A 72,089-nucleotide genomic window follows, 5' to 3' on the forward strand; every position below is an offset into this window, starting at 1 on the left:
GTGAAACAAATTTCAGAGCTCAACTATATCTTTTGCCCTTGAGAATCAAGTTTTCAAATATGGACATCTTTATGGCTATTCAATTTGCATTACAGTCCTCATCTTATTTAAATGGAGTTTTCTCAGTCTCCTGACTTTTGCCCAGATGTTTCCTGTGTCCAGAAAGCTCTCTTTCATCTCTGCCTTCTGAAATTTTATACAACCTTTCAAGAGGTAACTAAAATGCTCTCTCTTCAATTAAGCCTTCCCTGATAAATTCATTTAGAACTAATCCTCTCCCTCTTGAAACTTTCTCCATACTTTGTACCTCTTTCTGTACTAATCATATTTTATTTTGTATAAATGGTGGAATGTTTTATGCTAGTCAGAATACAGAATAAAATCAAGGTTGATTGATGGGAGATAGAATAATAAAGGCCTGAATGTGGATCATCAAATGTGGAGGGCCATCTAGAAGGATCTTGCAGCCCTGAGCAAAATATACTGTCTCTCTGAATAATTACCTGCTTATAACTTATTCCTCTTACTAAATAAGTCAGTTCCTAAAAGACAGGTACTTTATCTCATTTATCTTTGTATCTCTTTCATTACCTACTCACTGCTTTAAATAAAGCAATGTGCTTAATAAATGTTTGTTGAATTTAAATTTGAATATGCCATAGGATCTCTAGAGTATCTTTGACATAGCAAGAGAGGTAATTTCATGTTGGTGGAAAGAGCTTTGGATTATTTCCTCATGCAGCCCCTAGACCTACATTCTAGTCCAGGTCCCATAAATTGGGTGACCCTAGTTTCTCTAGAGTTCATTTAATAGATGAGAATCATCTATTAAATGAGGGGATTGGATTGGATAATCTCCATAATCCCCTTTAGCTGTGAAAAGAATGAATTTGACTATTCCTGTTGTCTAACCCTCATTCCACCACCAGCTATGAGAAAGGAAGCCCATTTTTTAAAACCTCTTCCTTCCCTCCAATCCCTGCACTCCCTACAGGTGCAGCAGATTTGGAAACAAACCACTTCCTACATTTTTGAAGAAGAGGGTCCCTTATAAATACTAAAACATAAAGTTATTAGAAAGCTGTATCTAACATGGACAGAAACATTGCTGTTTATTTTTCTTCGTGGATGTAATCCATAAAAATCCAGGTTTTAGTAGTTCAAGCTCCTGATTCACAGAACTACTTGTTCTTCCTGACAAGTGTCTCCTTTTTCTTTCCCTCCTTTCTTATTTCTATTTTTTTCCCTCTGTACTCTCTCTGGAGACCACCCATCATTAACCACAGACCTTTCCCAACCAATTACAAATAGCTTTTGTAAAGTATGGAGATGTTAACACAAACAAAGATTTTAAAGAAACCTAATTGAATGGCTTTGATTAAATATCTTCAAGGCTTTTTCTGAATATCTGTCTCTTCTTAGCAACCATAGCTATAATTTTTACTGACTTTAAAATGAACATAATCTCAATGTAACAGAAGAGTAGTTGAGTTGCTCTTCATGTAATATTTGTACCACTTTACTTTTTACAAAGAGACTTTTAGAATGAAACAGGATGAGAAAGAATAGGGACAGTGACTGTTCCTAATAAAGGAGAAAACTGGTTAAAAGATACATCTGATGATTCAAACCAGTACAAGTTGTTTAGTAATGAAGAGAACCATCTACACCCAGAAGAAGACTGTGGGAATGGTTTCACAACATAGCATTTTCACTCTTTTTGTTGTTGTTTGCTTGCATTTTTTTCTGGTTTGATTTGATTTTTCTTGTGCGGCAATATAATTGTATAAATACGTATGCATATATTGGATTTAACACATATTTCTACCATATTTAACATGTATCGGACTACTTGCCATCTAGGGGAGAGGGTGGGGAAAAGGGGATGGGAAATTGAAACACAAAATTTTGCAAGGATCAGTGTTGAAGAATTATCCATGCATGTGTTTTGTTTTTTTTTAAAAAGCTTTAATAAAAAATAAAAGACACATCTGAAAGATGCAAAGTCTCTGGGTGAATTTGACCCACAAAAGTTAATAATCACGTGTGATGCAAAGGGAGCTAGACAAAATGGCTTCATTACTACACAAGGGAGCACACGTGCACACATACACACATAACAACAAGCATACAAAACAACCCTCTTCACCAATTTTTACCTTCAGTGTTTACATGATTCCTCTATCATTAAATCGGTTTATTCTCCTATACACACTTAGCCTCATAGCTAACCTCCATAGAAGTACCTCCTGTCTGGCTGTTTCTTGGACCACCCCCAATCTTGATTTTTCAGGGTTGACTAGTCTTTCCTTTGCAGAACCAGGCAATTTGATTCCTTCTGGGAATATCTATTGTCTTTGTCCCTTCAAATCTCATGCGGATTAAACAATCAGCTCAGAGCATTTAAGCAGAAAGGGGGAGGTATTGATGGTTTTTATTCCTTTTTCTTTGCTGCTGGGTGTGTGTGTGTGTGTGTGTGTGTGTGTGTGTGTGTGTGTGTGTGTATTAAGCCACAAGCAGACCACATCCTCAGTAAATTGTTGGCATCTTACCAGACTTTGTTTTATAAGTATTTCTCCTCTGGTGTGGTCCCTTAAAGTAAATGGCAGTCTTTCTTCAGTAGTTTAGCTGCTGCTTCTGGCCCTGATTGTATACTTTCTCTAGAATGGAATTTATAGGCCCATTATACTCCATGATTAGTAAATCCCAAGAATTTCCTAAGAAATAGCTTCCAGTTATAGGCCTTCTAACAGGTCTAGTTTTCCTTTGACCTTCAGAGGTATTTCCTACTGTGCTACTCATTTTATTGCCCTGAAACACTCTTTAGAGAAAAATTTTTAAAAAAAATTCTTTCACATAAAAACTTGTCTTTGTTTTCTATAGTTTCAGCAAATAAAGCAGTCTCATTTTTTTTTCATTTTAAAAATTATCCAGAGGAAAATTAGATGAAAAATCATATAGAAGCATTCTCATTAGATATTCTCTGGCCTAAAAGGTCACAATTTTCTGAAAAAACATGAGTGATTTGGTGCAAAACTATTATCACTACTGGCGGGAAAACTCCTAAGTCTCCCAAACTATACCTAGAAGCATTGGGATTACTACTATCCTCTTTGCCATCAAAGCACTATAATGCCTAAATGCTATGAGGGAACTGAGATTTCATGTTTCCTTTGTCCTATTTTATCTTTTAACTGACAACTAAATCTAAGAGGCAGAGCTGTAACTAAAACAAGACAACTGAGGTTGTTAGCCTTTTACCAAGACACACACAGCCTTGAAGAAACAACTGAATTTAACATGTAATATATAGTGTTACTTCTGCAATTCTCACTTGTATTGTCCATCCAAGTGCCCAAAGGGCAAGTGACTACCTTTCTTTCCTCATGGTTATATGAGTAACTCCAAGGGACTGAACTTTCTAGTATTGTTGTTCCTAAGTCCCCAGTGATGGATTCTTCAACAACAACCAAACAATAGATTTCATGATCTTTGATTGAGCGAGTATAGAAAGAATAATTGGGGCCAGACTCTACCCCTACACACATAAGGTCTCTAAGGATGAGGGACCCAAGGCACACATATATAGAACACCTGACTCTGGAAGCTTTTTTCCCCCTTTGTGGAGTCCTCATGAAGTTCACTGAGGGTGGGGATGGGTGAGTCACTCCACTCAGAAATCTCAGGCTTCCTGGAATGGGCCAAGCTATTGCTATGACAAGCCTTTCCACCTGCTCCTTTTCCTCAGCTCCATTCCACTGATGCTAGTACTTTCTTTCCCCAATCTGTTCAGGTACGAGGAAAGGAAAAAATGCCAGTTGTCTCTGCACTCTCTGACCTACATGGTCATTTCTGGGGGCATGCCCATTCTGAGTCACCTAATGACTATCCACTGTAAATCAGGCAAGTAAACAAAATTGAAGAAGTGTTTGCATGGTTAAGTGGAGAATAATGTTGCTCCCTCTGTCTCACCCAAATCTCAGGAATGCCCTAGGTTGCCTTCTTTCTTCATAGCCACAAAAAAGAAGGCAAGATGTCCATCTTATGCCATCTGTGTGCACGCTGAGTTCTAGACAATCAGATGTTTCCCCATCACAAAGTATCAGCCTCTAAATCATGAGATCAACTGGTCTACTTATGTCTGGAGAGGAAGGCCATGATGGGGGGTGGGTGATACTATAATACTCAGTCTAGAGATCAGTCCCATAGTTTCCCCACAATTTCCTTTGCTGTGTGTGCTGTTGTAGGCCAGGGCCCATGAAATCTGCATACAGCCCTTAGTTTGAAGATCATATGTCCTTAACAGCTGCTCCCAGACCAAAAGGGACTTACACTCTCCCAAGCTGGAAGCATTCAACCACCTCCTACTGCCTTTGGCCTTGGTATGAAGCCAAATGACCAAAAGGTTACTAGCTTTCCTTTGATATTTGACATTTTTGAATGATCATAAGCATTGCAATTTTTGTTATGAGTTTGGTCTTTTTTTTCTTTTCCTTTTTTTTCCCCAAATAGCTATGTCTAAACTACCAAGATGTTCCCATTAATCTGGAGCTCAGAGGCAGGGGATGAAATAATCATTAGAAGGCCTTTTGATTTCTTTTTCCAGTCCTAATATTCTGTGCTTGATTAGCCGGAACTTGGAACACAGAGAAAACTCTGATAGTGATGATGCCATACTTCTGAGAACTTGAAGTTCTTGAAATCTTCTGATTTATGAATAGTCTTTTTCCCTCTAGATTGGCTTTACATTTAATTTGTATAAAACTCTTGAGATGTTGACAATGAGCATATATACTATTCCCTTCCACATGTTTTTCAATAGACTCAAAGAAGTCTCCTTGTTGCTCCTCACAGAGAACATTGCCTTTTCTGTTACTGTGCCCTTGCATAGAGGATTTCCTATGTCTTGAATGCATTCCCTTCTCATCTCAATCTCTCCTAATCCCAAGTGTCCTTCAAGGCTCAGTCCAAATGTCATCTTCTTACTGATCCAATAAACCAAAAGGCATTTACTAAGTGCTTGCAATGTGCCAGGCTGGGTGCTGAGTGCTGCAGATATAAATGTGGTGAATGAAACAAAATACAAGAAGCTTACATTCTAATAGAACCCTCAGCTGTTGGTACTTCAGTTTGGACCCTCCTCCACCATTACCATGCAACTTTCATGTGTGTGTATATCTTATATTTGCTTATTTTGTACGTATTGTTATGTGTACATGTTGTCTACCTTGGCAGAATGAAAGTTCTGTGAAAGCTTCATTTTTTGTATCTCTAATAATCTAGAGCATTGTCTGGCACAAAATAGGTGCTTAATAAATGTCTGCTGATTAATAATTGATTACATAAAAGTCCAAGGAGGAAATGAACAAAATGTAGATGTTGAGATGTGATGAAATTCAACTATGATTGTATAAAATGTTTTTCTCATAAATGCTCTTTAAAAATTGGGACCATACATAAGAGATGAGGTTATAGAGATATCCCTTATGTATCTTAAAATTCATGTCTATCAAAACTCAGTATCTTCCCCCTCCCAAATCCTACCAGTTTCCTAACTTCTCTATTCCTGTTGAAGACTCCTCTGTCCTTCCAGTCACCAAAGTTTACCTTAGAGTAATTCTAAACTCTTTTCTTCCTTCCCCACAACTACTCATATCCCATCAGTAGCAAATCTTGTAAATTCTATAACATTTCTCACATCTGTCTCTCTCTTCTCACACCATAGCCATCTCACTTCAACTATACTACTCCCCCAACTACTCCCTCAAATCTTTCCTCTTCAATCCATATTTTACAAACATACTAAATAGATATTTCTAAAGCACATGTCTGACCAGGTCATTCTTCTACTGGAAGAAGTCTTAAGGCTTCCAATTGCAGCTAAGAAAAAACACAGATTCCTCTGATTATCATTTAAACTTCTTCACAACCTTATGATTTGGAGAAAAATCTAAATTTGGCAGTCATCAGATAGTTGAAATCAAGAGAATGAATTTGATTCAGGAAGGAGACACTAACAACTGAAAAAATAGAAAATCAATGACAGGCTAAAAGAATGGAGTAACAGGAAGGGGTCATGGAGTAAGAGAAGAATGAGAGTGAGAATTTCCAGCATCATGAAAATTTTTCATCTTGTGTTTGTTTGGGTTTTGTTTTTGGTATTGTGGAAGCATATTAGTCCTGAAAAAATTAAAAAATAAATCTTTTTCTATTCTAAAGTCTTTTCCATACTTTTTAAAGGATAACATAAAAAGATTTGAGAACAAAAGCTAAGGTCCCAGGAATATATATTAATGTTTCTAATAATTTTAACACACACACAAATCCATTGTGAAATTAAAATAATTGTTTTTTTCCTTAAAAGAAAAAAGAACACAGGAAGAAAATCTTTTCATTACTTGAGGAGAGTGTTCAAAGAAATTGAGTAGTTTTAGTCAAAGATTAACTAAAACTGTATTTTAACACATTATAACCTTTTCTTCAAAATTCTGAAAAAATGTTGCCTCATATTGCCTTGAGGAGCAAGATATCCAAGGACACATACTGCAAGAGGAAGGAGAACTATATCAGTTTGGACATTTCTCTAGATAAGCTAGAAATACTTGGATTGGAATGACATTAAGTTAATAAATTTGCTTCTGACAGAAATGCCTACAACACAGAGGACAATATTAATTTTTCCCCAACAGTATGACCCCATATTTTCTGTAGAAACTCATTTTATTTATGTCTACTTTTCCAATCTGTTAAATCAATTCTGATCAATAATGAGAGCTTCCATGGTGTTGAAAGTATTTATCATAGTTTATAGCATCCATTTCCTTAATTTATTGGTGAGGGGTTTAAAGGTTAAATGGAAAAAAGTATATATTTTGACTTATTTGATGTTTTATTTTTACTCTCTTTCAACTTGAAAAGCAGTACATGAAAAATAAAGACAGTAACAGTTGCATTAAAAGGACCTGTCACCTAGAATCCCAAGAGAAAAGCAAGGGTAAAGGTAATGATATTATTAGTATAAGAGACACTGCCACTACCAATTACCATGGAAATAGAGCTAAAGAAAGACACAAGTTCAGACTAAAGCAGGCAAGTTGACCCCGAAAATATGAAGTTAGGGAAGAAGCAATAAAGAAAACCTAAAAATAGATATATCAAGTATGATTGTAAGAGTCCCAATTTAACATGGGACTAGAAAAGCCTACTAATTTGTGCTTAGAGAATAGTAGTCCCAACTCCTCTACTCATCTATTCTTTTTTTTTTTTTTTCTTTTTTAATTTAATAGCCTTTTATTTACAGGTTATATGTATGGGTAACTTTACAGCATTAACAATTGCCAAACCTCTTGTTCCAATTTTTCACCACTTACCCCCTACCCTCTCCCCCAGATGGCAGGATGACCAGTAGATGTTAAATACATTAAAATATAAATTAGATACACAATAAGTATACATGACCAAAACATTATTTTGCTGTACAAAAAGAATCAGACTCTGAAATATTGTACAATTAGCTTGTGAAGGAAATCAAAAATGCAGGTGGGCATAAATATAGGGATTACTCGTCCGTTCTTATATTACTAGACCTTATGGTATAATTCAATTTCCATTTTTTAAAAAAAAATTGTGTTTACTCAGTTATATGTAAAGATAGTTGCTAACATCATTTAAAATTTTTTTGAGGTCCAAATTTTTTTCCATTCTTCCTCTTCCCTCCCCTCCCTGAGACAGTACACAATTTGATATAGGTTATTCATGTTCAAGCATGCAAAACACATTTCCATATTAGTCATATTGTGAAAGAAGACACAGACCCAAAGGAAAAAAAAACACACAGAAATACAGAAAATGAAAAATAGTGTGCTTTTCTATCTGTATGCAAACTCCACAAGTTATTTCTCTGGAGGCAGATTGCATTTTTCCTAATGAATCTTTTGGTATTGTCTTGGATCATTATATTGCTGAGAAGAGCTAAGTCATTCATAGTTGATCATCATACAGTATTGTTGTTCTCCTGATTCTGCTCACTTTACTTTGCATCAGTTCATATAAGTCTTTCCATGTTTTTTCTGAAAGCATCCTGCTCATTATTTCTTATAGCACAGTAATGTTTCATTACAATCATATACCATAAGTTGTTCAGCCATTCCTTTATTGATAGGTATACCCTCAATTTCTAATTCTTTGCCATCACAAAAAGAGCTGCTGCAAATATTTTTGTACAAATTGGTTCTTTTCCCTTTCAGTCTCCATTTTTGATAGAGGAGAAAGCTGTGGTTTTGGAGAGGTTCACTAATTTGTTCATGGTCACACAGTGAATTGATAACAGAATTGAGATTAGAACCTGCATTTCTTATGTCCCTCGTCCAGCATTTTTCTGTTTGCTCACAGTTTCCAACTTTCTCTTGATTGAAATACTGGGTAGAAGTTTCATAAGGGAGGGAAAAGTCATTTTTATAACTTATTAATTTTTCATGCCTTTTTGTGCTTTATATAACAATATTACCATATGATGTTTTTAAAAGGCATATTCTATAGTATTCCTATTAGTAATATTATATTTTTATGGCACCTTTCAATCTAAAAATGTAGGGGGGAAGCATAACTATTTGTCTTGTTTATCTTTATAATATTCCTTTGAACAATGAGCAGACTTCTATAATAGCCCTCTAACGATTTCAGTTTCATACAGTGAGAACCTGGAAGACCATTTAGATTTCTCTTTAGATCTTATTCTTTGCCTCTTTCAATCTCTCCAGTACAAAGCTATAAAATTAATCTTTTTAAAATCATTACTTTGATCACATCCCCTGATCAGATAGGTACAGAAGCTGCCCATTACCTACAAGATAAAATCCAAACTTTTCATGATGTTTGACTCTTTGTATTATGACACCATAATAGCTACCCTCCCTTATTTTCCTTCTGCTTCCATTGTGCTTGGTTCAGGCACGTCATCTTTTCCATAGCTTCTTTCATCAATCACTCTATGTTGTAGTTTAAGTTCCCTCACCATCCTGATCATTCTCCAGTTTGTCCATCTCTTTGGGGAAGTTCAGGCTGGAATCTAGGTTTTGGATTCTTTTCTTGAACTCTAAATTGTCCATCCTCTGAGTCATTACTCTTCCTCTCACAAGGGACCTATTTCCTAAATCTTGTCAGGATGAGGTTTGAAAGCATCGGTCAAAAGAGGTTTTCCTATTATTCTGCTAGATTCCTCGGCCGAGGCAGAAGCTAGGAGTCTGCTTGGGACATGTCAACGTACTTCCAGGCTTTTATAAAAAAAAAGCCCAATGAAATGCCTCCAATCATAGCCCACAGCAATGAGGTCGGGGCAACTCAGATACTTTGAATGATGTGTCCCCCAGTTTCTGTGAGTTCAGTGATTTCAGGATAGGGGCTCAAAGGAGTGGTTGGACTGCCCTCCCCAGAGCATGAACCATAACTGGGACCTTTCAACTGTCCTGGATGTAAAGAAGAAAAACCTTTCAGAAATCCTTTGACACCATGGTCTTTTAGGGAGAAAAGTGAAGTATATAAATTTTTTGAAAAAATAGAATTTTTTGTGTGTTTTAACTGCCTCTGGCAAACGAAAAGTATTGTACATAATAACAGTTCATGTTCACACAGTAATAGAAAGGTTTACAAAATGTTTTCTTTGAAATAGTGTTGGTAAAGTCATCATATTTGGTGGGAGCAGTGTGGTGGGATGATAGCAGCTGGACTAATAATTCACAGGGGTCAGTGTGGGAGTCCAGTGAGATATTCATAAAATGCTTAGCACAATACCTGGAACACACACAGGTACTTGATAATTATTTATTTCCTTTCTTCCTTTAATCCCAAAATACAATGATTGGGTTTGGGGTTTTGTCCATTTCAGTTCTGGTAATGAGTAGTTGAGTCCCTTGACCTCAACTATAGCCATGGTGACCTTGGAAGAGGATTCTAGGCCAAATGTTGTTGTCAGACTAGAAAGGAAGCCTTGAGAAGCCAGAATTCTCAGACTTTGCCCAAGAGTCTTTGAACTTAGAACTTGGTAGGATTGTTTAGATATAAAGAAATTGAATTAAATTACAAATCTAATCCTGCTCTGTCCTCTAAAACTGAGGTGATATAGGGAGGGATTATGACCTTTAAGTGTTGGGATAGATGTTTATATGTTCATTCTGCACCTTTGAAGTAAATATACCTTTTTAAAATATAAATTGTTGTATGGTCAAATAGAAGCGCATTTAGGGTTCTCCTAAATTGAGGGAACACAATTGGTGAGAGTTTGAACCACTGGCAGAGACTAAATGCTTCTAAACCTCTTTAAGGACACTGGAGAAACTGGGAAAAGGGAAATGTAACACACCTGAGCATAAAGTCATTAAGGAGCCAGATAATCATGATATATATGTGTGTGTGTGTGTGTGTGTGTGTGTGTACACATTATTATTATGCACCCTGAATCCATTGCTTTTGAATCAGGAGGTATATAGCTTTTTTCATTATCAGACATCTGCAATTATAGCTAATCAATGTATTGATCAGAGTTCTTATAGTTTTCAAAGTTGTTTGTTTTTATGAGTTGTGATTGTATAAATTGTTCTCCTGGTTTTCTTCTTTTCATTCTTGATAAATTCATAAAGGTCTTTTAAATTGTTCATTTTTATGTAATTGAGGACACAGTGTAAATTATTTTTCTAGTTCTGATTACTTTTCTCTACGTCAGTTTAAACAAATCTTTTCCAAGTCTCTTTGAAACAATCTATTTTCTCATTTCTTACAGCTCAATAAAATTCCATCACATTTATGTTCCATAATTTGTTCAGTAATCTCAGAGGGAAAATACTATCACTGAGGCAAACTCAGAAAAATTTCCTTAAAGAGAATGAGATTTTAGCTGAAACTTAACAGGGAAGCCAGGAAGAGGAGAGGAAGGAAAAAATTCCAGGCCTAAGGAAGAGCAAATGAAAATCAAGGAAGTTGGGAGATGACATGTCTTGTTTGAAGAACAGAGAAGAGGCCAATGCAACATCATATTAGGGAAAGTAGAAAAGAAGAAAGAGTAAGAAGTCTGGAAAGATAGGAAGGGGCCAGATTGTAAAGGAGTTTAAAAGCCCAACAGAGGATTTTGTATCTGACCCTAGGAGAAATAGGGAGCCACTGGGTTTGTATACAACAAATAAAATCAGGCCTGGAAAGATTTACATGAACTGATGCTGAGCAAAACAAGCAGAATCAGGAAAAAATTGTACACAGTAACAATAAATTTGTGTAATGATCAGCCCTGACAGACTTGGCTATATTCAGTGGTTCAGTGATCCAAAGCAATCCTAATAAACTTTGGTTGGAAAACATCATTCACATCCAGAGACAGACTAATGGAGACTAAATGTAAATCAATACATGCTATGTTCATTTTTTTCCTATTTTTTTCCTCTTGTGGTTTTCCTCTTTTGTTCTGATTTTTTCTCTCCCAATATGATTCCTAAGGAAATAAGAAAAAAAAAAAAAAAAAAGAATGTACACACACACAATGGTTTTTACAGGTAATTGGGGAAAATAAAAATTTTAAAAAGAGAAAGACTAATCTTCTATATATTTTAGAGCCAAGTTTAGGCATAAAAACTTTGTAAGTTTATGAACTTGAGAGGCAACATAGCACTCTTTAGAGTATTGGACTTGGAATCAGGAAAAACGAAAGTGGGAATTCTGTCATAGATTTTTACTGGTATCCTCAAAGAGAAGTCATTTACCCTCTCTGAATCTGAGTTTTCGATAGCTATGGTACATATGTCACAGGGTTGTTGTAAAGATTAAATGAGAAAGTATGTTTGAAGTACTTTGCAAAAATAAAATTATTTTTAAATGTCAACTATTATTTTTAAAAAATTATTTGGTGGGAGTCAGGGAGGTACAGTGAATAGATAGTGAATATGGAGTACCAGACAGACATCAATTAAATTTCTTTTTTAAATTAAATTACTTTTTTCAATTAATAAATATCTATATTCCTCCCCTTCTCCCTTCTCTCTACTAAAAAAAAGAGAGAAAAGAAAAGAAAAAAACCTTCTAAAAATATACATCATCAGGAAAAACAAATTCTAACATTTGTCAAATCCAAAAAAAGTCTCCTTCTATACTCTGGATCTAACATCTCCTACATCAGCTTAATTTCAAAAGAGTTAGAATGAAATTTTAAAAAAAATTATGGTGGGTAACAAGATAAGCAGAATTCTAAACATGGGAGGAAGGCAGGCAATGAGAAGGTGATTTCAAAACAAAAAAGAATATTCAAGATTATTGAGAAGATAAATAATAGGAATTGTTGCTTGAGAAGAGTAGACAAGTTGGAGAATTATTCTTCTTTTCCTTTTTTTCCTTTTTAATTATTTTTATTTTAATAATATGTTATTTTTCTAACTACAGGTAAAGATGGTTTTCAACATTCATTTTTCTAAGATTTTGAGTTCCAATTTTTTTCTCCTGCCCTCCTTTACCTAGTCTTTCCCCAAGACAGCAAGCAAATTGATACAGGTTAGACATGTACAATCAATTTTTAACATATTTCTATATGAATCAGATTGGGGAAAAAGATAAGAACAAAAAAGAAAAAACACAAGAAAAAGCAACAACAAAACTTTGAAAATAGTTTGCTTTAATCTACATTCACTTTCCATAGTTCTTTTTCTGGATGCAGATGGCATTTTCTATCCAAAGTCTATTGGAACTGTCTTAGATCACTGTATTGCTAAGAAGTCTATCATAGTTGATCATCACTCAATCCTGTTGTTGCTGTGTACAATGTTTTCCTGGCTCTATTCACTTCACTCAGCATCAGCTCATGTAAGTCTCTCAGGCTTTTCTGAAATCAGCCTATTCATTTTCCAATTCTTTGCTATCACAAAAAGAGTTGGTACACACATTTATTAATGTGTCCTTTTATTTCTTTTATAATTTCTTTGGGATACAGATCCAGCAGTAGTATAGTTGGATCAAAGGTTATATGCACTGTTTTATAGCCCATTGGGCATAGTTCCAAACTGCTCTCCAAAATGGTTGAATCATTTTATAACTTCACCAACAATGCATTAGTATCCCAGATTTTCCCACATTCCCTCCAACATTTATCATTATCTTTTCCTGTCACCTTAGTCATTTTGAGAAGTATGTATGAAGTTTGAGAAGTATGTTTAATTTATATTTTCCTAATCAATAATGATTTAGAAAATTTTTTCATATGACTATAGATGACCTTAATTTCTTCATCTGAAAGTTGTCTGTCCCCAAAATTATTAAGGTCAAGGAGGGGAGGCATCAACTAAATGTTTCAAAAGTTATTCAACCATGGTTATTTACATTTTCAAGTCACTTCAGCAAATCTCTAAAATCACTCTCTGAAGACAAAAATCACTTTTATAAGAAGTCTTTGAAGGAATGGAAACAGAAGTAAAAAAAAAAAAAAAAAAAAAAAAAAAAAACCTACACTCCTCCCCCAAACCATCCCTCAAATCAGAGACACAGATCTGGGATTTTCTTTGGTTTAACTTTCAGGGGCCATTTTGTTCTCCTTCTCAGTTAAATATAAATATAACACAGAATAAAGGTAAAATACACCAAATGGCTCCTTTTAAAAGTTGGTTTTACTATTGTCTGAAAATAAACCAGAGGACAATGACTACCAAAGCACTCTGAATTGTTCTTTAACACATATGTTCTACATTACCAATCTGTATGCAGTAAACTATTACTGTTTTTCCCTCCTTTTTTAGCTGCTCCTTTACTGCATCATTTTTTTCCATCTCTCTTATAGCTTCCAGGGACAATGGCCATGGTCCTATAAAGTAAGACTGCTTATTTTAGCTGTAAATGTCTTTCTATGTTGTACTTGAGACACAAAATAAAATGCAGACACCAAACCAGAACAGAGTTCCTGGACATTTGTCAGCTAGTTTTAAACAGGAACGATTACAAGTCATTTAAAATTTTTTTTTTTAATTTAATTTTTTTCAGCTAACAAAAATCTATTTTCTCCATCTCCCACTTCTCCTTTTGATGAGAAAAAAAGAACAAATTCTTGCAATAAGTATATATATACTCAATCAAAACAAATTCTTTTCTTGACCTGTCCCCAAAATATATAACTCAATCTTCACTCTGAACTTATCACCTCTATATTAGGAGGTCATCAAACCAGCACAGAAATTTGGTCACTTATTTACTGAAGAAACTTCAAGAAAAGTATTTTATTTTGCATTAGTATTCTCATCTAGGAAATGCACATAATTTCTGCTGTATCTATCTTCCAGATGTATTCATAAGAAAATCTTAAGATCTTTGAATTTTAAAGAATCATATAATGTAAGCCATTATTATTCGTGAGTCTTAATGAGTAAAGTCTAAGGTTCCATTCCTGGGTTTGACAAACTTATCTGGTTTTCCTTTACTTCAATTTATTCAGCTGGGAAATGTGACAACTTTCTTTCCAGCCTTTACACAGTGTCTGGCACTTAGAAAATGCTTTATAAATGCTAATTGACAAATGTGAGCTGATTTCCCTTTATTTTCCTAATTCTCCCAAAATGGTAAAAAAAAAAAAAAAAAAAAATTACTTGCAGTTTTTTGGAACCTCTAAAAGACTTAGTAAACATTTTTTGAATTGAATTGAATTCTATAGTCATCCATGTCTTTCTTATAAGACTTTTCAACCTTTGGAAACAGTAGCATTTAAAGAAACCTGTCCTAACTTCTGCATTTTAAGTGAGAAGTTCAGATTCATGTTTTGGATAAGAATTTGGGCAGTGTGACCCTTGAAGTCCCTTTCTACTTTGTAGTACTGTGATTTTGTGGTTTATCTGAGGTTGGAAAAAACATATTACCAAAAGCAGGGGGGGTCCTCAAACTACGGCCTGAGGCCAGATGCAGCAGCTGAGGACGTTTATCCCCCTCACCCAGGGCTATGAAGTTTCTTTATTTAAAGGCCCACAAAACAAAGTTTTTGTTTTTACTATAGTCCGGCCCTCCAACAGTCTGAGGAACAGTGAACAGGCCCCCTATTTAAAAAGTTTGAGGACCCCTGAAATAAAGAATTGAATTGAAGGTTGAAAACTGTATTCACAGGACTAGAGAATATTGGAGCTGAAACTGGACCATCATCCCTTTCCTAATTCACCTTTCTTATCATAGTTTTGCAGAAAACTGAGATCCAGGGAGACGGTGTGGTCTATGGAAAGAGTCCTGGATTTGGAAACAAAGATCTGCATTTGAATTCTAGTTCAGATACTAACTTATGTTACTTCAACCTCTTTCTGGCTCAGTTTTCTAATTTGGAAAACAGGAAATTCTTGAAGTCTCTTTAGCTCTAAATTCTGTGATCTTTGATCTACTTGATTGTCAGTTGCTCAAGGTTATAGATTGAGAATAGTTTAGTGGGCTTGGAATTGCCAATGCCCAATACTGTACTATTTTGACTTTGCCATGTGGAAATCAGAATTCCAAAATGGCCCAAGGACTGAAATCTATTCTAGTTCTGGGTATCCAAGGGAAATAAACCTAACTGAATTATCCCCAATTTGATAGACTAGGTCAAATCTAAAGTTGTCCTTAGGATATTCCAGTCTACTCTTTGATACAACTAAGAAGCTTTTTTTGGGTTGGGACTTTCACAATCACCTTAAACACACATAGATCCCTCCCAAATTCAAAGGACAACAGACTCGTCCTTTCAGGAGTCCTCCAGCTTAAGAATGGCCTAGGATTTAGCCATATCACCCTGGAATGGTCTGGGACACATTATATCCCAGGACTTTACTAGATCAAAACTGGAGTCTTTAACATAAGTGGATAATAGCTAAAGTCATAGAAATTCAAAGCTGGAACTATTATTGGAGACTATATTATCCAGATTTTGCTTTTACAGATGAGGTCAGATAGACATTAGAAAGTATGTTTAAGTACTTGCTATGTGCTGTCACCAGAATCTTAAATGTAATCTGTACTGGACCTATCTTTAACCTGAGAATGGTTGGAGGCACACCGAGCAGGCTAGAGACAGGTGTGTCAGGAATCAAGTAGTGATTTAATTAATTTCACATTAAGGATGCCAGATTTGCAAATGAAATCTCCTTAGGGAGGGCTTCTCTTGCTGGGGCAAAGGCAGAACTTATATAGATATATAAAAACACACGGGGTGTGGATCGCAACACAATCATTCTAAGATTTTGGAATAGTTCCCATGATAGGCCCACATGTACAGGCATTTTAGGGATCACACAGATGCTCTTGAGTCCTGTGGGAACCATTCTTAAATTGATTGTCTCTAATCTTAAGGGTGATTGTGCTTATTCAGCGGGATACAGAACCAGAGTTAGCACGAAGAGTTCAGTTGCCTGGTTTGGTTCATTTGCCAGTTACAAGCTCTGGAATGCAGCAATCGTTATTGGTTCAAGAATTTTTGCTTTATCACTTTTTACTGCAGCTTGTCAGCTGTGTCTCTGACCCCCAAGCCAGAATCTCCTGGGAAATATATGAGTTCCAACAAAACTAGATAGTATAATCATTACACATAACATCTCAATAAATATGAGAATCAAAAATCCTGACATTCCCTCCTTTTGGTCAAAGGCCAGAATGGGCTTCAGACTGAAGGGGAACATCCATCAATGTCCTGGAAATAGGGATAATTTGTACATGGTGTAGAGAAGGGTGCAGAGACCTTCCCAGAAGGGAAGGAAGCTGCAAGATAGAAAAGAGTCACATGAGGAAAACTGTTCCAGGGAAGGGGACAGTTCAGCAGCAAGGGTGCAAGTACTAGAGGATGAGGCCCAGGCAGAGGGAGTGAAGCTCAAGGAGCGGAGTGCCAGGCTTGGGTATTCAGCACTGGTATTGTTATGGAACAAAAGACCATTCTGGGACTCCCACACTAACCGGGAAATTGAATAGATGCCTTTACAATTGCTTTTATTCTGGACAAAGGTCAGGGGTCTGATGCCTGATTTGTAAGGGCAAGCCTGGACACTCCACTTGCTGCAGGGGCCATTTGTAGTGTTATAAGTTCCGTTCAGGGAAATCTGTGGCTGCAGAAGCTGGCCAGAGGAGTCAGGTGGAGCATTTAGGGGAGCAACCCATGAGGAGTTCAGAATGAAGACAGAATTACATTGCATGGGATTTAATGACCCAAGATAGAGGCCTATGTTGCAGTTTATGCTCAGGATGCAAGGTGAGCTTGAATTTCCAAAGAGATTCCCAAGTGTAGTGGAACCCCTATCTAGGGGTCCTAAAATCTGTGGTTAAGTTCTCTATTTCTCAGAGTGCTCCTTTTCCCCACAGGCAGATTTACTTCTGGTTATTCTAATGCTTGTGACTTGTGACTTTACAAAAGCTGCTCTCTATGAAGCAGACTGGTTGGCTTCCCAGCCTGGGGAGGGGCAGAAGTTCTCCGGAGTATGTCGGCTCAGAGAATCTGTAAAATAGAACCCTCCCACGGGGTCATGATTCAGCCTTCAAACAGGATAGTGATGGTTCAAGCTTTAAGCTCCCAAAACTGTGAATTACATACACAACAGCCAGTTAAATTGGGTATTTTAGGGAAAAGTTGTAGGGGGCTCCTGAGTGAGACCAGAGGGGGTGAGGTTATAAGCCTGTGGACTGGAGTGGGGATTAGGAGTAGAAGAAATATCTTAAACCATAAGGTTTGAGATAAGAACAATATTAAAACGAAAGACCAGAAACTGCTAGTTCCATGAACACCAAGGATGAAGAAAAGTTTTAGTTCCCAGAGAGAGTGAGTGCAAACCTCAGCCCACAAGCTGTTTCTTGGGTCAGTGGTCTGCTTTTGTTGTTGTTTTCTGCTTCTTGGCCCGGAGTCTTGGGAACAGATATCAACTGCTTCACACCCCATTTTATTTTCAAGGTCAGAGCCCCTAAAGGTTCCACAATCCACAATCAGTGGTGTTGCCCTTTTGAGATGTGAAGTGGATCCAGAACTCTACTCCCCGGAGTTGGGCGACAATAGGAATAGTAAGCAGGATTTCAAATGGACTTTTCCACTACAGCTCCAAGGAGTGTGTTGGGAGATGGTATTTATAATAAACCCAATAACTGGGTTGAATCAGGAGGTGAGTTTCATTTGGAATTACTAAAGAATGAGATTGTGAGACAAGTTGGTGAGTTTCTGAGATTTTTTTGATTCCATTACAGGATGGCATCTTTGGCTGCTATACTTCCCACCCATACAATAACACAGGGCATCCTATTGTCTCATAAGGATTAAGATTGTGGGGAGATCTTAGATCTAAAATGTAACAGAACTAAAGGAAGGGTTTTGGGCCAAGGGATACCTAGCTCCTCAGAAAATTTAGCAAGAGAGGCCTTAAGTATTTCATTAACTTTTTCATCCATTCCTGATGATTAGGGGTAGTAGTAGCAATGGAGATGCTGAATGACTGCCAGGATGAAAGTAGCTTATCTAATGAAACTTCTGTAAAATGGGTGCTTCTATGTATCGCCTTAGGAACCCCTCCCCCCAATAATGAGATGATTTTTTCTAAGAGGATTTTTCCTAACTCAAAGGCTCTGGTAGTACAAAATGGGAACAATTCACCCACCCAGAAAACATACAGATGGAAACCAAAGCATATTTGCAATCACAGGCAAGTGGCAATTGAATAAAGTTGATCTATCAGGTTTCAAAGAACACCTCTTGGACAGGAAACTGCCCATCAGCTGGCTTCCGAGATTTGGATGCATTGTGCCGGGGGCAGGAGAAACACATCTTGTGAAAACTCCCCCACCAATATTTTCTGGCAAGCTCTGCTAGTTTGTTAGGTCCTCAATAGCTAAATGAATGGTTTTCCATCCTAGGAAGAGATAAGACCTTTGGGAGTAAGACAAGTTCATTTAGATAGTCTTATAGTCTTATCAAGTCTACATCCCTTCTTCTGAAGTTTCTCCTGCTTTGTAATGAGCATCTTTTTCCGGGCTGTAGTGATTTCTTCTTTTGTTAGTCTGAGAGGCTTAGATAGGCCTTGAGGGTGAGAAGAGAATGCTAATAAGTCTGTGCTTAAGAGAATTCCTCGGGGACCTGTGCTATGGGAGCCATGCCTTCAGGAATAAGGGGAGTTAAAGCTTTGGTTTTAGCGATTTGGTCAGCTAAGTCCTTTCCACCGGCATGGATGCTGTTTTCTCCACTTGGTCCTGGAATTTTAATTATCGCTATATCTTCAGGAAGCAATAAGCAATCTAATAGACAAGAAACCAGTTTTTGATTCTTAATGAGCTATCCTGAGGAGGTGAGGAAGCCCCTCAGTGTTTCAAGGCATCACAAAGTCATGTGCTACTCCAAATGCATACTGGCTGTCAGTATAAATATTAATCCTTTCCCCTCTTTTCTAATTCACAAGCCCTGGCTATTGCCTTGAGTTTGGCTTGTTGTGCCAAATGGGCATTAGATAGTGATGAAGCTGTAGCCATTTCTGTGGCAATGGTGATGCCCTAACCATCAACCCTCATGAAATGAATGGCTTAGGACAGTACAAGGTTAAGTAGAATGTAGGGATTTGAGGAACACAGCTTTTCTGGGTATTACAATACCGTTAATTACTAGAGATCCTGCCCAAGTTACTAGACAATGTGCCAAGTGCTGGAAATACAAATACAAACTAGCAAGGCAACTCTTGCTTTCAGGAAGCTTATATTGCAATGGGGGAAGGTATCATTGAAATGGGAGACAGAAGTTTCTTGGAGGGGGCATAGTATGGATCATATGGTAACCAGGAAAAAAATGAGATGGTGGAAAACTGATTCTGGACAAGATAAAGCAAAGCTCATCTCTCACAGTCTCTCAGGTCAGACAAATTAATTGATTTGCCCAGGTCACACAATTTGTAAATAGAAATCTATTGGATATGGAATCACCAGATCAATACCAAGGAATCTGCTTTACTCTCCAAAGATGGCCCAGTTATGGTAATCTTCCACTATTTCTAGAGTAAATGAAAATTATCTCACTGTCCTCTCAACCAAGGTTACTTTTCTTTTTCCTTGAGCAGTTTTGCTTCAATCAACCAAATAGCATTTTAAAGCTCCTTCTATATGCTATGTTTGGCCCTAGTGATACAAACACAAAAAAGAAACAGTCCCTGGCCTTAAGGGCTCATGTTCTATACTGAGATGCGTATCCACCATTTTATAGATTTTTTAAATATACAGAATGTTAAAAAGCAAATGGGGTGGGGTGGGGAGAGAATTTAGTAGCAGGTGGAGAAATCTAAAAAAAAAAAGGTTCATATAGTTAAGGAAGTAAGACTGAAGAGATGGAGAGGAATAGAGAATTGGGGTTCTAGATCCCTTTGCCAACGCGCAGACAAGTAAATGGGGAATGGAGTACAATATGTGAGGAACAGCAAGAAGGCCGGCTGTATGGTGTGTTCCAAGAGAGGAATGAATAATAAGGCTGAAAAAATAGATTAGGGATAGGACACAGAAGCCCGGCATAGTTTATTCTAGAAGAAACAAGAAGTCACTCTACTGAATAATAATAATAATAATAATAATACTGAATGATGTGCTGCTTGAGGAAAATCACTTTGAAAGAAGTAAGAAAGGGGGAAATAAGAGTGAAAAATGCATAATAAAATATATAAATATAAAATATAAAGGAGACTGAGTATGTGCAGTGAAAAGAATGGCCAAGTTGGATCCAGAGGATCTGGGTTCCACAGCGCTGCCTACTCCGCCCTTCTTCCTACAAGGTTTCTGAGCCCAGTCTACAGAAATACGGGCCACCCAGCACCTCGCGCGTTGGGATGAAGTCTGCACTGTGTTCTCTCAGGAGTCGCGTCACACACACAAAAGTTTGCGCGTGAGCTTTATCCAAGCGCGGGAGAACGATCTGGGGTAGGGTTAGCGTCAGAAAGAAGCGCTTGGGGGGGATCGCCGCGGGAAGGCCGGCCAGAGAGGAGGGGGAGACGGAGGACGGCCGAGGGAAGAGCGAGTCTGACTCGGGTAACCGCCCGCGGTGGGACCCACAGCCAGAAAAGGAAACGATCTCCGGGACAAGGGGCATGCCCTTCTCTCATCGCGCCAGTGTAGAAGCTCGCCCAGCGCCAGGGAGAGAGCGGGAGGGAACGGAGGCGCGGGTCAGACACACCGGAACGTTCGTACCTGCAGAAGCCCTCACCGCAGAGGGACTGCAGGGGATGGAGACCCGGGAAAATGGGCTAAATTAGGCTTACAACAAGACCACGACGGGGAGGAGGGCCCGTCACCCGGGCCGGTTCCTCGTCACCCCGGCCCGTTCCCCAGCCCGGGGGCGGGGCGGGCGGCTCGGCTCCCCCCTCCCGCCCCCGGAGGCGGGTCGCCACGCCCCCTTCCCCGCCCTTCCCTCTGGGTGCTGGAGCGTCCGCCTCCTGCACAGCGGGAGCTCGAGAGCAGGCGCTCGATCCGCAGCAGCAGCAGCAGCGGCGGCGGTGGTGCAGGCGCAGGCAGACCCCCCCCAGACGGACCCCACCGTCCGGCAGCCCGAGCAGGCGCCCTCGGCTAGCTCGGAGCCCGGCGGAGGCAGCAGCGCTTGCAGGCGGCCCGCAGCCAGTGCCCCCCCACCCCGCGAGGGCAGCGAGAGGCCGCGCCATGGTGAAGGTGGCATTTAACTCGGCTCTGGCCCAGAAGGAGGCCAAGAAGGAGGAGCCCAAGAGCGGCGAGGAGGCGCTCATCATCCCTCCGGACGCCGTCAGCGTGGACTGCAAGGTCCGGGAGCGAGAGGGGGGCGCGGCGGGGGGCGTCCCGGGGAGAGCGGCTGGGATGGAGCTGGGCGACTGCGAGGGGACGAAACGGGGGGGAGAGGCGGAGGAGGAAAGCCGCTTGCTAGAGAACCCCCCCCCCCCGCCTCGAGATGCCCCCTCTCTCTTTGTAAGAAAATGCGTGTGCTGGCGGGGGGGTGGCGAAAGCCGAGGACCGGCGGGAGGCCGGCCAGCTTGCAAGCTCTGCGCCCCATCTGCTGTCATTGGTGCAGCCGGGGCGGGGAGCAGGCGGGGGCCGCGATTCGTGCTGCTGCGAGCGCCGGGGGGCTTCGCCGTGCAAAACAAAAACATTCCGTCCCTCCAGCCGAGTTTGTCACTTCCTCCTCCCCCTTATAAACAAATCCTAAAATGGCTGACATCGGAACGAGCCTAAACCTCGGGCTTTTTCTACTTTCGTTTCGGAGCCGAACAGTCCTTGGACTGCAGCCAGCAGGCTGTAAGCCTCTTACTTAAAAGCGTTTTCTTCCTCCCTTTCTTTCTCTCCCACCCCCCTCCTCGACCCATCCTTATGGGCAGCCGAACTTAACCGTGGGCGAGAAGGCGGGCGGGCGGGCAAGTTGGTTGGAGTGAGTGAGGAGTTTGTTAATTTCATAATTGAAACAGTATCGTTCCTATCTGAGACCAGCAATTGTTAGGAGGCTCTTATTGGAAACTGGCCATAGTTCCCCCCCCCAAAAAAAATTAGAAGCATGTGAATAACACTAGACGAAACTAAAATTTAGCAGCCCTCTCCTCCTTCGCCTCCAGCATGTTTTTGTGTAGAGAATTACGTGGTTAGTAATCTGCTTTAAAGTGACTATCACAGAATCTGGAATTCTTGTTTCCATTGGATAATTATTTTTCCTCACTAAAACTGAGAAACATTTGTCTTGTGGTACTTAATACAGAAATAAAAATAATAGAAAGAGAAATGAGAATAACCCTTTGCCGGAGTTTCTTTTATTTTTGTAGCGAAACTCCGGCAAATTACTCCTTGTGTTATTTTAAACTTATGTGACGAGTATATTTTTGCAACTTAACAGACTTTAGATTATTTCTGCCAACTTTTTAAAATAAATTTGTTGTGGGATACTCTCCCTTTCTAATTAGATAATACGCTTTCTAATAATTAAAGAGTCAAACTTGTTTTTAACTTATAAAGAAAGCCTAATTATTGTGTGCCGCTTATGGGCATTGTTGGCTGTTTTTCAAGGTTTTGTCCAGTTGTAACAATAAAAATTGAAATGGGGATGTAGTTTTTGCCAGTTACCTAGAAGAATTGGAATAACTGGATGACTGCCCCCTTGCCCAAAATGTTGTAGAGGGGTTTCTTGTATTGACATAAGTCCCTTCCAATTCCAAGATTCTATGCTTAGAAAATATTCACAATTTTGAATCACATAAAATTAATTTCACCTTGTCCATTTTTTTTTTTTGGTGTATATATGTGGAAGTGTAAGAGATTAAAAACAAAAAACCCCCAAGCTTCAAAAGTTAATTTTGTTTTGGATTGTCTTTAAAATGGAAACAGTGAGCCCACTCCCTAAGTGGATTAAGAGGTGGTTCTGTGTGTGTTGCCTTCCTGAATCCTCTGCAAAGTCCTAAAATAACATACTTAGGTCAGATCTAATATAATGTAATTCCAGGAGCAGATTACCTGAACATTTGTTTTTATCTTACATTCAAGCCTTCTTCCCCTATTCTCCCTCCCTCCAAGTGCTAAGTATTCCACCAATATGGTTCAATATAGCAAGAAATCTGAAATCTGAAAGAAGAAAACTGTCATCACAAGACTATATGTATGCTGACGACTCCTCTTAAAAAAAGAAAAGAAAAATCCAGAGGAAGAAATTGGGTGACATCATTTTTTGGTGAAATCTTACTTGTCTCTGAGCCTGGATCCTCTGGGAGAGCTGAAAAATCTTTGGACTAAAATCAGATTTTTGTTGGCTGGAAAGCCTTAAAATCAGCCCCTGATAATTTTCTCATAATTTCTGGAACAGTGAGCCTGTAGGGAAAGCTTCAGAAGTTCTCCTAAGTTCACCTTCAGATTTGACATTGTAGGCACCTATTAAAAGTAACCTTGCAAAAAACACTGGTTTTCTAAACCTTTTTCTGTTTTCTAAAAGCGACACATCAAACAAAAATACCAGGACTGAGCAGTAAAGGCCGAAGTCCTGCTTTGTAACTAAGGCAGTAATCAGTGAATTGGCAGATACAGATGACTAACTCTTTTTTGCAGCTTCGAATTAAAAGGGGCCTTTTCTTCAGTTTGTGACAAAATATTGCTCTGCCTTAAGAGTGGGATCTTTCTAATCAGTCATTTACATGTAAATTAAAACCTTATTTCGGAGTATATTTTTGTGAAAGAACTTCTGAGCCTTAAAAGCTTGGACAATAACTGCATAATCAGTATTTCCTTGAAGATTTTTATAGTTCCATGATAATGATTGTATCCAGACCATTCTGGATATTTCTGCAGCTGGTTTCTCAAGATAAAAACACAGAAGCATTCTCTTCTATGTTTGCTACTTCTCTTAACTCCCTTGAGTAGATTAGATTGGATAATTTGGAGCCTAAATACCCTTGGAACCAGTGACCACAATACCCTTTATAAGAGTGACCCCTCTTGATGCATTGGTAAATACTTTCTCATCTTATCTGCTTTGTAATCCCCTCATCTCCCACCCCCTGTTGTTTTCCCCACAGGCTCTCTCTAGCAGGTTGGAGACTTGGGGGTGTTGTTTTGTTTTCCATTGCCTATTGTTAAATCATCTTGTCCCATATTGATCCTGATTTGCTGTCCCCCAAGGATTATTGTGAATAATTCTGTCTTTACTTTTTGTTTTATGTTCTCACTTTTCTGTTGGCCAAGCCCTTTGAAGGGGAAGGGGAGGAATAGCAGTCAATAGATAATTAGAAAATGTAGAGGGTATCCTGAGCCCCTCAAACTGATCCTTCCAAATTGGAGACTGCTTTTCACTTAACTCTGGAAAATAGGTGTGTTATACATTTGTAAATACTGAAGAAATTATGCCAGTTCTAGCCCTATATTATATAATTGTATTTGATCAGGCATCACGTGGTGGATTTTTTGTTGTTGTAAAAGCAACTTCCTCACTCCAATCAGATTTCAGTTTACTTCCTTCATTGTTAAGTTTAGCTCCCGAGAAATAAGGACTTGAAAAAGAGAATATATGAATGCTTTGGGCAAAGTCCTTTTTACTTTTAGCAGCTTCTTTTTCCTCTTCTGTAAAGTGTGAGTGCAGGTTGCAAGTCTACAGTTCCTTCTAAAAATTAAGTAAAGATGGCCTCATCTCTGTAGGTTAGTAATTGGGAAATTACTTCTTCCTCTTCATGCTTTCAAGGACTCTCATGAAATTCTGTGTCTCCCAATACTCAAGTTTATCTTTGTTATACTATCACTATTTTATTTTTTTTCCTCATAAGGCAACTAAATGACTCAGTAGATAGAGGGCTAGCCAACTTGACCCAAAGTCCAGAAGACTTTAGTTCAAGATGACTGGGTGATCCTGAGCAAATCACTTTACTATCTGCCTCCTTTTCTTCATCTGCAAAATAGGAATAAGAAAAGCATCCATTTTTTAGGGTTGTTGTGAGGATCAGATGAGATAATATCTGTGAAGCGTTTTACAAACTTTAAGGTATTCTATACATGCCAGCTAATTATAAAATTAACAATTGAGGGAGGTTGAGAGAAACTTTTGGGGTTTGGAAATGGTCCTGTTTTGGTTTTCTCAAAGTTGTGTTCTTAATATTGCCTTAATGCATATTTTTTCTCTTGACCAGATACTAACAAATATCCAACAAACTGTTGACAGTGTTTCTGATTAATGGTTGGAGGATTGTGGGAAAATTCCATTTCGTCACTGTAAGGTGAATTTACTTGGTTTGAAGTATTCTCTGAGGCCATTTCACTGCTAGAGTTTGCACCCTTAATTGAGCTTTTCAGAGTTAATGATTGATTATTCACTTGTTCAATCCATTTATGGTGCCCAGAGCTTTAAACTTGTTGGGTTTTGTTTTTGTTTTTGTTTTGATATAGAAACTATCTTGAGGGTTATGAACTAAGGTTGTTTTAACTTAATTTAAAGGATTATTTAATATTAGTGTACAAAGAAATTTTCAAACTTGGTAGGGTTTTTTTGGTATAGAAAACATTTTAAGGTTTATTAAGTGGGATTATGTAAAGGGTTATTATTAAATTGTGTACATAGAAATTTTAAAAATTCTTCTAGGACAGTTATTATTTTGGTGTAACTGCCTTTTGGCACACATATCTCCTTTTAAGTCTAAGCTCGTGTGCCATCAATACAAGCTTTTTTCCTTATCATTTCAGTTAACTATTTTCTTTGTCCTGTCCCTCTTCTTACCCTATTACTTTATATTTAGGTTTTAGGATCTTAGAATGGCAGATTTTGAGCTGATAACAGACCTCATTGATCATCTAACCTAGCTATTTCATTTTGTGAATATGGGTACGGAAACTTATGTTTATTTTGTTTTTATTATTTCTTCCTAATAGACTGTCATCTTCAAAATATGGCCATTTATGGTTTTGTTTTGTTTTTTCCATTTAATATCTCCTGATCCTAGGGGCTAACTTCGTTTTACTTTATGCAGATTAGGTGTTTAAAGTCCTTTTTGAATTGAACTGAATTCTATTAGTTATAGTATTTATTTAAGAAGTTTTATTTTGGGATTTTATTTATGCCTTTTTTAGTATTATATTTATTTCTAGATCAGTCCTTTCCTTGTTGAAAGTGATGGGGAATTGTTTGTTTTGTTTTTAAAAGGAGAAAAGGCAGATCAGGAAAACTAAGAATGCTCTCAGGCTGTGACTATCCATTTCTTGAGTTCATCACTTCTGTAGTGTAAGAAGGATGGCCCATTTTTCTCCTCTCTACTCTATAATAGTCATTATAATTACAAAGGGAGATCCTTTGAAAGAAGCCATGATATAGATGGAAGGGATTTTAGAAATCTGTTCCAATTCCCTTATCTTACAGATGAAGCTGAGGCCCAGAAAAATTATTTGTCAATGGTTAAACAGAGAGCAAGTGTAAGAGGTAGAATTTGAACCCAAGTCTTTTGATTAAACATCCAGGATACTGTGTCTCATACTATGCTGCCCTCATAAATGTGATCCATGATGATATTAATGTGTAGAGAAAGGACCAGAAAGAAATCATCCTTTCCAAGATAGACACTGATTAATTCAACCTCTTAAACTTAATGAGATTCTAATTTAAAAAAAACAAAAAACATAAACTTGCAGCTTCCACAAACCAAAGGACTAGATGGTTTTCAGCTGCTTTCTGTTAAGTGAAATTGATTTGCCTAGCCAAATGAAAATATTTTTGCACAATTAATTTATTTCATTGTAAATGGAATATTGCACATACTTTGTAGTCTGTGTTTGTTAATCTTGCTGAATTTTTTTTTTTCCTCAGTGTTTGCCACAAAGGATAGCTTGCTCTGGGGGTGGAAGGAAAGGGATGTTTTTCAGAAACAAATGTGACTTTGCAAGACTCAGAAACATTTAATTCTTGCTTTCAAGAAACTTGGGAAGTTTTATAGGAAATTGTCTGGGTTTTGTTTTGTTTTTATTCCTTAAAAAAAAAAAAAAACTAATAAAATGCTTTTATACAAAGGAGGCACACAAGTAGAGGATTTGAGTGTATCCTGTTTATTTCTTAGGATAATTGCTATTTGAAAACTAATTTTAATACTATTTGTGTCCTTCAGTAAATACTTGTTTTTGAAATGAAAGACTTTTCAAATAAAGCCGATTTTGTTGTATTATCTGTCATCTTACTGGACATTTTCTGAATGTTGGCAACAATTGAGTGAATAAAATCCTTGAAAAATAAGTATAGTCTGCTAGAAAGTTGTTTTAATTCCAAAGGAAAACCAATATATCTCATTTGAACCCCCTTTAAAAAAAAAGCATTAAGAACAAATTAATGGTATGTTTTGTATCTGTATATCTTATATATGCTTAAATTCATTTCTATTGTGAACAGTGTTGGTTTTTTAATAATAAATTCTATTCCTGCTATCATGGTAGAGATATATTTTTGTTTTTCACTAAGTACTAGCTATTCCATAATCCTGGTAATTGATTGGTAGCAAGATAATTTTGTAACATAAAACTTAAGTATAAAGCTATTTCAGGATGAAACCAAGTTTTGCTTTTGGGTTTGTTTTGGTTTTTTGTTGGTGGAAAAATGGTCATTGAATTATAACTTATACCACAAATTTATAAATACCTCAGTTTTCATGGAAAACATCTTGGGAATTCCTATCTAAAATTATAATCTTTGAACTTCAGTTGTGTGTATAAGCAGAAAAGTTAAGATGAGAAAAGTTAAGATTTTTTAAAAAATCTTGACTGAATTAAGGATAAATTACTGTAAACTTTTAACCTCATATTCTCTACTTTTTAAAAATAAGTTTTATTGATTAATATTGCTCCATCTCCCCATACTAAAAAGATAATATAAAATCAAGAAAAGTCAGTTAAAATACAAAATGGTAAACATTAGAAATTACATGGATCTACGACTTTCAAAACAGAAAACAAACTTAAGCCAGAAAAATGTTTATTAAATTCTATCCCCCTTTAGTTCTGCATTTCTTATCTTTATTGGCAACAGCTAGTTTCTCTTTGTAGTATTTCCTTTCTACTGACTTCTCTTTTAAGCTTTACCTCTTCCTTAATGGAGAGTGGGGAAGACTTGTTTCAGCATTGCCTTAACCCCTCCCTCCATTATGTTTAGCTTTGTCACCTAGGAGGAAGGGCCCTTAACTATTTCTGGGCCTGTAAAATGAAGGGATGAGACCAGGTGAAAGTCAAAAGTTTACACTTAAAATTTTTATGCAGCACTTTCCATGCATGATTTCATTTGACTCTCACACTACCCCAATAGTTGGAGTCTAAAGGTATTTATGAAATTACAGATATTAGCATTCCTACCTCACAAATGAGAAAACCAAGAGATTCAATCGCTAACAGCTGAGTGCTGGTAGGATTTGATTCCAAGATTTCTCCTGACTCTAGGACTCTCCAATGCTACTCGGCCTCTCATCTCTAAATTTATTTCCAGTCCCAACATTCCATGAGTCTGAGTTTATTCTCCTTCATTCCAATACTGGGATCTGTAACATTTTAAAGCCTGCCAAGGTATTGGGCTAACAGCCCAGTGAGCTTCAGCAGTGGACATAAGCGAAAGGATGGTCTTTTCTTTTTTTACCCTTAATTTTTTATTTATTTTTAACATTCATTTTTTAAAATTTTGAGTTCCAAATTCCCTCCCTCCTGCCTCTTTCCCACCCATTGAGAAAGTATCAATTATACATGTGAAGTCATGCAAAGCATATCTCCTTATTAGCCATGCAGCAAAAACAAACAGCAAGAAAAATAAAGAAAGTGGGGGAAAAAATGCTTCAGTCTGCCCTCACAGTCCAATAGTTCTCTGGAGATGGAAAGCATTTTTCATCATGAGTCCTTCAGAATTGTCTTGCAGCATTGTTTTGTTCAGGGTAGCCAAGACTTTCACAGATGATCAGTTTGCTGTTACTATGCATAGATATTCTCCTAGTTTGTTTGCTTCACTTTGTGTCACCTCATGTAAGTCTATCCAGGTTTTTCTGAGACCACCCCTCTTCATTTCTTATAGCACAATGTAGTCAATCATCCAGGACAATTTATTCGGCCACTTGATGGGCACCCCCTCAATTTCTGATTCTTTGCCATCACAAAAAGAGCTGCTATGAATTATCTGTTATACAAATGTGTGTTTTTTTCCCAATTTTTTTTTAAATTCAGAATCGTTGGTCAGAGTGGAATGCTACTAGATTTTATTTAGGATTGAAGAAAATTCTAGGTCTTTCAGAATCTGGCCACAAGGTTTGACATTTGCCACGTTCATATTATGGCTCCTTGGTGCATTGTAAGAATGTGGCCCCTCACCGGAGCTCTTTCTTTCCATTTTAATTTAGCTCCTGGAATGGTACTAGTGACACTTGATACGATACTCCTGTAGCAAGGAGTTCAAGTGTGCCAGAAAAACCTTCCATCCATGTCATGAGAGACTGATGGAATTTAGAACTAGAACTTAACTCCCTAATTTTACAGATGAGCAAACTGAGTCCTCCAGATCCCTTGAGTTGCTCTTTAGTCATATGGACCCCAGCTTATTTAAAATAGATACAAATAGAAGTAATGATGAATTTCTAAAATAAATACTTCATAAAGCATTTCTGTGAGAGGAATAGAAATATACTTGCCCTAACTCATCTCTTTTGAATGATGGTTCATAGAATTTCAAAAGTTTATTGAATCAACTAAGAAACACTGATTCAGATCACCTCTTCTGGACTCTTTTGTTTTCCTATTAACAACAAAGCTCTTGACTTAACCTTAGTGGCTCTTGACCTTGCTTTCTTTCCTTAGAGAGCACTGTAACCTACAATATTTTGAATAACATTAATTTTATTTTTTTTTTAATGCTAAAATTTTTACTTTGTGAACTTTGTAGTGTTTTTTTTTTTTTTTAAGCTTTTTAGTTTTCATAACATGCATGGACAATTCTTCAACATTAGCCCTTGCAATACCTTGTGTTCCAATTCCTCTCCTCCCCCCTACCCCCACTTTCCCCATGCCCTCCCCTAGATGGCAAGTAGTCCTATATATATATAATTCATTTTAGCTTTTAGATTTAGTTTGTAGCATGGCATGGTGGAAAGAGCTCTGACTTTGAGAGTCGTGAGACCCAAGTTAGAAACCAAACTCAGAACATTACTTAATCTTTCTGGATTTCATTTTCCTCATTTTTCAAATGAGGCAGTTGAACTAGATGGCCTTTTTAAGATCCCTTTAATTTTTGTTTTCCTTATGGTTCATTGAACTCTTGGGCTGAATGATGATACCTTATGGGTTCCTTTAGTGATTGGTTCTAAAATAATTAGTTGATTTTTGTGGTCATGGATTAATTTCCACAAATTTAGTTTCATTGCCCTTAATGTACATGTTATATATGATCTAAAGTGTCAGCAAAGTAGATGAGTATTTGTTGAATATATCCCTCTTCACTCCTTATGGAATTCTTTGGGTTGCTTCAAATCATATGATCTGATCTGATCATTTTTACCAATAACAAAACCTGAGGCCCAGAGGGAAAAACTTAATTGCTTTCAGTCACATATTTCCTCATTCCAGCATTCTTTCCATTCTACCACATTAAAATACATGTATAACATCTTTTCCCTTAAATACCAAGGCCAATTAACGTCCGTTTTTGTCATCATTCATATTTGGTTGGTGATTGTGCTAGGCTCAAAAAGAAATTATTACAAAATAATGCAAAATTTTATTACAAAACAGAATGGATGTTTTTGTTTGTTTTGAGATATATATATATTATATATATATACATATATATACACACACATACATACATACACATTTATTAATATGTTATAGAAATGGTTTAAATTATGCATTGTATGTAACTTTTGCATATGATTTCAGTCACTTCTATAATTGTATATAAAATTGTATTTACACACATTATGGCACCTAGCACAATTGCCTAGTACATAAAATCAGTGATTAATTAGCTTGCTAACTTGACATTTATTCTTGCCATGTAATCTGAATAATCAACATAGGTGAGAGCCAACTTGCCATTGATCTCTTCCTTTATGATCAAACAGGTTAACGGAGTTTCAATATAAATTTGCAGATTTATCCCCAAAAATGGATAAATAAGGGAGTAATTATTTCTTTGTGAAAGGACTCACCAAAGGATTAGTTTGACTTCTCCGAACAGATTCATTGTATAAAAGGAAAAGGATTTCTCCTTTATCCCAGCAGATGGCCCATCGAAACAGTTCTTTGTTGATCTGTTTATAACAAATTTTATACAATGAATAATTCTGTACAAGTGTTTTCTTTGGGACTTGTCCATATAATAGATAAGCCAAAGTTTTGCTTTCCATTCAGGAGCAATTTTTTTCCAACCTCAATCCTACCATCTATTGTAATAAAAAATACCAAAAGATTCAGGAAGTTAGGAAAGAGAAGGGATAAGGGTGTGGTTTTTTGTTTTGTTTTGTTTTGTTTATTGACCATTCATTGACCATGGGCTGAGAACAAATTCTTTGTTTTCTTCGGTTCAAAGCACTTTTTTCATTAAAAAGAGAGTTTGCATACCTTGTTTTGATTCTGGATCCTAAAGCCTGGAAATAAATTACACCTAATTTAACAATTTCTCACCACCCATCAGCCCATATGGAAGTATGGTGAAATGAATGCTACACTAACTACACTGAGCCTCAAAAAAATTTCCTTGTCTACAGGATCTTAAGTCTCTCTTCTTCCCTTAACTTCCTTAATATCCTATATGACCTAAATTTGGATCCCAACCACTCTCTTACTTTTTAGATGTGTGATTTTAAAGTTGAAAGAGTTTCCTTACCTGTAAAATGATTATAATAATGTCTGTACTATCTGTCAGGGTTGTTGTGATGTTGTTTATGTAATCAATTAGATTATCCTGATCTCCTTCCCCCAGTGATATTTCCACCCAATAATCTACTGCCTTCCAGTGATTCTGAATGCCTTCCATTCTCCTCTTGGCTCTCTCTTATTCCCATCCCCCCTCTCTCCAATCCAACTCTCTACTTTAAAACTACCCAACCAACCCTTTTACTGTATTCTCTGCAAGGCCTGTTCCATAGATAACAAACCAGATAACAATTTGAATTTATTGTATTCTGCCTTCCTCCTGGTGATACAACTTCCCTGTCTATACTTTGCATCACTAGTTCCATTTAACTGCTATTGCAAGACTCTTTGTGATCATGGTGGGGAAGTTAGAGTATTTCTTTTTCCTCTGCCATTTCCCTGTCATAACTGCCACCTATCACCTAACTCAGTAGCCTCTCCTCTTGGATTCATTTTATTCAGTACATATTTAATACCTAGTCATGAATCTGGTACCTGTTGGCTACTGACTTCCAGGGGGTGCTCTCCTTCCTTGTTCAATGAATCAGTGCCTGGGTGATAGTCTCTCCTTCCTAATTCCCGCCTTCATACTAGGAGTGTACACTTCCCCTGTCCTAGTCTCTCCACGTCATCTCATCAGCACACAGAGGATGGAGCTCTTGATTTTGCCATTATCCACAAAGATTCTTACAGTTCTGTAAACTCAGAAATTCCTTTATCCTATCATAATCTGTTGTCATTCTTCTTTGACCCTCTGTCTTTAAAATTTGTTTACCCTATGACTTCCAGTCTGTTGACCCCTTTGTTCATTATCAGGCCATCAGCTCTTCATTGATTTACTGCAATGTCTTTCCTTTCTCCTCTTGACCTCATCTACTCAACATTGCCCTCCTCTGGCTACCCCATGTCCTATAGAAGGTCTTGCCCAATTTGGGGTCATTCTCACCACTCCCTAGATATAATCATTGGTAAAGTCTTGTCATTTCCATCTTTGAGATATGGTTGTTATACAAGTCCCCCTCCCTTTGTTTGACATTGCCGCTATTTTGGGTCAGACCTTCCCATATCATCTCATGGATGAACTATTGCCGTGATCTGCTGATTGGTTTTCTAGCCTAAAGTCTATTCTCTCACTCCAGTCCATCTTCTATTCAGTTTTCAAACTTATTTTTACAAAATTCAAGTTAGATCATACTAATAATCCAGTTATATGGAAATATGGATTAATATGGATATAATATGGAATAACACTGGCCTCCTGGTATTATTGCACAGGATACTCCATTTCTGAATTCTAGCATTTTCACTGGCTTTCTTCTAACCCTTCTTATCTCTGCCCCCTGGTTTCCATGGATTCCTTCAAGTCTTAGCTAATATTCCACTTTCCAAGACACTTTTCCTAACCTTCCTCAGTGTTAATTAATGCTTTCCTTCTGAGATACCCCCAATTATCCTGTATGTGTCTTGTTTGTACATAGCTGTTTGCATGAGGTCTCCACTGTTAGGCTGAGCTGGAGAGGAAGGGCTGTTTTGCCTTTTCAACACTTGGCACAGTGCCTGGCACATAGCAGATGCTTAATAGATGCTACTTGATTGACTCAATGTAAAGTATTTCGTGTACCTTGACAGGGCATAGAAATATATGTGATGATGGTTTTAGAGATAGAAAGAATGACCTTAGAAGCTATTTAATCCAATTGTTTTGTTTTACAGTTTAGGAAATTGGTATATGAGAATTAACTATTTGCCCAGGGTTACCTAGGTAGTTGAATCCAGATCTTCCTGTTTCATTGTCAGCTGTTGGGTTCATTATATTGGCATTTGGATCTATATCACTTTTAGATTTTAGATTTAGGTTTTAGTTTTGGATTTGTTTTTAAGTAAAATGTCAGCTCTTGAGGGCAGGTATCATTTTGTTTGTGTTTTTAATGCCTTTCCTGTAGCAGGTATCTAGTTGAATGAAAATTCTTCCAACTATAACTTTTTTCTTTTGGCCTTTATCATTTTGTCCAGATTTTCTTTTAAGTTAATGCTTCTGAGGGCCAAGTAACTCTTGTACCACTGAGATAATATGTTATTAAAGCAGTGTCCCAGTGTTAAGTGTGCTATCACAGAACAGAGCAGTTCATTCCATTACCTCCTGAACACCTCCTCCCTGCCACAAACAAATTGCATATTTGGAAAAAGATTAGTTAATTAAAATAAACACTCAAGGAATCTAAAGTACCTACTATTTGCAGAGCTACAAGCATGGTCTTAGCTTAAACTTTTAATGTTGAAGAAATGAAATTTTATGGCTCTTAACTACATGTAAAGCCCTTGCAAGTCTGATTGGAATAGATGACATTTGTAATTGGCAGTGCTGTTTCTATACAAGCATATAATGTCCTTAACTCAAAAATGAACCAGGTGGTTCTAGGTGGGATTCATCTGTTTCAGCTTTTAACATATGCAAAGTTAGCTGAAGAGTTTTACTGAGTGCCTGTTTTCAGGTAAGAAGGAATTGGGGTCATCTTTTAATATAGCTTCCTTCTCAAATATAATTTGCATAAGATTGTGCCTGTGGCTTAATGAATTATATAAGGAATTACACCATAATTAGAATCATGTTTTTTGTTATATAAGAAGAATGATACACTTTTTCATTTAAAAAAAAAAACTTAACTAAATTCATGGGTGTTTAATAATTTTCATACTGGTGAATGTAATAATAGTAAACTAGATAAATGTTGCCAGAATTTCTGTCTCAGAAAGTAATAGGGGTAATTGATTGACAATTTAAACTGGTTCTATTTTTCATTCAAAATAGTCTGTTGATAAACATTTTTAAAGTGTTTAGTATGTACCAGGCACTGTGCAGCTTTTTTGGGCTACAAAATAAAAGGTAGCACCCGCCATCAAGGAGGTTTTGGAAGCAACTCTCTACCCTCCAGTTGGGAGGGGGCCCCAAGGGGAAAGAAAAGGTGTTGATGAAGGATGATTACCAAGAGTGATGTAGTTTTACAGAATGATATGGTTCCTGTTGGCATAATCAACTCCAAAGCTATGCAACTGAATGGGAAATGAAGGGGTAACTGATCTGGGGACCCTTCTTAAACAATACTAATGTTCATCTTTATGCCAACAATGTTTTATCCTCCTTAAAAAGATGAGAGTGGAAGATGGCCTTTCAAGATTGCTATTTCTTTTGTACTATCTGTGAAAAGAAAAACTTCACATTTGTCCAAATGTGACAGGAAACACACTTTATTGTCCTGTTTGGTTACTTTAAAATCAAAATATACTCTGTTAGGAGTGGAGTATTAGTATTGAGACTAATTTCTTTAAAAATTTAGCCTTCCTGTGTTAAGATCTCCAAGAAGAGAAAACTGATGTATGAGGAGGATGTAACATTAACTCTTTGTTCTTGCAATTTGGGGAATTCTGTCTGAGTTTATCTCCCTGCAATTGGAAATTTGCCATTAAAAGCTCTGAGTAGATCTTTTATGAGATTGTTACTTTCGAGCCCTCAAATATAGACTTGGAAATAAATTTAAACTCCAAAGTCCTCAAGGTATATCCCTTCTGTATATGTAGTTCTCCTAACAAATTGTAGCAGTGATATAGTTGACTACTAGCTTCAGGAAATATGCAATATCATAGAAAAGGGCTTACAGTCTAATTTCTTTTAGTGCTGACCTAATTTCCTATACTAGGAACACTATTCAGAACTGGACACCTAAACACTTATGCTGATTTTAATAGTGTCTAATGATTGGTATTCATAGATTTTCTGATTCAGTTTTTTTAATGTCACTGGTTTTTCTGTATGATATCTTTAATAAAGTTGAGCTTCCTTTTATTCTACTGTTGTTTTTGGAAAGATAATTTTTAAAAATTTTAATAGATTTCTTTACTTGAGGACATAATTCTTCAAGTAACAGTTTAACCTTGTTCCTTGTTTTTTTCTGTAATGGCAGATTGGTATAATGAATGGAGAATTGGCCATAAATTTAAGCCTCATCTTTGACACATAGTAGCTGTTTGACCCTGAACAAGAGCTATGAACCAGTAATCCAATTTTTTGATCTTGGGAATCTTTTACACTCTTAAAAATTATTGAGGGCGTCTCATTTGTTTATATGAGTTACATCTATTGATAGAAATTATAAAAATAGTTTTGAGAATCTTGTAAGACTGTAAGTTACAGAGAAGGTTCCATCTTTGTATAAGGAGTTTCCTCACCAGGGAATTCCCTCAACTGATAAAATCTCTAATCCTTTTTTTTTTTCCTCTCCGCAAGTAGCAATTTAATTTAATTCAGTAACCTTGATGTTAACATTTTATAATATACATAAAGTCGTGATAACAACTCCTGATTTAACTATTAAGGTCAGTGTTGTATAAAAGCAAGTACTTAGAGGAAGTAAAGGGTCTGATATGGAGCTCTTATTTCTAGAAGAGGAAAGGAAACATGGGTTATTTTCTTTCTCCACGCTTATTTCTGTCACTGTAGTTTAAATTGTAGCAATCTTTCTAAGCAAAACCAAATGAATTATTAAATATAGATATAAGTTAAGATTATAGGAGAATTTGGATTCTTGAAGATGTATGTTGTCCAGATGCTATTAGTAGTCAGTGAACATTTATTGAGCACCTGCTATTTGCCTGACACCAAGGATATGAGTAGGTAAAAAGAAAGTCAGTTCTTGCCCTCCAACTGTTTACAAAGAGAATGGTGGAGTTTTAGTAGTATACCCAAGGAGGAAATGAAATATCTATTCTAGACTCCCTCCTTAAAAGAAGATTTTGGAATTCCTGGCTGGCTGTGTACTCCACTCTGGGGACTGAGGGTAGTGATGAGATATGAATATGAAAGGTTGACTGGATTTTGTATCTTCCATGTGATTTGTAGATCTGCATGGTACCTTAGATTACCTACCTTAATGTCTTCCTAGACCCTGGTCTTTTTCAAAAACCAGAAAAATAAGATCCAGAAAAGTTAAATGATTATCTTTGTTCCACAGTTAATGGCAGAATTGCTCTTTAAATCTAACTATCTTGACCTAGGGCATTGTTTTGATTAGGCCAGGGAATGGGGACAAAAAAGATATTGAGCTAGATGATCTGAGGTCCTTTGCAGTTTTATTTGCAAGTGGAACAATGTTTGACTAAGAAAGTGAAAAACCACTTAACCAAACTAACTCAAGTTGTGAACAATGATTTCACTACTCTAAGTTGAAGGTCCCCATAATAGAGTATTCAACCTTTAGAAAATATTTGAATATTTTCTATACAGAATTTCATATTAGGTGGCTCTGATCTAACAGGTACAAAATGGGAGATATAGCCGTCATAATACGATTTTGCATATCAGTTCCATTACTAGGACATTAACATGAACATATATTGATATGTTCAAAAGGAGAGTGGGAGAGGACTTCTGAACAAAATATTCCTAATTGCTTTATTATTAATACAGAAGTTGTTTGTAAATAGAAGGAATTATTTGTAAATATATTTGTAATAGAATATGTATATATATGTAATATTTAAATTGAGTAGTATACAAAATAAACATTTATAACAAAACAATTTATAATATAAAAAAAATGGTAAGTATGAAGAATACCAGAAAATACAAGACCTTTCTAAAGTGATCTCTAGAATCTAACGTATATATATAAAAAGTTAAACATAGGGAATTTCAAAATGACTCGGCACTTTTTATGATTCTGCTTTGTTAAACTGTAGGCACAGAATAGCAAGAGTTGTAAGTGTCATTTTATCTTTTCTTCATTATTTAATCTATTTTTGTTAGTTTTAAAATTGTACCTTAAATTTTTTTTTTTTGAAACAAAGAAATTAGAAATTTTGGAAATAGGGAAATTAGGAATTCTTTTTTGTCTTTCTTTGTGACCCCAACATCTGGAAATATAAGTACTCTTCCATTTTATAGATGAGGAAAGCAAGGCCCATGAAGACATATTTCCAGTCTTTGATTTGGATATGAGGTAAGATAGGGAGTAACTAGGAAAATTATTTTATCCAGTCTGACTCTTTGTAACTTCATTTGGTATTTTCTTGGCAAAGATACCAGAGTGGTTTGCCATTTCTTTCTCCAGATCATTATACAGATGAGGAAACAGGCTTAAGTGACTTGCCCAGGGTTCCACAGCTAGTGTCTCCACTCCATTCCACCTGACTCCAGGCCTGACACTATTCATTGTTCTACCTAGCTGTCCTTAGAAAATAAAATATCGTGGAAATTGGTATGTTCAGTTCAGAAGGCATTCATTGTTTTATGTGTGCAAGAGATCTAGATTCTGATTCCATTTCTCCTTACTGTGTATCCTTGAACAAGTTTTCTCCTTCTCCCCCCGTAGGATCAGATACCACGGCCTCAGTTTGGCATCTAAAGTTATTTACTGGCCTCCTTCACACCTTTCTAGTCACCTGTGTGTGTACACACACACACACACACACACACACACACACACACTCTCTCTCTCTCTCTCTCTCTCTCTCTCACTGTATTTTTCTGTCTTGTCTTTCTCCCCCGCCCTTTCCTGTCCTCCTTCCTCCTTCCTTCCCTCCCTGTGTCTCCGTCTGTCTCTCTGTCCCTGTCCATCTCTCTCTCTCTCAAGATCCAGCAAACACTGTTTCTCCCTAATGGTGCCTTTGCACCATCTGTTGCCCTCTGATCTTCTCCACCTCCCCCATGCCCAGAATACTTCTTTTTTCATACCCGTACTCCTCAGCTTTCCAGGCTCCCTTCAAAGTTCTCCCTGGAAGTCAGCTTCCAGTGCCTCTTAGTTTATAGCTTGCACGGGCCTCCTTCCTTACTTGCCCTCCTTGTTGCTGTGTGGGATTTTTGAAGGTCAGGGACTGCTTTTTAGTCTTTCTTTGTAACCCCAACATCTGGGAATATAACTAGAAAGGAAAATACACAAGGATTGTGTAAGGGCTGGAAGAGAACAAAAATTCAGAGCCTGACGGAGCAGTGGAAACTTCTGGAAGAGAAATGAGAAATCGCTGTCCCAGGATTGTGTGACCACCACCTAAATAGAGGGCCTGGGACCCTCCCTCACCTCTTCCCCTCTCTCTCCTCTTCCCCCCCCCCCCCCCCGGGGGGACTGCTAGAGAGGAGGAGGGACCTTAATTTAGTATTTAAAGAATCCATAGTTTAGCACGATTTCTCATGCTGCCCTAGTCAAAGCCCATTTATGACCTGTCAGCAGCTCTCCTGTGATGAGTCTTGAGGTATATAGAGGATGATGTGTTGGATTTGGAGTCAGGAAGACCGGGCCTCAAATTCCCCTTCTCCACAAAGCTTGTGTGTGACCCTGAGCTAGCTTCACTTTCCCTCAGCTACCAAAACCAGCAGAACCTGGCTCACAGACTTGTGAGGCTCAACTCGAACGACCAGCAGGGGCTGTGCAGACTTCAGAGTGGTCTGTAAAGCTAGGATGGGTCCTCAGGGACAGGATTCATTGCCTGCCCTGTCTGCCTTCTGGGCAGGATTTACTAAAATCCAAGTCATGATCGACCTCCTGGAACACTGTAATGATATAGTAGGTTTCCTGACCCTTAGGCTCTGAGAACCCAGGTCCTTCTCTGGCTTGTGACAAGATGCCAGTGGAGAATGGCAAAGAGGATGCCCGAAGGAGGGTGATGGAGGGGCTCGGAGGACCCTCAGAGGCCGGGACTGTCTCTCTTAATTGTGTCTTTTGTGCCTTTTGAATGCCTGGCATATAAAAACAGAATAGTTTCTCCATAAAAGATTTGTTTGTGCATGGGGGGGGGGGGGTATCAGATTTTTGCTAAGCTCAGTTTTAAAAGAACAAAGATCGGAAGCAAGATGGGTTCTCTAAAGAGAGGAGGGTCATCCTGAAGGAAGATGAGGGAAAGCAGCCAGTGTGACTTTGGCTAGCCTTGGTTAGAAGGGGAGAGAATGGGTTCCTTAATGAGGAGGGGTCATACAGTGAGAAGTGAGTGAAGTCAGGAGGACCTGAGCTCAAAACTTGCCTCAGACATTTAAAACTTCCTAGTTGTGTGACCCTGGGCAAGTTACTTAACCCCAATTGCCTCAGCAGAAAGAAAGAAAGAAAAGAAAAAGCTTTAAAAAATTTTTTTTTTTTTTTTAAAAGAGGAAGGATACTGAATGAAGATGAGGTGTAAAGTAGCCAGTCTGACTTTGGGTAGCTTTGGTTAGACAGGGAGAAGAGGGGGTCAAAGATGGCCATAGTGATGAGCCTGCTATACTCAGAAGGATGTTTCTGTTCTCACTTGATTATATTTTTAAATGTCCCAGATCTTTTTAGGGAATTTGACTTTAAAAAAAAAAAAGTACATTATTAGTTCAGAGCCTTAGAATGTGATTTAGGTGGGGGTAGTGGGTAGAGTAAAATGTCCCTCCAAGATTTGTTGTGAAGCTCAAATGAGAAAATATTTGGGAAACATTTTATAAATATTAAAGATTATATCGCTGCTAGTTGTTAATGTTATTTATTAAATTTCTTTTAATTGGATTGATTATACTCTTCTGTTAAATGTTAGAGTACATATTCTTACCACATTGTTATTTTCATGTTTTTACCCCCCAAATCAAATTGTTTTATTCTAGTTGGTTAAAATAAGGGAGGCATGTTTTTTCTTTCCTTTTTTTTTTAAACCCTAGAAATATATTGTCCTCTAGAGTTCTGCATCCTGAAATGTTGATTTATTCTACTGTAGTAATATCAAAGTAGGTTTCCTGAGAGCTTTAAAAAAATACCTTTAAAAATTCAACCTATAAAGAAGACCTAAATAGCAGTGTCTGGAGATATGAAGTTACCTGTTAGTTTGAGAACAGAGGGGAAAAAATATGAAAAGGCTACAGTAGTTTTTTTTTTTTTTTTAACCTGGGTTAGATTTATAATTAATGACACATTCTGAAAGCCTTTAGGGAAATGATTGAGGTGACCTAAATATGAACTAACAGAAATACTGTCACTGATTTTCTCTTATTTCACTTATATTTTAATTGATTAAACAGTGACATTTTGCCAGATGGTGACAGTTTCCAAGAGAATTTGTCTAGCTTTTAACACAATGCCACACACATAGTAGGCTTGTACTGAAAGTGTGTATTGTAAAGGTCGACCTGATTTGTGTTCTCATAGGGAAGTCCCTCCTCTCCCAGTATTCATCTATCTGCACCTGCTCCTTTTAGTCTGAGAAATTTATCTGTAAATGTAAGGGATGGAATCTGTAGGTGATTTTGGTTCTTATATTTAGTAATGACTCCCCCACATAACTGAAAATTACCTACTTTTTGTCAAGCTTTTTGGTGGAATCTTAAATCTCCCTGAACCTGGGGCCAGCTCTCATAGCAGCTTGATCATGCTGCCTTGCCATTATGTTTAACCTCCACCAGGAAAAAAAAAAAACCCTTCAAAAATGAGTTAATGTGCTTCACTAAAGCATACTGAACCTAACAATCTTTTCTTCATGAGTAAAATCATTATGACTACCAATGACTGAGCTGTAAAACAGAGAAATTATAGAAATAGGCATCTAGGGCTCTTCTTGTTTTTAATTTGTCATGGCCTAGAAAAGAGCATCATTAAGCAATTTTAAATTGTCTAAAATAATATGAGAAAATAAACATTTGGGGGGAAATGTCCCCCTTTGAATGAAGGGAGAACTTCAGTGACCAGCATTTATGATATTTATTTTGACTGCTCAGAAGTTCTCAGGCAGGTAGGTGGTGGGCACAGTGGATAGATTGTTAGATCTGAAGTCAGGATGACTGCAGTCTGAGACACTACCTATACAACCCTGGACAAATCCCTTTTGCCTTAGTTTCCTCAGATAGAAAATGGGATTAATAATAGCATTTATCTCGAAGAATTGTTATGAAGAGCAAATGAGGTAATTGTAAAAAGCACTGATTATAGTGCTTGGCATATAGTAGATGCTAAATAAATGCTTATTTCCTTTTCCTTCCTTCCCTTTTTACAAAATAATAGAATTTGGTTCTTGACTCTTTAAAAGAGATACTTGATTAAATAATCTTCATAAATGAGCTATTAAATTATAAGCCAAATTGCTTTTTAAACATATACATATATATATTTAAATTTACGATTGGCACAGTTGAAACAGCTTAGCATTGTGCAACGATAAAAATTGCTATTATCAGAGGCATAGAAAATCTAGTCAAAATATAGATCATATGTTTTGGTCAGTTTATTTTAAAGGTGAGATGGATGGATGTTTTTTTAAAAGTTTTTGCCCTGAACCATTAAGATGGCTCAGCTCTGACAGTATCTGGTAATCATAGCTTCCTGCCTTCCTAGCTGACTAAGTTACTCTATAAAAGTTAAATGGTCCTAAAATGGTCTCTTTCCTCCCCCCCCCCCCCTTAAATTTATTATGTAATTAAGTAAATCCATATGACTCTAGGGAAACTATATTTTCCCCTAGATATGTGAATTTTTTTTTTTTTTTGGATATGATTGGTTCTTTTTTAAACTCCACTGAAATTTTTCTCCTTTGCCCCCTATATTCTTCTGCATTGTATTTTCCATTATCTGTATAAACTATCATCACCCTTTCTTATTCTAGCTCCTCTTATAAACACCTTGGGGACATCAACTGTCTTATGTTACTGAATTCTTGTTGGTTGAATGGATACAGTCTTCATTTTAGAATCCCAGGTTCTCTCTAACCCGACCTAGCCCCCAACACAACTTTAGCTCTGAAAGGCTTCTTCGTGCTTACTTTTGGTCATACTTTTACTCTCTTCCTCCTTGGCCTTTTTCTGCTCCAAGCCACCCGAGTCCTGCCTGCCCCTTCAAGGCCCAGCTGAAACTGATTTCTCTCTTGCTGGCAATCACTTAATTACGTATCCTCAGCTGTGAAATGGAAGTATTACTAGCATCTACTTCATGGGGTTATTGTAAAAGCTAAAATGAAATGACATATGAAGTGTTTTGCAAACATTAAAGTGCTATGTAAATATTAACTCTTAATGATTGTTATTATTATACTCTCTCCTTTGCCTCATCAGCTCATATTGATTTAATTTATCAAGTCCATATATATGATTCAGAAGGCTGTCTATCCTAGTCTCTTGTGTTCTGCTTCCATATCACCAGAGGCTTGTCCATCCTAGTTACCCTGTAGATTAGCTATCTCAAACTGAATGTGTAGGAAACAGAATTGTATCATCCCCCTCCAAACCCATCCCTTTTCCTAACGTCCCCGTTTCTTTCAAGGGCATCATAGTCTCCTAGATTCACAAACCCAAAATAAATATCAGCTCCTCCCCCCACAAACCCAAAATAAATATCAGCTCCTCCCCCCACAAATCTTGTTTCCATCTTGACATCTCTCCTCTTGCTTTTATACCTCCTTTTATCCAGCTACAGCAAAGAGCTTCCTAACTGGGCTCCCTGCCTCTGTTCTCTCCCCATTTCAGTGCAAACTGATTCAGAACTCAGATTCAACTGTGTCATTCCCCTACTCCATATCCCCCAATGACTCCCTGTTAGCTTCTCTAGGACCAATGAGAAACTCCTCCTTGGCATGTAAATAGTCCTTCCCCCACTGGCCCCTCTACCTTCCTAGCCTCCTAATACATCACTCTTCCCATTGCAGTCTAGTCAGACTGGCTTCCTTATGCTCCTCATACAGAGCTTTCCATCTCCCTCCTGGGTCTTTGCTGCTGCTGCTGCTGGCCCCGGGGCCCTGCTGTGCAATCTCTGCTCCCTCCCTTGAGTTCTACACCTTCAGCCCTTAACTGAGCTCAAGAACCACCTTCTCCATGAAGCCTTTCCTGATCACCCCAACTTCTGGTGCCTTTACCCACCCCAACTACACTGTATCTATTTGTGTACGTACACACACACACACACACACACTTTCTCTCCCACCCAACTAAATTGTAAGCTTTTTGAGGATTGGCACTTGTTTTTATGTTTCCCCAGCACTGAGTACAGTATGTGGAAATTAAGTACTTAATGAATGTTTTCTTTTTGATTGATCCATTGATAAAACAGTCATATTGTAGTTAGGTAGAGATCAAGAATGGATAGAAATGTAGTTGGGAGGGAAACCTCAGGCGTCATCTACCCCATTTCTAAATCATAATACCAGGTTACTTAATGGAAATGGTTGCTTAATGGAAATGTACTTTCAGAGTTCCACCTTTCATGCCAACTGGCTTACATGAATCTTCATAAGCACTAGGAGAATTAATTCTTATATTTTTGAGCTTTAGTAACTAGAGCGAGACAATTCTCTTGCTTTGATATGGAGATGGGATAGTTTTATTTTCTCTCATTCTTTTATTGTACCTTTCTTCTACTTGATTTTTCCCTTTTTGGTTTCTGTCTTGTTGCTTCAGTCTCCAGAGACAAATACGTCATCAAATCCAGCTTAAGGTTCTTAGGATTTGGAAGGGTTTGGGGTGGTGGTGATAATATACAAGTAATTCTAGACAAGTAAGTTTAACATATCTTTTACAAACTGAAATTGTTACACTTCCTCCTTGTGAATCCTGTTCTTTGATTACCATTATGTAAGTTGACAAAAAAAGAAAGGCTGTATTTCTGGTGCAAAATATAAGCAACCTGCAGTGCACTATCAGATGATAATTTTTACTTCTTCGTATTTTCATTTAGAGATGTTTAACCCTTTTTTGGTCCCTTGAATGTGTTTTTACAAGCTATTTTGTTAAATATTTCCCAATTACCTATAAAATTTTTTATCTTTAAAAAATTATGGGGCAGCTAGGTGGTGGAGTGGATAGAGCACCAGCCCTGAAGTCAGGAGGACCTGAGTTCAAAATCTGGTCTCAGACACTTAAGACTTCCTAACTGTGTGACCCTGGGCCAGTCACTTGACCCCATTGTCTTAGCAAAAAAAAAGAAAGAAAGAAAAAAATTATGAGTTTCAAATTCTTTCCTTCCTCCACCCATTGAGAAGGCAAGCAATATGTATTTATCCTTACTATCAGCAGTTGATAATAAAACTGACAACTTTTGCTATTAGCTTTAATTAGCTTTTTTGACCTTTTGAATATCAAAAGATAGTGTATTTATTATGCAAGTCATCTAAGGAACAACGGAACCACAAAACATTGCTCCTGCAGATCAGCTGCAGTAAGCCAGGGACTGGTGATATTTTCTTTCCACAAAGGCATATCTTATTAAGGAGAGGTAGAGTTACAAAATAGAAAGGATGTGTGGTCTGGGTGACCATGATACTTGCTTTTTGGTACATAACTCAATGTCACATCATTTGGTTCTCAGGTTTACATTTCTCATTAAAATGGGAGATTGGACTGTGTGGGGTCTTCCTTCCATTCTGAAGATTGTGTTGCTAAATAGAGATGTAATAATGCCCTTTTGCCCTTGTTTCATGATTAGGATCCAGATGAAGTGGTCCCGGTTGGCCAGAGAAGAGCCTGGTGTTGGTGCATGTGTTTTGGACTTGCATTTATGCTTGCTGGAGTAATCCTTGGAGGGGCATACCTGTACAAATACTTTGCATTTCAGGTGAGTAGCGGTGGAATCCACTGAGTTTTCTTTCTCTTCCTTGTCTGTTTTTTGGAAAGTTATTACTGACTCCCTGGGCTATTGTTGTTCTCCCCTATGACTGTGTGGCCTTTAGCCATGTTCCTAGTGTTATTTTAAGGCTCTTTAAATTTCCCAGTGACATTTTGGCTAAACTCATGCAGCAGACCCTGAAAGCAAAACCATATTGTGTATTCTTGAAATGCATTGACTGAAGAGCAGAAATTCTTGGAACATTTTTCAATTAGATTATCTTTCCTATTTCTACAATATTTAGTATAAGCTAATGGAGAGTGGGACAGCTTTTCTTGACTACCAGCTGAATAAATCAGCTTGTAGCCTCAACAGCCTACAGCTTGGGAGATGTTGGGTCAGATCCCAGTTCAGGCTCCCTCACAGCAGTCTAATTCTCTTAGGTTCCTAATATCTTGGCATCCTGTACTTTTCTCTTCCCATGATTGGTTTGTTCTTTTTCTAAAACATTTAGTTGTGTTAGCAATGTAACTGGAATAAAGTAGTTTTTAAAGGTTTTTTTAGAAACTAGAATTTTAAGCAGTAATGACAATAATTTAAAATCAGGATTATAATAATTTCTATAATTTGAATTTATTCTGTTTGTTTTACTTTTTTGACAATATTTATAGCTAGGATCTTGTTTTTCTGCCTCTTAAGGAATTTTTGAGGGGAGAAAAAAGACTTTTAACTAATAATTTGAGAGTTATTACCATTTTAAAATTCAGAGACATACTTTTTGATTAAAATGGAATTAACATTGACTTTTAGAGGAAGTGGTTCCAAATCCTGATTCTGACACTTAATTCTCTTGGACAATCACTTAACCTCCTTAAGGCCTGAGTTTCCACATAGGTGAAATGAGAATTGGACTAAATAGCTTCTGAGATTCCTTCTAGCTCTAAATCTGCATATCTATGATCATAGCAGATCTGCTTTGAACAGAGAAATTTGTGTAACTTAAATCCATATGGAATTCAGTTACCAGATAGAGTCCATATGGAATTCAATTACTAGATAGGTACAGGTTTACTAAAGTGCATTCTGTTGGCCAACTAGAATATTTGAATGAAAAGGCTTAGGTCTTAATTTACTGGTGCAGAAAATAAAGGAAAGTAGAAGGAGATTTGAAGTCAGGGAAATCCCAACCTCTGGACTCCAGAGATTCCTCAGTTGTAAAACCAAGAGTGTGGACTAGTTGTTCTCTGATATCCCCTCTCGTTCCAAGTCTTTGAGCCTGCTTTAATAATTATACTTGTGTTAACCCCTCATATTTTCTGACCTATTTTACCATCTTTCCAGACTCCTCCTCTCCCTCCTATTTTTAACTCTATAGTTTAGGTACCCAATAATTTCTGTCTTATGTGAGTTTACTAAAGATAATATGTTGGTCCTGCAAAGTGGTAAATTTTATTCTTCTATTTACCCTATTTTTCCATAGGCCAGAAGTTCTGAAATTCTTTTTGATCCAAAGATTGCTTTTGCAGTCTAGCAGAACTTATAGATCCCCTTTTCAGAATGATGTCTTTAAAAATTATGGAATTCCAAAGAAAATGATTATTTATAAAAATATCAAAATATTTCATGTTTTCAAATGTCCAAAATAAAGTTCACAGAATCCCTGACCCAAACTTATTCTTAGTTTCTAGTCTCTTCTGATCTTCATAAAAACTTCAATGAATAGTTTATTTTTAAAAAATCATTCATCAATAGCCCACCTGTTCATTCAGTCATAGTTTCGATTCTCTGAACCTTGTTGGTTTTGCAGAGGAGAACCCTACAGTCCCAGGAAATTCCTGTTGCTGTTCTAATATTTTAATAATGATTACAAGTATAAAATATCTCTGAATGAAGAAACATCATAAGATGATGATCAGCCTCAGAGTACCAGTAACTGTTGTGATGTATTTTGATAAAATGCAAAAACCAAGGGATTTTTATCAATTTATAAATAAGGAAACTGAAGTAAGCAAGTTAAGTGACTTGCTCAGGGTCACATAGGTAGTTTACCCCCAGTTTACAAATGAGGAAACTGAGATAAACAGGTTAAATGACTTGCTTAGGACTACATAGCTGATAAGAGGGAGGCAAGATTTGAACGCAGGCCTTTCTCATTCCAAACCCAGCACTCTAATTAGCCACCTCTGAAGTTTCTTTTTTACGTTTCTTTTTTCTTAATTAAAGTATTTTATTTTCAAAACTTATGCATAGTTTTCAACATTGACCCTTACAAAATTTTTTCCTTCCTCCCCTAGAGAGCAAGTAATGCAATATCTGTTAAACATGTGCAATTCTTCTGAAGTTCCTTAATGTTAATAGCTTGTGAGTTTCTCAAGGGCAGGGACTGTGGTCTGTTTCTTTTGTTCCCTTTCTTTTCTTCCTCCCCAGTAAGAGTGGACAATATTCAAAAGAGCTAAGTAGCTTGTTCAGTATTCACTTAGTTTCCAAATAGTCATAGCATATGACATTTGTATAACATGTTTTTACTTTATGGAAATACTTTTCTTCTATTATTTCATTTTAGACTCAAAGTAATTCCTGTAAGATGAAATCTTATAAAAGGTACTCCACACATATGCATCAGTTCACAGACAGATTTCAGAAAAATATCTTTTGGTTACAGGCCAGGAGGAAGAACAGCAGGCTTGAGCTTGTACAAATGCTGAAAACTTTGGAAAGCCTTTTTTCTCCCCAGAAAATATCCTCCTTTTTGGAACACATCTTTACAAAAATGTATAATGAATTATTCAGACAGGGGCGTGCTTACATATGTGTTCCCTTTAAATTTACCTGTCATCAGATGAACAATTACTTTTATACTCTCTTCCTGTCAGGTTTAAGGAAGGGGGGAAAAAAAAACCCAACCCAGAACACAAACGCCCCTACTCCTTTTCCTCTTTCTCAGAAACAATTTTAAACAGGATCTCTACTTCAGAATCTTGATCTTAAAGAAAACCGTGTTGGAGACCTGTAATTAATTTGTCCTATTTGACATCTTAAAATAAGAGTTTGCAAGCAAAGTACTTGGGTTAGAAGTGGTAGCTTAAGTAACAATTAACTTTTAAAGCTTAGGCTCACAGTGAATCATGAAGATGATTTTAAATTCTCTGTAGCAGGATGATGTCTACTACTGTGGAATCAGATACATCAAAGATGACTTGATCCTAAACGAGCCCTCTGCAAATGCTCCAGCTGCTCGCTACCAGACAATTGAGGAAAATATTAAGATCCTTGAAGAAGATAATGTTGAATTCATCAGTGTGCCAGTCCCAGAGTTTGCTGATAGCGATCCTGCCAACATTGTTCATGACTTTCACAAGGTGAGCCTACCCATTCTGAGTTGTAAAAGGTCAGTCATTTATTTCGTTAACTTTTACCTCTCTAGTTTCCAATTAAAGTGTTCACTTATTTGATAATATAGTAAGTACCATGTTACTTGGAGCCACCGTGTTATATTTGGTTTTTTTCCTAAGTGAGCTACATTTATTCTGCCCCAAAAGATACACGTGCAAGTTTTGATTAATTATGTATTAATTCATTAATCTTGTAACCTAAGGGCATTTGTTCCTTTTTAGTGGGTCCTGGTTATCTTCTTAAATGCCATCTAGAAGACTGCTTTTTTCCTTATTTTCCACCATATTTCTACTTTTCCAAGCTCTCCATTTCCCAAGTCAGTGTATTATTTGCCTTTTTTCTTTTTCATTATCTTCTGTGTGTTCTTCATCAGGAATACAGAAAAACCTAGAATTTGTGTCAATTAGCTTCATCTAGCATTCTGAAAAATCACTGAGAGACTATTGTTAGCTGTTGTAGAATGAAACCTTGACTAGTCTTTAGTGAGTAAATGAAGATAATGTTGCCTACTACTGCATAGAAGTCATTTTTGCTTTACTTTTTCTACTTGTTCCTCTCTCCCTATCTCACTAATGATTTCAGATTCATTTAGATCAGAGTGATTTATTATAAGAGTGAGAACATCTTTTACATTTTCTTTAGTTAGTTCCATGTAAAATATTAAAATGCAGTTTCTGCTAATCCTATAAATATTCAAATAATGTGACTAAAATACTCCTTTCTCCTTCAGAAACTTACAGCCTATCTCGACCTTAACTTGGATAAGTGTTATGTGATTCCTCTGAATACTTCCATTGTAATGCCTCCCAAAAACTTATTGGAGTTGCTCATCAACATCAAGGTAAAGAAAATTCTTAATTCTATCCACTGATATTACCATGGATTTATGGGGTGGAAGGGTAAGAGAGATTCATGTCAGGAAACCCATCTTTCCACTAAAACAGTTTAGAATTTTGCAAAGGAAATGGCGCTTTAATATGAGGGTTTATTCTAGTTCCATTAGTTTGTCATTTCTGATGTTTATATTTAGCTAACTTATAAAGACTTGGAATTCTGGTTATTGCTTTTATTTCCCTAGAGAGCATGTGATAATATATTTGCATTCTTTTTTTTTTTATATATTTAGGCTGGTACCTATTTGCCTCAGTCCTACCTAATTCATGAGCATATGATCATCACTGATCGCATTGAAAATGTTGATCAGCTGGGTTTCTTTATTTATCGTCTGTGCCATGGCAAGGAAACTTACAAATTGCAACGCAGAGAAACCATTAAAGGTAAGTCCTTCCTTAATGTCTTAGACATGAAAAGTTGTATGTTGGAGCTTAATGTGCAATTGAATTTTATTCACTTTAAAGTAAAGCTTTTGATTTAGTGGTCCTGCTGTGGACGGTTCATAGCTCTAGGACTGGACAAGATCTCAAAGGTCATCTAGTTCTACTCTTATTTTACAGATGGGGAAACTGAGACCGAGAGATAAGAGATGAGTTGGCTAAGGTCACACAGGGAGTTTGCTTCAGGGATAAGAATCAAACCCAGGTCCCCTGACTTCTAGAGTCAATGTTATACCTTCTCTTAAAAAGTGGAGCCAAAAGAGACCTGAAGCCATCTGAGCAAACCCTTTGGTTTTACATATGTGTAAAGTGAGGTCAAGAGTAAACTTTTGGTTACAGTAATATGTGACTTGCCCAGGATTGCACAAGTAGTGTCAGAGATAGGATTTGAATCTATGTTGTGATGTAGTAAGGGAAAACTTGGGTTATTAGGTCTTGATCCTTAATTAAGCATATATGTGCTCCTTACATATCCAATTGATTATGAAGAAAGGACTTTGTGAATCTCAAGATCCAGCCGCATAAACAGCAGCTTTCCATGACCCCTTTTTTATATTCTAAACCCATTCTTTTCCAGTAGAGAAAAGGAGGTCAGAAATTAGTAGAGTGAAGTTGGCCCTGGGCCCTACTTGAATTGCTGTCTTAGTCCACACCATGGAGTTGCCCATTCCAGAATGCCAGTTTTGGTTGGGCTGCATTTCAAAGGTTTTTGCAATCCATACAGTGCCATACATGAATGGCTTCTCAAGTAAATACTCAGGCATTTAGAATTAAGGGTTCTTTGTGTAGGGAATAAGTTTTCCTTTGAACACAGTCCGTGTATTGTGTGTCAGTCTGCCAGTAGTCTGTAGTTGATTGAAATGTGAAAGAGACAGGGAATCAGGAACATGGCTATGTCATTGTATTCATCGCCTAACAGAAAAGGTGAGATACTTGTATACTTGTGAAAATAGAATATACAAACAAAATTTAGCAACTTTTGGGGAAGAGATGGATAAAAAAAAGAACCAAAAATGCCATAGTGATATGTACATCATTTCATTCATGCTGTGTGCTATCAACAGTTGGCGAGCTGTTCATAGTTTTTATTTGAAAGTTATTTGAATTAACATCCCCCCATAAGGAGAAGAATGGGCAGTGAAAGTCATAATCTTGGGGAGCACCAGCATTTTAGCCAGAAAAATGGTAAAAATAGTTCTCCTTTAGGGATATACCTGATAGCCACAAAGAAATGATTAATCTAAATTACAAAAAAATTCTTATTTTATTGGGGAAAAGGGCTCTGGATTGGTCTTTTAATTGGCAGGTTATTCAGACTAGTGAAGATAGAAAATGCAGAAAGGGGAAATATTACTTCGTTTCATGAAGCTTAGGTCTTTGACAGTGGCTGGTTTTCTAACCACCACAATATTATGCATCTTTTCAGTTCTAAAATGTGACACTGTCACTGACCAAGGGCAGGACTGGTTTCATTTTAGTCTGTATTTTCCCATCACTCAGCAAAATAATGGCACATAGTAGTGACTTTTGATAAATGCTTGTGCGATTAAATATAAACAATGTAAAAATCAAAAGGCTTTAATCAGCTTTCTTGTCCTCACAGGTATTCAAAAACGTGAAGTTGAAAATTGCATCAAGATTCGACACTTTGAAAACAGTTTTGCTGTGGAGACACGCATTTGTGCATGAACATAAAATGAAAAAAACAATTCTGGTGAAAATTTTTAATACAGCAGTATAATCCCACCCTTTGTATTTTGTGCAGTGATTCTTTTTAAAAAAAATTTTTTTTTTCATGTAAGTAGTAAGCAGGGTTCTGTTATCTTTTCATTTCATAATACCATTAAAAGCAGTAAATTCGAAGAATCATTCTTTCCCTTTTCCCCTTCCCCAAGTGTGGTTTCTTTCATATTTGACATAGTAATTGTATAAAGTCATAGATATCAGTACATTTCATGTGACAGGCCTTAAATATTAAGGAGAATAAAATTTCTTTGAGACATTTGTCAGGATTTTTATGTTTTTACTTTGCTCCTTTGAGGGAAGGGGATATTGAGTGGGACTGGGAAATCTAACCTGCATACATACAAAGTGAGCTGTTCTAGTAACCATTTGTCATTGTTATTTACCCTGCTGTCTAGTTTGTTACAGCATTTAAACATGCATTTGAATTTTCCTCCAATTACTACAATGTGCAGTATTTTCAGTGTCATATCTAACTCTTTAGGTTGATTTCCAACTTGATGTTTTAATATACTAAGCACTTGCTGTAACAGTAATTCAGAAAATGTAATGGAATTTAAGCAGTAACTTGTGTTACTAATTTGTATATAACCCATGTATGTGCAATGGAAGGAATATAAATCTTACAAAATTGTTTGTCTAAAGGACTTGTGGTTTTTTTCTTCCCCCACATTAAAAAATAATGAGGAATAGTGGCTCTTTATGACAGAAGCCATTCCTGGAGAGAAATAAAATAATAGGATGAAAAAACAAAATCTGTGCTTTATATGATTTATAATGAATATGCCCATAGCAAATGCAAGATGTTTCTGTATCTAAAGTAGTTTTTTCATTGAGTAGTTAGAAAAATACTCAGAACTTGACCTTGATCTTAAAGATGTCCTGAAATAGGAGCTTTAGCATTAACTCTAATAATTTTGAAAGGAACACTTCTTTATTTAACTAAAGTAATGTTAGTTTATTAAAATACAAAAGGTAGGTCAAAGTAATCCCTGAGAATTACTCCCTCACTGATAGAAGAGTTTGAAAGATAGGACCATTATGATTCTTTAATGTATTTTTACATTGCTTCCCTCCAGGACAAATTTAGAGCCCATCATCTCTTAATGTGCCCATGAGTGACTCCTTTGTAATTCTCCAAGTCTGAAAACAATTGCTTTGGGAAAGTGTTTAGAGACCCTAAAGGATGATAGAGTATATAAATCTTAGCTGCAGAATCTCTAGCTTGGACCAAATATAGCCAGCAAGCTATTTTATCTGGTGTCTGACCTCAGTCTGTGTGCAATGTAGGATTTTGGGCTGGCTGATCATTTTGGTATTGGGCATTTCTGTCCCCTCTAGTCTTTCTTCTAATTCTAAAATTCTGTCAATTCACAGGCAAACTCAAAAATGGGCAAACCTCATGCCTCAGAAGATAGGGATGGATTAAAAAAAAAATGGAGTTCTTATACCAGAAATTCAACTTATGATGGTTGAAATTGTAGGTTGATCAAAAGAAAAAAAACCAAAAACTTGTGCTACAAGTCATGAACCAGCCTGAAATGAGAACTCAGTCCATATTGTTGTTCAATTGTGTCCAACTCTTTAGTGATCCCATTTGGGGTTTTCTTGCCAAAAAATACTGGAATAGTTTGCCATTTCCTCCTTCAGCTCACAAATGGGAAACTCAGGCAAATGGAGTTAAGTGACTTGCACAGGATCACACAGCTAGTAATTGAGGCCAGATTTGAACTTAGGAAGATGAGTCTGACCGATCCTGGCACTCTATCCACTGTGTTACCTAGCTATCAATTCATCTCTCAAAGAGTGTTAGGACCATTCTTTAGCAGTCTCGCCTTTCCCTATCAGAGAGCATGTAGTTAACAAGTTTCTATTCACCAAAATGTGAGCATGGAACAAGACCACCATTTGCCATGGACCTCTAGAGAAAAGCTCTTCAATATCACTTCTTTTTATACGCCATCATTTCACAAAATGATCATCAAATTTTTCTTTAGCTTAGATGACTTTTAACTTCTTCAGTTTTTCCTCAGCATTCCTTTTTATTTATTTATTTTTTAACTTTCCTGGCTCACATTCCTTACAAGTTGTCTTAAATGTCCTGCATACAGAAAATACATAATTGGATTCTAGCATAACTGAAAACTAATTTTTCTTTTTGCTACATAATGTCTCAGCCAGCCCAATCTGTCTCCTTTGAGGTGCCCCCATTCCTTCCCTGGAAGCATAAAAATAAATGAATCAGTGGAAAAAGGAGCACATCAGTTGTGGGTGTTATTAAAGGAAAGAGCAGTTCAGCCTAGTTTATGTGTTGCTTTAGTTCCATAGCATTGTGATGGTGTTCAGGATTGCACAGCAGCTTTCCCTCCACTACTGGAGAAAACTTCAGGTAGGGTCCTCTTATTGGTTGTATCATCATGTAAAATCATCATTAATCCTGGAACCTTGGGAAGAACTGCATCAATTATACTTATGTCACCCCTACTATTGCAGCTATCTATTGCCCAGGACTTATTATATACTCAAAATAAATATTTAGAGTTCTAATTTCTAAATGGCTGCTTAAAGAAGACTTAGTCATAAGATTCTTTAAAATGGCAAAAGTACATTCTCACATTTGAACTTTACAACCTCTATGGTACATGGTATTTGTTGGACAAGCATCGTAATCCTGTATAACTCTTTGGGATCCAATTTGGGGTTTTCTTGACAAAGATTCTGGATTGATTTGCCATTTCCTTTTGGCTCATTTTCAGATGAGGAAACTGAGGCAAACAGGGTTAAATGATTTGCCCACACACAGTCACTAAATGTCTGAGGCCAGATTTGAACTCGGGAAGATGAGTTTAAACCCTCCCCTACCCCCCATCCCCAACTCTATTCACTTCACAAACTTGCTACCCTAATTTTGGGAAATGTTTTAAGCTAGAAGCAAGGTGGCAAAGTCCGGAGGAGCATCGGGCCTTGAGTCAGAAAGACTAAAATTCAAATCTGACCTCAGATAGTTTCCTCAATTGTAAAATGAGCTTAAGAAGAAACTACAAATCACTCCAGTCGGTATCCTTGAAAAAAAACTTCAAATGGGGTTATTAAACATTACTACCCTCTGTTTGATATATGAAGAAACTAGGTCATATGATTTGGTCACATTCACACAGTAAGTTTAAGTTTAAGTTTGGGACCCCAGCCATGGTGGTCTTCAGTCCCAGTGTTCTTTCCATTAAGCCGTAAACATTGTGGGAACTTGGATACTTTATGCCAAAATGACTCTACTTTAAAACAGAGATATCTCCCTGAATTGATTGGTTCACAGCATGGAAGCAGATTCTCATTGCTTTCCCATACTTATAACATGGAGGCCCTCAAACAAGAGTTTGCCAGCTCTCTCCACCACTTTGGCCAGTGCCGAGGGTCCAGACAGCACATTATAAGTATTTTCAAAGTTGTTTTCTTTTCCTTATTTTTGCCAGGTCAGGCGATGCCTATCCATTTTATCTTGAGGTTTTTGTAATATGAGCCACTATTTACCCTATTCTGTTTTACCATTTCCCATAATAAGTTCTTACCTTCTTCTGTCCTTGTGATTATTTTATGCCCCCACAAAATTATTCAATATACAGGTCTGTTTCTTTACATTGCTTTGCATCACCTAGAATAGTGCCCTATGTGTATAGATACTTGATATAAATTTATTCCAAATATAAATGTTAATTGCATTTCATTCCAAATATAAACTTACCTAATTATTATTATCTTATTAAATATTAACTTACCTAAAACTTTGTTGAGACCCAGGTGATTTGATCCTCAAGATACCCTGCTTGAAATATGAAGATTAATATTGGTAATCCCCTGTGGGGAATAAACAATTCCAACAATTTATTTTAAGGTTTGGATAATATGAAATGTTAAGAAAAAATATCTTACCAAGAACTCCACTGACTCATTATTGAATGCAGGAAAGATTTATTTTACATTCTTGCAAGAATGAGTACCTAGATGAGGAGACATACTTTTGAAACTCCAAAGGCAGAATTTTATTTCCTATCCTGAAGCACAAATCATTCTGATTCCTCCTCCCTGATTCCCTATTAACTGGATGTTAGAGAAATTACATGACATGATTCTTCACCACTAATTATAAAAGTCAGTTCCTGCTCCCAAGAAGCTTACATTCTTTTGGGGGAAGATAACTTCCACTCTTGATTATTCCTTGATATCCATCTGGGTTTCGTTTTTCTAATTTAAGTTTCGTTTCTCCAATTTAATTTTCATAACTGTGGAAACCAAATGCCCATCCATTTCTTGCAAAATTATATACAATAATGTGTGAGGGTTTTGAAATGCACACTGAAGACTTTGGGTAACCAAATAATTCTGATTGATAGTGATTATTTCTATTTCCCAAAATAGGAGAGATTAACACAAGAAAAAAGTCTAATAGACCCCAAATATGAAAGGTTATTTCTTAACAATTTCCTTCCCTCCCTCCCTCCCTCTTTTCCTTCCTCCTTTACTTCTCTCCTTTCCTCCTTTCTTTCTTTCCTCTCTGCCTCCCTTACTTTGTACTTTATCCTGGCAGCAGTTTCTCACAAGTCCAATTTCATTACTAATTGGCACTAGAACTTGGACCTGCTTCATTATTCTGACATGGATTAGTCAAATATCCAGTTGGCTTAACCCACTTCTGCTCCAATCTCAGCTCAAGCAATCCATCACCCTTCCCCACAGCCAGGTTTATTATAGGTTTGTGCCACTGACCCGAGTCTTACCAATTTCACTGTTGGTTTCTCTGTAGATTTTAGAGACTTAGAATTTTATAAATGATTTTATTTTCAATATTTCCCTGAGATGACTGCTATTCTGCATAGAAGTCTTTTGACTGATGATTTTTAGATTATATATGTAGTATCCACTGAAGCAATCAAATATACAAAAGGAGTAAGAGATGGGGACTAGGCATGTGCTTTCACTAATACTGGGATGTCCTAGATGAGGAAACTGCCCATAAAGATCGGCACTTCCTTGCAATTTAGTCTTAGAATTTGCCAGGATACAAAGTGGGTAAGTTACGTGCTTAGGGTCACATAATAAGTATGTTTCTCAAAGGGACTTGAACCTAATTTTCTTGTCTTTAAGAGTGGTATTCACAATTCTGCCACCTGTGAGACAGGAATATTTCTCATATTTAAAAACTAATTATTGTACTAGGTCCAAGTTTGTTTTTTTTTTTCCTTTTCTACTTCCTCATGCAGAAACCAATCAGTGTGAGAAATATCTCTTAAGAGATTTACTCTGGCCAAGATCTAATCAGACAGTAAAAGAAATTCTAATTTTAGTCTATTGGGTGCATTCCTGCTTATTGTGTTTGCTTCTGACAGGTCTGGGAAAAGTGGATCCTTCCTTTGGTCAGACTGGGGATATGGAAATTAATGTCTCTGTCCAAGATTTAAGTAATAGAGGTCTTAGAGGCTGAGCTGCATCACATACTCTAAGACCCTCATTTTAATGTAGCTCACCTCCCATCGTGTTAACCAATCAAAGCTGATTGGCATTCCTATGGAACACCTACTCTTCGAAGGCATATATGAACTGTGAGTCCATTTCCTATGGATCTTTAGTCTAAGAGGGATGGTCAAATAAGTATCCTTTTATAAAATACATGCTGGTTATTTTATTATTTTTATTTTTATTTATTTATTATTATTATTAATAATAATAAAATGATTAAGTTATCCAGAAACTATCTTTCAAACTTTTTTAATCGTCACCATATGGATCATTATACAGTCCTCTTTATGTTTTATTAAAAACAAAAAGTACACATTTATCAAAAGAATGGCAATACTAATTAATTCTGGATAATTAGATCATATAGGTATATATAATAGTAATGGTTCATTACTAAAATTGCATACATTACTGTGAGATTTGCTTTAGAATCAGATCAATGCTGTTAGCAGTCATCTGAACACATTTAACTTGGTTAACTTGCAGTATAATTTGACCATTGAGAACAAGCCAATAATAATGATCACATGAGGGGTGCCATATAGGAAAATGAAGAAAGTGCAATGAGCAGAAAACAGCTGCTGTCATAGTTGGCTGGCAGAAAAATGGAAGTTTTGCTCTTTGAGTAGATTCACTACTTGAATATAAAGCTGAGAGGCAAGAACAGGCCAGTCATAATTAGTCCTTATCAAATTCTCATAGGAACCTGGGATTTAGAGTTGCATGAGATTTTAGAGATCATGTTGCCCATTTCTCTCACTGTCATAGAGAAATGTAATGAAGAAATGCCAAGAGGTCTTTTAGACCTCTGGAGAAAAAAGGAAAGCCTGTACAGTACTTAACTGGCCCCAAACAACAACTGCCCTGTTTAAGTTGCTGACTACTGGTTATATGTCATATTGTGTCAAGTGCTATAAGAATTACAAGGACAAGCAGCCAAGCAGCATGATCCTCCTCTAGGAGCTTATTCAGAGGTCCTTCATATGGGCCCCATGAACTTTTTTTTCCTTTTATATTTTCATGACTGCATTTCAATATATAATCTTATGCATTCAGAAACATTCTGAGCAGTGCAGAGGTTTCATGAGACTGACAAAAGGGGTCTATGAAAAAAAAAAGGCTAAGAACCTCTGGAAAAACCATACATGCAAATAATGAAGTTATACCTTCTTAAATATTCCCTCCTCTTTCCGCTTTCCTTTATCATAGCCCCTGAGAAAATTTCCCTCTGGAATTAGCAGGCAGCAGGAATAGGAAAAACCTGCTTTGAAGTCAGTGTACTTGTGAGGGCAAGATCTATCTCCTATGATTTGTAGGCACTGCTAATAATTTGCTCAGCAACCATTTTCTGATTAGTCCAAGTAGTAAAGCTTTTGGGTGAAGTTCTGTCCATCACTCAGAGGTCAGAAGGATTTGTGAGCATGTTGTTATCTACATTAGGCTCTTAACAAAGAGATTTTACTAGATTGTGGTAGGGTGCCACTAAAATGCATTTAATGATTTATTGTAAGATAATGAAGAACAATGTCAATTGGATCTACTTTAGACAGGGTGTTCCTGTACAGTATAAAGTATTACAAAAATGCCAAAAAAATGGAGAAATAACAAAGTTGAGAGGTGGAAAAGTGAAGGAAAGAAAGGCTGCAGAGTTAAGGATGAAGGAAGTGGGATTTGCTCAATCTCCAGATTGAATTAGACATTTAAATTGTTCAAGGGTGAAAAAAATCTTTAATGCTTAGGAACTTTCTTCTTCTCTATCCTTAACATGCCTGGTGAACATTTCTTCCCTTCTTCAGCCAAGTAACATAAAACCAGATGCTTCTGTAAGATTTTGCCAAGAACATATTTAACAGTTCAGTAATATTTAGGATAGGCATTCATATCTTGCATACTTCAGAAGAAATGACGAATACTCAGTAAGAGCCCATCTTAAAAATAAACTCTTAATTATGTTTTACATTCTTTAGACTTCTCATTTCCAAGGGAAATAATCCTAATTTCATCAAATTTGCCTCATTGTTTCTATTTTTGACCTTTCATTCAATTTTACAACCAACTCTTTGGACTACCTTTGGTAAAGGTGGTGGGAGAGAACAGAGTATCTTTTTCATCTATCCATTCAATAAACATTTATTAGCACCTACTATATGAAAAGTAAATCCATCCACTCAACTATTCTACTGTCTGCCCATTCTATTCATCCAAGTCCAATTTTATTCTGGACCAGAAAGGTAGGAAGGAAATCACTAAAATAGGCTCATTCACTCATCTTATCTCTTGCTTAGTTTTCCCTAATTTCCCATTTAGTAAGTAGGTGAGTGAATAAATGAGAATTGATCCAGCTTACATTTGTGTTTAAATTCTTGCATTTTAATTGTTTCCTTTTGCAAGTTTAAGTTTATTTACATTTTAAATCCTTGCATTTTAATTTTTTTCCTTTTATAAATTTAAATATCTATATTTGTATCATTTTATATCTAATTTGATATGCTGAATTTAAACATTGGACTAGGATTCTAGTATTTTGTGACAAAGATGGGAGTTTAGATTCTGAGCATAACTGATTCACTGAAGATTCACTGAGGCAGCACAGTATGGGGAGCACTGGACCTGGAGTCAGTAAGACCTGAATTAAAATCTGATCTTAAATTTGATTTTTAGCTGTGTGACCCTGGAGATCTTGCTTCTGTCTCATTTTTCTCATCTATAAAATGTGAATAATAATAGTACCCACATTCCAGGGGATTTGTTGAGATCAAATGAGATAATAATAGTAAAGCATTTAGAACAGTGCCTGGCACAAAGAAAGTACTATATAAATATTAGCTATTATTATTATTATTCCAATTTTGTAGCTTAATGGTAGGGAAATGAACAAATCTGGCTACATGAATTGCAACAGGAAGGGCCAAATTCCACTTCAACTCTGCTTTGAGTTTCTAAAAAACTAGTTGTTGCTACAAGATTCTGCCAAGAACACATGTGACAGTTCAAAAGCATTTTAGAATTTTTATCCATAACTGGCACACTAAAACCATCTCCTAAATGATGATCGTAATTACATTCAGATTCCAGGCCAAATCTAATCTCTTGAAGTTGGGGCAGCTGTTTATTTAAATCCCCTCCAAAATGTAGATGATACCCATTCATATTCTCATTCTATTAACTTTGGTTAATCCACTCACATCCTAATTCTGTTGTGAGCTGAATTGGGGCTCATGGAGATATCTCCTTTTTGTTCTCTTCCTTCTCTCCCTCCTGCTCCCCATCCCCATATTCTCTTTTCCTTTCTTGTTTAATTGACTTAAGTTTATTAGAAGATAAGTGTCCACATCTCAGACGCTCATCTTGACCTGGCTGTGATCTTGGCAATAACCCCTGAAGGCTCTGTCAGGGGAGTGAAAGTCCTGATAGGTTGTACCAATCTGGAAAAGCTTCGGTGGACTCTTGGTGACAGACTCGGCTATCTTGGGATCAGCCTCATAAAGTACAAAGAAGGATTCTGATTAGTAGGTTGACCATTAGGTAATGATTTGTTTGGACTTGTAAATCTATGAAATAAAGAAAATTCAAAAGGACTTCTCAGTCCTATGTGGCTCCTCGATACTTGCATAATGTCAGTGATGGACTGGCTGCAGAGAGTGCTAAGAATCACAATATTTTTTAGAGCATCTTTAAGCATTCATTTCATTGGCAGGACTAAAAGTGGAAACTTCATCCAACTGAGTCTACATTATCTTAATGGGACTGATCTACACTGATATGGACATTTTCACAAATGAAATAGAAGACATAGGGGAGCTGCAGCCCACTGGAAAGATAATTTGCTGTTAATGGAGCTGAGCACTCTAAATGTGGCATCTTTGTCCAGTAACCAATGAGGGACCGTATTGCTGGTAGAACTGAATCACATTGATTTTGACACCCTTGCTATAAAGGAAACTGGAAGAAAGAAGTTGAAGCAAAATGGAGAGGAGCAGCTCACTGGTAATCCTTGGAAAAACAAAGAAAGGAGTTAGAAAACATTTTATCATATCCTCAGAAGTAATAAGAACACTGTTTATGGGACTTTTAGTTATATATTGCAATATGATTCAGGAAAGAGAAATGAGAGGTCAGAGATACATTGATTACACAGAAGATTCCTGCCTTTATATCATAAACTCTTTCTTAAAAAAAAAAAAAATTGGCAGGCACTGGTGAACACCAAATAATCTATTGGATTAGAAAAGATGTTCTTCGTGTGGGAGTTGTCACTGACTGAGCTATATATGAACAGAGAGAGTCACTGATTCATCAGAGCTAATATAAAAATTTATTAAAATTAATAATAATAAAAAGTCATTTAGTATAATTAAGATGATTGAACCCTGAATTATTTAAACAAGCAATTGAAAATCTAAAAAGGGAAATGGACAGCAGAACTGATACCAATGCTAACTATTGTAATTTCATGCAAAAGTTTAACCAAGTAAAATTAATCACTACAACTAAGAAACCAAAAGGGCTCAGAAAGTTCCTCAGTTAGCAAATATTTGACCTACTTGTCAAAATGAGAGATGGCTGACAAAAGAAATTCCAGGTAAGAACATAAACTCTTCCGTAAAAATCTAATGAAGAAAAATGATTATTATCTGCAGCATTATCTCATAAAGCAGAGGAACAGTGGCAGATAAGAATAGTTTAAAGAAAGTGTGGCAAGACAGCAAATTATGTAAAATCATTCCAAGGGCATTCAAGGGTGAAAAAAGAAGCACTGTAAACAAGAAAAATAGAAAATATTTGTAAAAGTCATTTTAATATTATTGTCAACAATAATAACTGAGGAAGACAAGTCAATTTAGCTTGGATCACATAGATAGTGACTGAGGCTAGATTTGAACCCAGGTCTTCCTGACTCCAAGTACAGCACTCTATCCAGTATGGAACTACCACATTTGAACCAACCCCAACAAAACAGTCACTGTGAAAGCACTGATCCTAGATAGAAGATATGAAGACAGAAAAGACAGGCAAATTGGGTCAGATACAGAGAGAGAAAATCTGTGGTGAAGACAGTACAATCATGAGGGTATTCAGGGAAAGATTATAGAAGATATCTAAAAGCAGGGAAGTTGCTAAAGAGAAAAAAATGTTTCAGGCCTTGTTAATACTGACATATGTCTGCACATTATCTAGTCATTAATCAAAGATGGTACTGATTGTCTTTTGCAAACAGTATTCACCAATGATTCACATCTTTACCATGTCACAATTAATTCAAAGATGTAGGAAAATCCTGTTATTCGTTTGTTGATTGCAAAAAAGAAACAACCCCCCAAACTATTTGATTCAGTAGAATAAATTAAAGCCTTAGAGACTTTCGTTTAACAAGATGTTTTCCATTCATTAGTTAGCATCATACAAATTTCTCTATAGCTGATACATAAATCATTTTGTCCAGCAAGGTTTTGAATATCAATATTAAAGATGACTAACAAGACTTCTAATATTAGACAGGTCTTATTTAACTTGAAACAAAAAACATGCAATGGATTGAAATCCATCGTCAAGCCAACTCCCCTTCCCTTAAAAAATCTTAAAAGTACAACACATAGTAATGTTCTATGTGGACATCTTTCTTCACTCTCTCTCCCAGCTAAGGGAAAACATCTAGATTACTAGATGGTTGGTGGGCTTCTGCTTCTTAGAGGACTGTACAATCCCTCCAGGCTTATAATACCACTTTGGGATTGATAGCCACCCATGAGGGAAAATAGAGGTAGTAGTGAATTAACCTACAGATCTCCTAAAAAGAATGGAGAATATAAGTTTCAACTATACATTTACTATTTCTTAATTATAAAAAAGTATTTGACTAGTCCACATTCACAGTACCAGAGAGGAACAACATTTGAATTTGCCCCTTCTTTGTTACTAACACCTCGGTCCTGACCTCAGCATCTTCCAGTTTGAACTAGATGCTGAACTTTATTGAGGAACTCTTTTTGCTGTCACCTCATCTTCCTAATGCCTTATAAAGTCTTTACCAATCCCTCTTTATTCTAGTGTCTTTCTTCTCTTTTTTCCTACTGATCCTGTCTATAGCCATATATTCTAGTGTCTTTCTTCTCTTTTTTCCTACTGATCCTGTCTATAGCCATATATATATATATATATATGTCTGCTTGTTGTCTCTCCTTCATTAGATTGTGAGCTCCTCAAGGGCAGTCTGTTTTTTTGCCTCTTTTTGTTCCCCTACCGTTTAGCACAGTTCCTTTCCTGAAGTAGGTATTTAATAAATGCTTATTGACTGACTGACCCAGGAGCTTCTTCCCCTTCTGCTTCTGTCTGACACCGTATCTCAGATGAGGGTTCCTTGGCCGCAGGATTTGCATATTTCTCGCCAGAGAATTGAGTCAGTTTCTGTAGTTAGCCCTTCTTACCTCTCTAACTTTGAGTTTTCTCTATATAATAATGATGATGATAGCAATAGGATGATTTTAGTAATTTAGTGTGGTGCTTCAAATTTTGCAAAGTGCTTTCCATATGTCCTCTTAGTGATCCTCAAAACAATCCTGTAAAGTAAATACCTTATTATCCTATTTATCAGATGAGAAACTGAGACTGAGAGACATTAATGACTTACTAAGGGTTATTAATGCTAGTCAGGATCCAAAACTGAATCAAAACTTGGGTCTTTCTGACTCCAAGTTCAGGGGAAGGCCCTGGAGTCTGTATGTAGCCCTTTTTAAAAGCCACAAAAAGCCATGGCCAAGAGCATAGTTCAAGATATGACTCTATTATCAGTGTCAACAAGATAATAAGGACTCAGATAAGTTTACCTCTCATTAAGAACACTTCATTAGTGCCAGAAAAAGACATATTACTAGAGCAAATATCCAGGACAAGTTGAGTTCATGCCTCCTCAAAGAGATGGGCTTGTCCAGGAAATTTTACATCTTGCTTCTGACTTCATCCTTCAAATGAAATAGCTCTTGCCAAAGTTATCAAAGATCTCTTAATATGGCAAAACAAATGACTTCTCATTCCGGATCCTTCTTGCTCTCTCTTCAGCCTTTGGCATTGTTGATTACTCTCTGCTCCCTGATACTATTTTCTCTAAGAATTTTCTTGACCCTCTTGTATCCTAGAACTCCATCTGATTGCCCCTCAGTCTTCCTTACTGGAGCTTTATCTAATTGTGGATATTACCAAGACTCAAATCTAGACTTCTTTCTCTTCTTCCTATGTAATGTTTCACTTGGTGAACTTGTCAGTTCCTGTGAATTAAATATTCATCTCTTTGCTGATGATTCTCAGATCTACTTATCCAGTTTAAATCTCTCTTCTATCCTTTAGACTTGCATTTTTCAACTGCCTATTAGATATCTCAAACTGGATGTCTCATAAACAGCTTAAACTCAATATATCCAAAATGGAATTTATCTTTTCCCCCAAAACCCTCTCCTCCTTTGAACTTCTGAATTGTGAAATTTTGTGAGTAAAACTTTGAGAGACAGTTTCTGGGTAAATTATTATCAATTTTATCAACCTCAGCTGGTAAATAGTTAACAAAAAGGACTCTTGCCTTCTCAATAACCAAAGAGGTCTAAGGTGTGAAACCTTAAGCTTATAAAGCCTTTGCAAAAGGGGTACACTTAAGGGTGGAAATAAACTCTAGTTGGTTAACAAGTAATGAGAGAATGAATATTATAATGAGGGGTGGGCTTATCTTTTAATATAAAGCCTTTTATTTAAAAAACACATGCATAGATAGTTTTCAATATTCACCCTTGCAAAAAAAATCTTGTGTTACAAAGTTTTTCTCCCTCCTCTCTCCATCCTCTCAACTCTTTACTTTTTCCCTCCCTTCCTCTATATCCATTAAGTCCTTTTGTTTCTAAACCTTTGCAACATCTCTCATACTTGCACACATCTCTCCTTTGACATACCATCATCTTGGTATAGGCCTTCATTACCTGCTTCCTGGACTGTTGAGATTACCTGCTGGCTCAGGTAGAGACTCGACTACTCAGTCCAACCTCTGCCCAGCTGTTAAATTAATTTTTCTAAAGTCCAAGATTGACCATGTTACATCCCTACTACTCATTCAATAAACTCTAGTTGGCTCCCTATCATCTTCAAGATCAAATATAAAATTTTCTTTTTTGGCATTCAAAAGTCCTCCTACCCAGCCCCACTTCTATTTTTCCAGTGTTCTTTTATCTCTCTCTCTCCCTCATCTCTCACTTGCTCCTCAATCCAATGATAACTAGCTTCTTTGGTGTTCCCTTCACAAGATGCTCCATTTCCTGACTCCAGATATTTTCACTAGCTTACCCTACCTTTCTAATCCATCCCTATCTCTTCAACTTTCCCTTCTCTCAATCCTTCAAATACAAGCTAAAATTTTGGCTCCTGCATTCTAAGAATCCTTTCCTGATCCTCCTTATTGCTAGTCCTTTTCCTCTCTTGATAACTTCAAATTTATCTAGTTTATACCTTGTTTGTATATGATTATTTGCATGTTGTTTCCTTCATTAGACTGTGAATTCCTTGAGAGTAGGGATTGTCTTTGGATTTTCTTGGTATCCTCAGCAGTTTGACCAGGGCTAAGCACACCATAGATGCTTGATAAATACTTATTGACTGTCTGAATAAAAGGAGGAGGGATTCCTTTTTGATGGTACTTGAGCCCATGAAGTCACTTTTCCATTAAGTTTGATGTTAGATTTAACCCAAATTTTGTCAGTCAAGTTGGTAGATTTAGAACTAGAAGGGAACTCGGAGGTAATTTAGTCCTTTCATTTTACAGATAAGCAAACAGGCTCAGGATGGTTATTTGCCAAGGCAATGTAATTGCCATATAGTTAGTATCAGAGGCATGTTAGGAACTGAGATCTGCCTAATTTCAAGTCTGGCATTCTTTCTACCATATTTTTTCTTCTTCTCTTCTTTCCTCTCTTTTCTTTTTTCTCTTCTCTTCTCTGTCTCTCTCTTTCTCCTTAATGGAATCTCCCATATCTCTCCATTTTATTCACAAACAAAGTATGAGAGATCCTGTCACATACCTGGCTAAAAATCAAGTATGTTATATTTTTGACAGTCTATTTATCTCTCATTTTAGTAAACCTGTCAAAAGAAGGAAATGTAGTTATTCTGGCTGTTTCTGGCAAAGCTTTGTTGGCTTTTGATCATTACTACTTCTCTTAAAACATTTCTTGTTTTCAACATTTTTAGTATAGGAAGGAGTTTTACTAGCATTTCTCTCCATGAGTACTAGGCCGTTTTGTTTTGTTTTTTCTTAAAAAGAAAATATTTAATTGATTCAGAGGCCTAAAGGCTTGGGCTGTTGACCACTTCCTTGTCTCTCAAATGCAAAAAAGCCACAAGGGCACGAAATCCCCTCTCTGATACTTAAGAAGGAGATCTGCTTGCAGCTCAATAAACTTAGTGTCCTTATTCAATGACTCTATTGAACATCCTTCCCCTGTTAGTGCTGAGAAAATCACCTTTTATTAACTATCAGATCATCTATGAATGTTTCATTTCCTTCTCATATCAAACCTAAGCTACTAAGGGACGGACCAGAATCAGGTCTTTCCTATAACTGTCCTTATAATATAGTATTTCCTACTTGGAGACATGGAAACTCCAACATGTAGCCAGAGAGTCAGGAAATAACTTTTATCAAACCTTTGTGTGCTGAATACCAGGAAGTATTTCCCTCAAAAAAGTTTATGATGCCAATGACTATCTGCTTTAAGAGTATTTACGACTAGACAAAGAATATCAGATTTGTAGTCTATCTAGTCTTCTCTGGAAGTCTTATTACTTCTAATGGAAGTCAAGGTGTTGATTGATCTCTGAAGTCATTCCTTTATTTGGATCACATAATTTCAACTAAAGTTAATCAGTAAGTTCAAATTTTGACTAGAAATTTCATGTAGAGTTTGGACTTAAGATTTAGGGAAACATAATCTGGACTTTGCATTCCAAATATGCCTTACCACTCAAAAATGATTGGGTTGATTCTTGTTGGATAATTTGTAAGAACAAGGTAACTCTCAATTTCTAGTGGTATATAGTAATTAAAGCCCACTGAGTAAGACTGACTATTGAGCAGTCAACAATAATTACTGAACACAATATAAATATTTTTCACTGTATAGATTTGGGTATTGTCCACTGATTTCATCAATGTAAGGAACTCTTAGTATGGAAACTCCTTTTGTTGAAGTAACTTTTTTGGAACTTTAAATGTTGGAGAATTGTCTGGGGTAAACAAGAGGTCAAGTGATATGCAGCTATAATTTGTGTCAAGAGGCAGAACTTCAACCCTGTTCTTGCTGATACCATGGCCATTTTCCTAGCTACTCTACTGTACTGTCTTGGTAGACATAAGTAACAGAATGTGAGATACAGAAGAGTAATATCAAGCGAATCATAACAAGCATTTAGTGAGAGAGAGCTAAAATGGACAGATTAAGCTATTACCCTTCGATTGCCCATGCATTTCATTACCAATTCTATGCTGATGATTGTCAAATCTATCTCTCTTGCCCCAATCTCTCTGCTGAATTTGTCTCACAACTCCATTTGTCTTTTAGACATCTCAAATTTTGAATGTCCAGTAGACATTTTAAATTCAAAATGTCCAGATAACTTTCCCTCTAAACTTTCCTCCCTTCCAAACTTTACTGTCCTATGTATAATCATCCTCCCAGTCCTTTGAGGCTCACATTCTTGACTCTTTACTCACTCTTCCCCTACCCACATACAACCTTAAGGTATCTGCCAAATATGCCCCCTTCTTTTCTCTGATACTGCCATTAACCTGGATTAGTCCCTCATCAGCCTCCTGCCTGGACTACTGTAAAAACCTACTAGTTGGTCTTCCTGTCTCCAGTCTTTCATCATTCTAATCTATCCTCCATTCAGCTGTCAAAGTGATTTTTCTAAAGCACAGGTCTGACTGTCATCTCTCTATTCAATAAATACCAGGGACTCCCTCTCACCTCCAAAATTAAGTACAAAATCATGTTTGGCATTCACTGCTCTTCAAAACTTCACTTTCTTCCCCTACCTTTCCTGTCTTCTTATACCTTACACTCTCTTGAGAGGTATGTTGTACTTTTCTCCAACTTGAAAGGAGAAAAGTCTTGAGTTCTAGGCAGCAAAGCATCTCAATTACAGAGAGCCTGAATGGATGGGAGTGGGAAGTGTTTCTTATTGGAATTAGAATTGTAGTTTTGCTTATATAAGGTTATACATAAAGCTGGGACATCTAGAGAGCAGAACTCTCCCTTCTATTCTCAGTTCTTTATAGAAAAGCATGCCCTACTTCCAGAACCTTGAACTGAATTGAAGTAGAAAGTGCCACAAAACAAAATGTGGGTTTGGAGGAATGGCCTTGATTTCAGTTCTGGGCTTCAAAAGTGAAGCATAATTCTGACTTTTTGCCATTCACTGGTATTTCTGAATATAGTGGAATATATAGTGGAACAGTGGGAAAAACACTGAATTTATAGTCAGAGGACTCAGGTTCAAATACGATTTCTGCCACTTACCTGAATGATTCTATAAGTCTTTTAACCTTTTTGGACCTCAGTTTCCCCATCTATAAAATGAAAGGGTTGACCAAGATGACTTCTGAGGTCTTTCCCAGCTCTAGATCTAGGAACCTATGAATTTTTGTATTATCTCTGAATTTCATGTTGTCAATGTTCCTAATCACAGCAATTGATCATAATTATATTAATCTGTCTGCAAAACAGCAATATTTTTAATCAATGAACCAATACTCAGAGATGCCATCCAGACATAAATTTAAGTACTAGTTATGTACATACTAAATTATTACTGTGAGTTTTCAATTGTTTACAAAATTCTTTCCCTAGAACCGAACTGAATTTTAAAATAATCTTTTCATTACTGAGAAGGGTGGATACTTGCTTAAAGAGATTCCAAAAAACTTCCTCCCATTGAAAAATACTTTGCCATCAAGCTTCCTACTATTGTGAGAGCCAAGGGCCAGGAGGGCTACTTCAGTCAGAGGCAGAAAACCCGTTGCTGGAATCCTGCCTTTTTTTTTTTTCCCTAGAGTGATTTTTTTTATTAATTTGCTATTCTATATAAAGAAGAGCACCTTAAATAAATGGTAACTTTTAGAAATCCTATTGAATCTTTTAATCATAAGGAAAAGCTAGAACCATATTAAAATCTCTTTTTTAAAGTATGCTTTTTATAGAAACAATATAGAAGAAAGCAAACATGCAAAACCCATTAGGGAAAATTGAACTAAAATCTTTCAGGATGTTGTAATTTAGAATGCAAACAATAAAGGTCAGAAACAAATGGCAGGAAATAGTCATTTAGCAATGAGATCTTGGGACTATGTTTTGAAGACAAAGATGATGTGCTTAGCATCAAGTTTCCTGCTACATCTTGTAAAAATCCAACATAAACATGGCATCTCCATTTCCTACATGGATAATTTAATGCTGTATTCCACCTCAGTGACTTCATGGCTGCTCTGTGACATATGTATGGAAGATGCTGATCAGTGAACTGCTTTCCAATAGTCTGATACTTACATTATCTGGACCATCAATAGAAGAGAGACAGCTGTGTCATTTGCCTAGTTTCTAATTATATTTCTAGACTATAACAGAGATACTGGGAATTAGAGCTGATATCCTATTAGCAGCACTACTTATTAGGGATACTGAATGGTTAAAAATGGTTTAACAAGATTAAAAATGAACAAGTTACTATGGGCTGGTACTTTATTATAGAACTGTCAACACATTTATCCTCTATGCAAAGAAAATATGACTGACCCACCATCAGATATGAGGCATATGTTTCCAGTAGCAATTAATATCACTTATCACCTCTCTGACTCATAGCCAGGGACATTTTATTTTTAGATGTTGTAAGATGTGTGTTGGAGAGAGGAGGAAGAAGAGACAGAAAAATTAATTAACAGAGCTCAATATACGCCTCTATTCATTCTAATCCCTCCAGGTTAAGGGAACCACATAAGCAAAGGTACAGAGGCAGGAAATCTGGGACATTATTGTGGGGTACAAGTAATTGAATTTGGCAGGAGGATAAAGCATGTGAAGGGAAATAATATGAGGTAATGATGGAAGGGGAGATTATGAAGTATTTCTAATATTAGTCTTTATTTGAGAGGTATTAGCACAATAGGGAGAGCAATATAATTGACCAGGGACAGTAGAAAAGAGAACACAAGCAATTTCAGTGCCATCACTGAATGAACAAATAAGCTTTTATTAAGCAGTAATCATCTACCCAGGTGTGCTAAGTGATGGGTATACAAGTATGAAGAGAGATAGTTCCTGATCTCAAAGAGCCTATATTCTAAAGGTGGAAGATAACACATAGAGGGCTTGGTATCCAGGAAAAAGACTTTTGTTTAAGGGAGTCACAGAGCTGGAAAAGTAATCCATAGCAGTCAGTTGACATGTTTTCCCCAGAAGCAATACTAGTATTGATTTGAGACATGAAACAAGGTAAAAAGGAGGCAGTGTGGGGCCAGGATCAAAGTGGGAGATGACAGGGAAGAGTGACATGTGAAAGCAGCAAGCAGGTAGATAGACCAGATAGAGCAGCTAGATAGATATGAAGATGAACTGGGGTCTGGGGCCAGCTAGATATACTATGATGGACTAAAGTGGGCTACTTTGAACTCATTTTGTCTCTAATCAAGATGGTTTCACCATAGCAGAAGTAACTAAAATGGGTAGATAATCTGGGACTGGATGGTTTTTAACGGTTCTGTATGGAGATCTGATGTGGTCCAAGTGTGGGAAGCAGAGCAGTGGAAGATAAGCCTGGTTACCCTGCTGAATGGGACATCAAGGACATTAATGATTCCACACCAACAGAGCTACAATTAGCCAGGGCACATGAAGGGAAAAGAGCAACAAAATGTTTCTGTTATTGTCCTTAGATGAGCCCTTGTTTTTCACAAACAGATTGAAAAATAAAGGATGAAAAAAGGATGCAAGGAGGAGGAGAAGAATGAAGAACAGGAGGAGGATGACAAAAAGGAGAAGGAGAATGAGGACAAGAAGGACGAGAGGCTAAGGTGGAAGAGGAGGAGGAAGATGAAGAGGAGGAGGACAAGAAGGAAAACAGAATGTCACAGAGGCCACCTTTTTATATGCATTGTGTGCATTTACAGATATGTGTATATATAAAACATAAATGCATTTAACATATATATGCTTATACACATTCATATCTATGCATATAAATATGCACAAATGCAACTTTTATG

General features: G+C 36.9%; 1 protein-coding gene across 2 annotated transcripts; it reads left to right on the top strand.

Annotated features, from left to right (window-relative positions):
* Positions 1-21,367: 21,367 nt before the first annotated feature.
* ITM2B (integral membrane protein 2B) lies at positions 21,368-52,929 on the top strand. 2 transcript variants are annotated; one of them, XM_031961927.1, is made up of 6 exons: positions 21,368-21,732; positions 45,696-45,824; positions 48,971-49,174; positions 49,939-50,049; positions 50,335-50,485; positions 52,146-52,929. In XM_031961927.1, the coding sequence occupies exons 1-6, from the start codon at positions 21,616-21,618 to the stop codon at positions 52,229-52,231; spliced, it is 798 nt and encodes a 265-aa protein (XP_031817787.1). In that variant the 5' UTR covers positions 21,368-21,615; the 3' UTR covers positions 52,232-52,929. The 2 variants fall into 2 exon arrangements, with proteins under 2 accessions (XP_031817787.1, XP_031817786.1); XM_031961926.1 differs by having other exon boundaries at positions 21,371-21,732; positions 48,968-49,174.
* Positions 52,930-72,089: the final 19,160 nt, after the last annotated feature.

The sequence above is a fragment of the Sarcophilus harrisii genome, chromosome 3 (genome assembly GCF_902635505.1).
Source record: "Sarcophilus harrisii chromosome 3, mSarHar1.11, whole genome shotgun sequence".
Lineage (NCBI taxonomy): Eukaryota > Metazoa > Chordata > Mammalia > Dasyuromorphia > Dasyuridae > Sarcophilus > Sarcophilus harrisii.

What these genes read in the sequence shown, in the direction of transcription:
- ITM2B (XM_031961926.1), top strand. Translation starts at nt 21,616, where the DNA reads ATGGTGAAGGTGGCATTTAACTCGGCTCTGGCCCAGAAGGAGGCCAAG. An exon ending in CCGTCAGCGTGGACTGCAAG is followed by an intron (nt 21,733 to 45,695) that starts GTCCGGGAGCGA and finishes TTTCATGATTAG; the next exon opens with GATCCAGATGAAGTGGTCCC. An exon ending in TTGTTCATGACTTTCACAAG is followed by an intron (nt 49,175 to 49,938) that starts GTGAGCCTACCC and finishes TTTCTCCTTCAG; the next exon opens with AAACTTACAGCCTATCTCGA.